The sequence below is a fragment of the Ipomoea nil genome, unplaced genomic scaffold, assembly GCF_001879475.1.
Source record: "Ipomoea nil cultivar Tokyo-kokei standard unplaced genomic scaffold, Asagao_1.1 scaffold0143, whole genome shotgun sequence".
NCBI classification, from domain to species: Eukaryota; Viridiplantae; Streptophyta; class Magnoliopsida; order Solanales; family Convolvulaceae; genus Ipomoea; species Ipomoea nil.
Genome location: NW_017616571.1, coordinates 556,309 through 628,397, shown reverse-complemented (window position 1 = coordinate 628,397; position 72,089 = coordinate 556,309). Strand labels below are relative to the sequence as shown.

Sequence of the window (72,089 nt, the reverse complement as noted above, 5' to 3'; positions counted from 1 at the left end):
TTAGAAAAAAAGCAAAGTAGGACGAGAAATGGCCTCTATTTACAACGTCTTCACCCCTCAATTCGATTTAGCTTTTGCTTGATTGTTGTTTTGCCCAACGAACCACGTAAACCCTTAACGTTGCTTGTTAAAAAAAAAACATAGAAACTTGAATGACATGTACAAATATCGAAGTCAACATACTAACTCTAAGTTTCATAAAATCTTACAAAATTATCAAAATCACTGTCGTTATCATCCTCGATCGCATCTCTACGCTCTTCCATAAAAACTAAAACATTAGGGTTCTGTTACCAAGCCTCCTCCTCCTCAATTTCTTTTTGTTGAAACACATTCACAGTAGGCTAGAGGTCCTGCTTTTTAATGGTAACCACAACACAAAAAATCACAATAAATTGATGAAAACAACCAATCCAACATGCAGAATGCAACACTTTGATCTCAGGGTATTTAAAGAAAAAATGTCAAAATCAAATAACATATACCCAAATATACATACATTTACACTAGTAACTGAACATACATTTGGACACACTGTAACAACATATCCTGATATACAAACTGAAATTATGCCGTGAACCTTAAATTAGCTGAACCTGAACTTCTACTTGATTTTAAAACTTATATTAGATTTTGATCGATTAATTTTTGTTATTTAATGATAGTAAATAACAAAAAAATAAAAGCAGTAAGTAAATCAAGTACACAAAGATTTGTTACGCAGTTCGGAGCGCTTCTCCTACGTCTGCGGGGCAACCCACGTCAGCCCAATCCACTATTGATGTTCACCAAGGAGTTTTACAATAGAACAGTACATTAGACTCTCACAGTCTTAACTTCCATACTACAAATAACCTTCCTAACATCCAACCTGGACCGTGACGTGCATGCCTTGATAACCTTCGAACAATACTTCAACTGAATCAGGCGCAGACCGTAGCTCAGCAGACTTCGACTGACTCAGGCGCAGACCGTAGCTCAGCAGAATAATATATTTAATTCAATTTGTTAGCAGTATAATATTCACTTCTCAAAATAATATTAAATCTCAAATTGGCAAGTTTCCACAATGAGTAATCTTCCCTTTTATAGTAATAATCCCTTCACCAAAATAAGCCACGTGAATAGCTTCATCAAATGCTCAAATCATTCACTGCCACTCATTTAAACCAAATCCTTATAAATTGCTTGAACCACAATCAGATTGTTGACTTCCTCTTCATATACACAATAATTGTGAGCCACTCAATTAAATGTCATAAGATAGGAAAAATGGTCCAAGAGCTTTGGCTAACTTAAATCTATTTATTATACAAATAAATTAGCCAACAACAAGGTTTTTAATGTGTACAAATTATGTACATTTACAATCTCCCCCTTTGGCAATTTATTTGGCAAAAACTATAGCATCTTATACTTTGGGCAAACAAGAAAAATAAAATAATTTTATTAAAAAGCCCTTAGTATATGTGCCATACAATAACCTAAGGTAAGAAAAAAAACATTACCAAAAGCTCTTGTAGACCATGTTCCATGAACTCATAGTATTAATTTTCAGAGAATGTGTGCTGTTTATGAACCCCGAGAAACCTCAATATTCAGATAGAATAACTGATCACCAATAGATAGATTAGCTAAATAAAAGCTGATCATCCAATAACCATAAGTTCACTGTTTTAGATAATAATAACCAGTAACTGATAATAATGGCCATAAACTGAAGAGATATATAAGTCAGAGATTACCAAAATGTAGCATAATAGAGTAGTAGACAAGCCATACTCAAAAAAAAATTCCATATGTCGCAGTCATCATGCTTTCCTACTACTCCCCCTTTCTTGTATCTTCCCTTATTTCATATTCCAAAAAAGTTAACCAAATAAAACTCCCCTTTCTCATAAAACTCCCCCTTTCTTCAAAAACTCCTTTCTATTACTCCCCCTTTTTTGCCAAATAAGTGACAAAAAGGATCGGTGAACATCAAATCAATGGATTAGACTAGTGAGTTGACGGGGTGCCCGACCTTCTTTCCCGTAAAATAGCAAGAAACTTATCCAACATTCATCCATATTGATCAATAGTAATTACCATACACCAAGAAGGTAGTGTTGTCATATTCATTCCATGTTCGCAATAGTAGAAAAACCATTCAGATATTCTTTATAAAAAGCTATCGCACCACCAATAACACGAGAGTCTGAATAACATGATAATCCAAAGGATATGATAACCCAAATAATATGGTAACTTGGATAATCTAATAATCCGAAGATTTTCAACCAAAAAGATAATCCGATATCCAATAATATCCACTAAAGCCAATAAGAGAAACCATATAAAGAGAATCCAATAACTAATACCAGATAACTTTTGCTTGACGATGAAATAGAGAGAACAACTCCATAATAGTTCATGTTTGCTTTTTACGAAATCTTTTGTCACATGAACCTGCACAAGTGAAAATAGAAAAGAGAAACACAGAACAGGGTACATGCAATCTTGAAAACGACTTAGCAAATAACAAAGAAGCACAAAAATTCAAGAAATTTTCAATTTTGGTCAAACAAGACAATAAGATGATTCAGGAACAGAATCACAACAGATAGCATGAAAAACACACAACCAAACAAAACACACATGGTCATGACCGGACCAAACAAATAACACAGAAAAATAAACACATTAATCAAATTGCACCAAATTTATCATTCAAGCAAACATATTTTAACACAGGAAACACCAACAAAAAAGGCACAATCAAAGAATTATCATATCAAAAGCATCCAACACAATGTAGATAGGACATTTAGTGAACACACAGAAACAGCCAATAACAAAACATAAAGAATAACCCAAGCAAATTAAACGAACACTTAAAAAAATGAACAAGTAAAGAGAAAGAACCTGAAAGATTAAAAGTACCTGATGATTTAATGAATCCAGAGATACACGTATATATATAAATTAGAAAGGATAATTCATGTTCAAAAAGATATACGCACAATAATATCAAAACAAACATCATTTTTAGGGAATTCAAGATAAAGAGAAGGTGGATAGATAAGAAACAAATAAAACCTGAACACTTGGCTTTTAAAACGTGAATTCAAGATAGCTTTTGTTACTGCTTAGCCTTAAGACTTAATCTGCACACGAGAAAAAAATATTAGTAACACTAAGTAATACTTATTTGTGAATTAGTGTACCTGAAATTTTATTAACACGGGCAAAAAGAAATTTAATTAGCTGGATTGCTGACGCCCTAATTTTTTTTATGCCACAACTAAGACTCATTTATGCTGGACCTGCAACAGAGGATATCATTTGTTAGAATATAGCAGCTGTCCGTTGATTGCTTACCTTCCATAACACATTGTTTTTCATTATCCATAACACTGCAGTTGTCTTTGGTGAAGCTAACATTCCAGTTTTGGTCGCAAAGTTGGCTAATGCTTATGAGGTTGGCATGGAGTCCGTTTACCAGTAGCACCTTTTTCAACTTCGGTAGACCTGCAACATTTAGAGTACCTACTCCGGTTACTTGTCCTTTGACTCCATCACCAAAAGTTACTTCACCGTTGCTTGTGTTTATGTCACTTAGAAATTTTGCGTTTCCAGTCATGTGACGTGAGCAACCGCTGTCGAAGTACCATTTTTCATCCCTACCTGCATTTTTAGTGTGAAAGGATACAAAACTGATATAATCGGATTTCTTTACCCATACTTGTTTGATAAATGGAGTAATGTACTTATGACTATGTTTTTCGGCCCTTTGTTCTTTGTAGAAGTAATAACACTCAGGTCTGATGTGTCCATGTAACCTGCAATAGTGACACACAGGGTTATAAACCTTATATTGAAACTTTTGACGTATTATACCTCGTGGTTGTTTTGCTGAGCCTGAAATAGGAACTGATTCACGATAGTCTTTAGCTTTGCTTGACTCAGGAGCAATTTCTGAATGTGATGCCTTGACAAATGTAGTTTTGTCTTTGCTGGTTTCTCCAGTGAATCCAATACCAAATCTTGCAGAGGATTGCCGCCCTGAATCAAGGATTTCGTCAAGAGTTGATGTGGTATCCATCATTTGGATTCTCTTTATATATGTGTTTAGTTCCAGCGTCAGTCTCTTGATTTCCTGTTGCAGTTTTTCTTCTCGGTCAGTGTAGTCTTTAATTAAGGCATCCCTGTCTGCAACTTGACCTTTGAACACATTTACAGCATTTTGCAAAACTCTAACTTCACTAGACACTACACGATATGTTTTAAGTAATGCTTCCCATTTTGGATACAGTTTATTAAACTCTACTTCATAAGATATATCTGGTATGTCAAGATTTTCTGCCGAGTTGTAATCACCACCTTCTGTGTCAGATGCATCTACAGGTTCAGAGCATATCGTACTCTTGGCTGCAAAGGCTACAAAATTGCCAAACATTTCTTCTGCGTCCGATTCAGCATTTTCTGATTCAGGTTCATCATCACTCCAAGTTGTGGCTGTCATGGACTTCTTTCGTCGAAGATACGTTGGACATTCAGCTTGAACATGACCGAAGCCCTCACATTCATAACACCTTATTCCTTTGTTGTTTGACTTTTCTTTGGGGCGAGCTGGTCGTGAAGTAGTATTTTTTGAATTTGACACGCCACTTTTTGTGCCAGTTTTTGGCACGTTGGTGCTTGTCACCTTTTTATGTTTGTTGTTTTGTGTATTCTTCTGAGATACCTGTTTCAAAAAATTAGAAAATTGTTTAGTTAAAAATGTAACTGGATCATCACCTGATTCGTCTGGGTTAGCGGTATCATCATGTTCTTCAGCGACAAATGCAACTGTCTTTTGTTTTTTGGTGTGATCAGTAAGAATTTCCATTTCGTAGGTTCGAAGATTGCCCATTAGTTGAGCCACTGATTTGTTCTCCCAGCCATCATGTTCTTGAATAACGGTTACCTTCATCCTGAATCTCGGAGGTAAAGATCTTAGGATTTTTTTGACAAGTTTTTGTTGGGAGAAAGGTTTTCCAAGAATTGTTGCTCGATTAGCTAACTCTTGTATGCGTTCGTGAAAACTCGCAATATCTTCGTCATCGTTCATACGTAGTTCTTCAAATTCAGTCTTTACCAGTTGAAGCTTTGACTGTTTGACTGAACTCGTACCTTCATAGGTGGTTTCGAGTATTTCCCACGCAGTTTTTGCACAATCAATACCTGTAACCAATGAAAATTGATTTTCATGCATTAAGGAATAGATTGTGTCAAGAGCCTTATCGTTATATCCAGCAGTGGTAATTTCAGCTTGAGTTCTCTCAGTTTCAGGTTTTATCACTAGTGGATCACCGTCTTTTTCTCCAGGTTTTGTAGGTGGTATCCAACCAGTCAGTACCGCCCGCCAAATCTGATCTCCTTGAGCTTTAAGGTGAGTTCTTGTTCGAGCCTTCCAGTATGCGTAGTTGTCACCTGTAAGCTGGGGAAGTGGCCTGAACCTTTCCATTCTGAAACACTTAGCAACAAGTGAGATTGAACAAAGTAATAACAAGAAGAACAGTATTAAAAACCGCAGAACACTAAAAAATAAGGCACACGTAAAAGCCAGATCGAAAGACTAGTAACAAATTGAATTATTTTGAGAAGTGAATATTATACTGCTAACAAATTGAATTAAATATATTATTCTGCTGAGCTACGGTCTGCGCCTGAGTCAGTCGAAGTCTGCTGAGCTACGGTCTGCGCCTGATTCAGTTGAAGTATTGTTCGAAGGTTATCAAGGCATGCACGTCACGGTCCAGGTTGGATGTTAGGAAGGTTGTTTGTAGTATGGTAGTTAAGACTGTGAGAGTCTAATGTACTGTTCTATTGTAAAACTCCTTGGTGAACATCAATAGTGGATTGGGCTGACGTGGGTTGCCCCGCAGACGTAGGAGAAGCGCTCCGAACTGCGTAACAAATCTTTGTGTACTTGATTTACTTACTGCTTTTATTTTTTTGTTATTTACTATCATTAAATAACAAAAATTAATCGATCAAAATCTAATATAAGTTTTAAAATCAAGTAGAAGTTCAGGTTCAGCTAATTTAAGGTTCACGGCATAATTTCACAAACCCCTAACAAATCGAAATAAAGATGAAAACGTGGACATAGTTTACACCAATCGGAATCATGATATTACCTTGAAATGAACTATGAGATCTGAGCCCCTAGCTTTACAGACTGCATTCATAAACAACCATATAAAACTTAAAAATCAAATGAAATCATGAACCGGTGAATAATATAGAGTGCAAATGAAAGTATAATTTGTATTTATAAGTGGAAAATACTAATTCAAAAGAAAAGTATAATAATTTGTAATTAAGGTAATAATATTATTAGGTAATAACATTATTATTATTATTATTATTATTATTATTATTATTATTATTATTATTATTATTAAATAAATAATATTACAGAAATGCCCCTAAATTTTGGGGGGAAAACTTGACTAGGAGGATTTTACGTTTATATATATATATATATATATATATATATATATATATATATATATATATAGATTAAATAAATGATATTACAAAAATGCCCCTAAGTTTTGGGGGGAAAACTTGGCTAGGAGGATTTTACTTTTATATATATATATAAATATAAATATACATAGATATAGATATAGATATAGATTATGAACTATTTTTTTTTTTTTGTTTTAGAAATTTTAATAAATTCTACTTCGTACATCTTTAAAAATATATATAATTCCAACACTCTTGAGGTTGGACTATAGAATTTCCCTTAACTATTAAAGAGTAGTGTTATATTCACATTCTTAAGTTAAATTTACCCCCTAAATTTACTTATTCTTATGTGTCAATTTTTTATTATCAAATTTCTTTGTATATTAAATTAATGCATGAATTGTTTTTAAATTGTGGCTAAGTCAATCCATTTACATAGAGGATTAAATAATAATCTCTCTTACCAAGTGGTTTGTGGTTCAATGGTATTTGATTGCTCCTTTGAGTAAGAATTGATAGGTTCAAACCTCACTTGAAGCAAGTAGTGTGTGTATATATAGAGTATCCCTCTTCCTTCTAATAATAATAATAATAGTCAGTCCTCTAAAATCACTTGTACCAATAAATTATATCTCCTGAATCGCATGATTCCACCTTCATACCAATAAATTATACCCCGTCCAAATTAGACAGCTACTTTAGTAATTATAAAGTTTCAAGTTTGATTTTATGAAAACTATTTATTTGCTTACTAGGAAGTTTCAAGTTTGATTTTATGAAAACTATCTATTTGCTTACTAGGATTACAAGATTACATTTAATCCATACCAAATTAGTGGAGCTTATCTTTAGATTGTCTAATTTTAAGTGGACTTGCTCATCTACCTCACCAATGCTAGGATTTGTAATTCCAATTGCTAATTGGATTCCGAAATGGCATTGGTATGAGAGGGGAGAGAGAGTATATGGGGTTCTTGTAGGAGAATGGAGTTTTTTGTCCCCTTGAGTGGGTCTCACAGAACAAAAAAAATAAAATAAATAAAAAAATAAAATAAATAAAAGGAGAAACCTACTATCTTCGCATGGACAACACATTTGCTCCCAGTTGGGCGCGTTTAACGACATTTTTTTTTTTTATTTTTTATGTTTCTGCATAATATGTCAATTATCAATGTCACCCCTGAATTATTAGTGGTGTAAATATTGTTCATCAATTTTCAAACCGATACATATATAATATATTGTCCCTCCTAAGTGTAAATGTTGCCCCTCAATTTTCAAAACGGTACATATATTGCCCCCTCCTGTGCGGTACGAGAGCCGAGAGGGGCAATATATGTACTGTTTTGAAAATTGAAGGACAACATTTACACCACTAATAATTCAGAGGTGACATTAATAATTGACATATTATGAGGGCATAAATTACAATTTTCGCTTTTTTATTTTTGTTTTGTTGACATCTTTTTTTTTTTTTTTTGGTTTGATTTTTACCTCTTAACTTATTTTCTCTTTCCTAATCACACCTACAAAATCTTCTCAAAAATCATACAAAAAATTCCACTATTAAAAATGCCCGGATACTATATACAACCTTTTAAAAGTTAATTTTATTAATAATTATATATATATATATATATATATATTTTTATTATAAGGAAGGGGGATACCCTACATATACACACTATTATCTCAACTGAGGTTCGAACCTTACAACCTTCCACTTAGAGAAGCACCCGATACTAGTGGACTACAAGCCACTTGGTTTATTAATAATTATATTGGTTAGTGGTAATTAAAGAAGATGGGACATGTTTTGTTTTTTTTTTTCTTTTAATTTTAATTTTGGTATTGAAATCATCACAAAAGACTCAGAAGTTGGGGCACGTTTTAAGCTTTGAGCTTCGTGTTGTCTGCTCATTGACTGCGGCGTCAAAAATGAGCAATCGCACAATGCAAAGAAAATAAAAGCAAAAGCCAAAAAGAATAAAAGAGATATATTAATTCTACTATATAGGCATGCATTACCGATTGTGTCGGCACTCTTCCCTCCTAATTATACTTTTCTTTCATTATTTCTTGTCATCTATAGTCTCAATTTAAAAATAGTAAATAGATTGAACCCCAATTTGAAAGACGTATTCTAATTTTTTTTTTTTTTATAATATTGTAGAAGAGGTAAATAACAAGACATGTCACAATTAAATGGAAATAAGAAGCTTGTTACACCTCACCAAAGATAATCTAATAACAAATTGTGTTATCGACAGGAATCAAATTCCCACTGTGCGACTACCACCACAGTCAAAACTAACTCACATTATTTTGACTTTTGCACTATTGAACTAACCCAATGTGTCATTGCCAACATAACTGATGAATAATGAACTCACATTACTTTAACTTTTGCACTATTGAGCTAGCACACCCTACGACTAGCAACACGTTGAAACTGATTTGCCTTATTTTGACTTTTTTGCGAAATTAAGCTATGCACTGATCAACTATTTATAGTGTTAGTAAATCATATACTAAAATCATTCTTTTCATTAAAATCATTAAAGTACAAATCTGCACAATCAGAAGTTTTTTTAGCGAGCAAGTACATATTTATCCTTAAAACCCACTCGATGACATCTATAAAAAGAGAAGTATGCTCCACTTTCGAATTAGAAAACCTCTTTTCACTTAAATTTCATGTAAGACACATATATTGGTAAAGTTATAACCCGCGCTTACATTACACATCACATCGTAATATTATATTATACATAAAGGAAAAAATAGGGTCAAAAGCACGTATGAAAAGATTGAGTGTGAAGAAACACAAGCAGAAGATACTGCGCGATTTGCTGTGGGTTATGGAAGTTGAAGTCGCCGTCAGAGTTCGATCAGTTGGTAGTTGCTGATAGGATTCCAATTTATTTCCTTAATTGCTGCTCTAATTTACGCTAACTGCTCAAGTTTTTTGACCGCTAATGTCATACATTGTACTGTATTAGTCTTATGTATACCTTGTCGTGTTAGACTCACTGAGATTCATTGCTACGTACCCCAAATCCTGGGTTTTGGATTATTACATTAATTCAATGACTTAGCATGCTACTAATTGAAGCTTTTACTTGCTTTTTTTATCAGTTTAAGAAATTGGTTCTTGTTTCGGGTGTTGATTTAGTAGAAGAGAGATCTCACTCAAAACTTGTTTCTATGGGTAAGATGGGGTTTAATTCCTGTTACTAACATTGTGGGTTTGAGTTTGGATTGGCCACCTTATATATATGTGCAAAAGTGTATTGACTTGATTTACATCCACATAAGCCCGGAGGCAAGGTTATAGGGTTAAGGATAAAGTCCAGCAAAATAAATTTAAAAAAAAATTGATTATTTAAAAAAAAAATCTGTTTTTCAAACCTTAAACCCTGTTTGGTTCGCGGAAAATATTTGTGGGGAATGGAACTAAAATTCCATAGAAAAGAAATTACCGAAAAGATTAATTACATTGTTTGGTTGGTGGAAAATAAATTACTAGGTATTTGATTTTATTGTTTGGTTGGTTTGGAATGGTAAGAAATTATGAGTATAAAGACAATTATATCCCTACATCATAATAATAATAATAATAATAATAATAATAATAATAATAATAATAATAATAATAATAATGAGTTAATACTCAAAATCGTCTTCGACTATAGTGGTTTTTCTCAATTTTGTCCTAAACGACTTTGGTGACTTAATGTAGTCCTAGAGTTTTTTGTTTTTACTCAATTTCGTCCCAGACTTTTGTGTTTTTGCTCAATTTAGTCCCTCATTTGTTATTCCGTTCATTTGTTGTTAAATAAATAGACAATTCAGTAATTTTAATATTGGCATCTCTTTATTCATAGACATGTGAAGTGAGAAATCCCTCTTTTTTTACGAATTACTCCCAGAATCACTTCTAAAGCTGCGAATATAAAATTTGATTCGTAGGTCTGAGAATAACTCTGGGTGTAATTCGTGTAAGAAAGAGAGATTTCTCACTTCGCAGATTGAAAGTAAAGAGATGTCAATATTGATATTATTGAATTGTCCTTTTATTTAACACCAATTTGACGAAATAACAAACATAGGACTAAATTGAGCGAAACACAAAAGTCTGGGACTATATTAGGTCACCAAAGTCGTTTAGGACGAAATTGAGAAAAATCACTATAATAATAATAATAATAATGATAATAATAATAATAATTACCATTAAGAAAAGTTGGTGAAGACATAATTGTTCTACTTTTTTTTGAAAGTTACTAGCTCTATTAGATTGTAGTATCTGTTCATATACTTTCTCAACCTACTGAAACACAAAGAACCAGTAACGCCTTCACTGAGGCTTGAACTCATAATCTTCCAAATGGAAGTCCAACCCGGGTACCATTAGACCACATAATTGTTCTACTTATTTTCCATGGAAAACAAAATACCGGGGGAGCCACGGAGAATGTTTTCCTCACTATTGAAGAAAATGTTTTCTATGAACTAAACAAAGGAAAAGTCAATTTTCCTCAAATTCAAAGAAAATATTTTTCTTAAAAAATATTTTTCAGTGGACCAAACATGTATAAGAAGGTCAAAAGATGAATTTTTTACATTTTATGATACAATATCGTAATTTAAGAATAGTAAAAACGTCACAAATATAAATTAAAACGAGTAGTACGTCAATCATAATGTTAATTATATACTAGTTTTATTGCATTGTTTTAATTTTTTAATAGGATGGGTCAACTTTCACATGCAAGTACTACTACAGAGTATTATTATAAAGTAAGGGTTAATTCCATGAATGACCATTAACCATTGACATTTTTTAATTTTTATCCTTAATTTTTAATTTGATTATAATTGACCTATTGATGGTTGATTTTGTCTAAATTTAGTCCTTTGTTAAGAAATTCGTTTATGAGGTATTAATTATGTGAGTAAAAACCATCAAATTCAGCTGTTCACGCCTTTTTTCTCCCTCATTTCACTATCCACATCAAATACAAATCTTACCCAGTAACCTAACAATAACTGAACATTGAGTTAATATAATCTGAGGTCCTCCAAATATAGTAGCTTTGTCACGTTTAACTTGGACCATGGATTGTTAACTTGAACCACAACTGAAAGTCGAAAGACCACAGATGATCAATTTGAAAGTTTCAGACTAAACGTGGTAAAACGACTTACTCAAAGGATCTCATATGACATTAACTCATTGAACATTATATAAGTACTTGTTTAACATTATTCAAATACATTGAACAATTTGAACTTTTCAATTATGTTTGGTAGAGCTTATAACTTATTTTAAGTTACAAATAAGATATAAATTCTGTTTGATAAACATGAAGAGTTTAAAATAATAGCTTGTTTTGAAACGTTATCTTAAATAGCGTTTCAAAATAAACTAGTAGCTACTAACTTTTGAAGTTTCAGCTTTAAGCTATCTTATAAGTTAGATATGTCAAACAGATAGAGCCTTCATTTATATTCACAGTTGAAAAGTGAAAAATGCAAAGATTTTATTGTTTTTTGCCTCAATAATTGATACCTCCCAAACAGATTTCTTAGTAGATAACCAAATATGAAACAAAATTAATAGGTAAGGGAACCATCGTGATGGAATTAAAGATAAGAATTAGAAAACACGAATAGTGAAAACCCCATTTCTAGAACTAACCCTATTATAAACTACTCCTATTTGTTAGTACTTTGTAATGCTTTTTGTTCCTTGGAAGATTGAGGATTTAGTTTTCACATTAATGGGTATGTTGGAAGTTTGGCACACTAACTAAAGCACCTTTAATTTGAACGTTTCTTGAAAAGAAATATTTCAAAATTGTCATTTTGTATGAAGTAACAACGCAATCAATGGGTTATGAGTTACCAACTAAAAGTTTTTGTCTCCCTCTAACCACTGCAAATCTACTAATACATACACGAATTCAATTCTTTGCAAATTGCAAGTGATTTTGTTGATAGCCGTTCATGTCACCAATATCTTGCTGCCTCAACGTTCCATTTGCCAAATCCAAAAACACCAATCTTGCACTTAAATATCCTATCATTATAACGACATTTACTCTTTTTTTTTTTTTTGGTGATCACAAGTTTTCTTAATAAGGATTCAGGATATACTAGCATCCACACACCTAGGCTGATTATGTTCGTGCCAATAAAATTTCAAAGGGTGACAAAACATTCTCTCATAGGTTTTAAAGTAATTTAGGGGACAACCTCATCCAAGTTAGTCAGATGACTTGGTAACCATAGGTTACAAGTTTGACTCTCAACGAGAGCGGCCTATTGACCTTTTTTATTTGAGTCGGTCAACTAACATATGGGCAACTTAAGCTGGTTTACCTCATTGTGATCCTTTGTCGACTATAATCACACTCTCGAGTAGTGATTGTGGGTTTCCCTCGTCATCTAAAGGGTTTAACTCCAAAGAGTAACTATATCCTTCAGGCTTGAGCTGGAGACCTCTAATTAAGTTAAAAGAGACCAACGGGTTTAACTCCATGGGTTTATACTTGTATAATGTATAACTTAAAAATCATGTTTAAATATTAAATTTAGATGCTAATTGGACCACTTAAAAACGATTTAGACAAGGGTCAAATAGACTACAAAACCATTTGAAAAATAGTAATAATTAATAAATCACAAAATCAAACTATACAAACTTTCAATTGAACACCTAAAATTGTAAAAGTAGTACAATTGGCATCTTTTGCCAGTTACCAAAAAGTCAAAACCGATAACATGGCATCATATATGTATGTTATACCATTACCTAAGTATGCGGTGTAGTACAAGATATTTCATTCTTTAGAGTTTGTAATTTTTTTTTTTTTTTTTGTAAAAATAATTATATGAATATGGGGACAATAAAAGAAATAGTAACGTCTCCGTCTTTTAAAGGTTACGGTCATATTCTTTTAGAGTTAAAAGTCATGGCCAATTTCTTCATTCAAGTCTAGATGAAGTGGCCAATGCCATGGCCATCTTCATCTAAAGCTAGACTGAGACGCGAGTAAAACACCTTTGAATTATAAAAATAAAAAAATAAAAAATAAAAGAAAAAAATTGCATCAACCCTAATAGTCATATTCGGATGCCATATTATGAATGTCAAATGTAGCATTTTTACGAATTTATGTATTTAATTGTAAATTTTTTTAATTTAATGACTTAATTGTTGTTTTAGGAATAATTCAAGAATCTTATTTGATCCTTCTCCCAATGACTGATTTTTAAAAGGCAAAATTTAATTATTGTACAGCAGTACAGAGCTACATTTCAAGGCATATTAATGGTGACAGCGAGTATGCTTCAGAGAAGTTTATTCTTTTTACATATTCTTATCTTCTCATGGAAAAATATGGTCAGACCAACCATGCTTTCTTACCAAAACTAATATTCCATGATGCAATGATATAATAAAAAATCTAGGAAAAATAATAAATCAATTATGAATATGGTTGCAGAGAACATCAACAGATAGAAGAGTCAGAAGACATCCATTATTATTATGAATTTAAAAGAAAATGGAATTGCCTAGACTTTTAACTGTATTTTTTTTTAGTTAATTATCGAAATAGTCTCTTAATTATAGTAAAATTATCAATTTGATCCTTGATTATTTTTTTAATCAATTAAGTCTCTCACCTTTAAAACTATTAACTAATTTGGTCCTCCATTTGTTTAGCCGTTAGACATCCGTTAACTCAAGACTAAATTAGTAATTTCACTACAATCAAGGGATCATTTTAGTAATTAACTTTTCAGAGAAAATGGTGCATGTAATGACTAAAATGGTCCCTTGACTATAGAAAAATTATCAATTTGATCCTGAGTTAACGGATGTCTAACGGCAAAACAAACGGAGAACCAAATTGGCTAAGATTTTAAAGTTGAGTGACTTAATTGGTCAAAAAAAAAAATCAAAGACCAAATCGGTAATTTTCCTATACTCAAGGAATAATTTCAGTAATTAATTCCTTTTTTTTTTTTTTTTTTTTTGGTGATAAGGAGAACTTATAGCCAAAAACATCACTCTTATGTAATAGATAGAGATCTCAAACCAAACAATAAAAATAAGTCATACTAAAAAGACATAACAGACTCGATTAAAAATATGTTAACAAAAATCAAACTCGTAACCTTTTAATTCGAAAATCATATTTCATTATGGAGTGATGTTTTGAGCACTTTGAGAAACGTGACAAATTTCTTTAATTAGTGGCTGTTTAAAACTAATAAAAATGTCAGTTTTCTTGCATTTGCGGCAAGACTTTTTGTTGGCGAAAAATGCGGGAGATTAATTTCGTCACCAGAATTATTATAATTAATTAATTATAGAGTTTAATAATCGCACGTCAAATGTCAAAATCTCAGAATGAGGGTGCAACTACTACAACATGTGAATATTTAACTTGTTAAATACGAGGTATTGAAGTGAAACGTAGATGCGGCTCTCTTTGAAGATGGGCTAGGCTATGGAGCAGTGTTGCGTGACGGAGGTTTGTAGCTGCCTGGAGGGCGGCGTTTAGTGTGTGGTTGGGATTCATATCTTGTGGAAGCAACGGTAGTAAAGGAGGCACTAGCTTGGTTGAAAGATTACAGTCGTAGTAATATTATTGTGGAGTCTGATAGTTTAAATTTCGGTACTTGTTATAACTCTATTACATCAGATTATTCGTGTGTGTGTTTAATTATATTCGTGTATGCGTTTAATTATTAAGCAATGATGTTTAATTGCTAGGGACATTGAGAAGGTGTTTGTTCGCCATGTCGAGGTCAATGAATCATGTGACTCATGTGCTAACTCAAATAATTAATTCTTCGTTTGTTCTAGGGTCATAGGTTTCTGTCACACCGCCTTGCATCTCAGACTTGGTTATTTACTAATGGAATTTGGTTTGTTGCTTTCAAAAAAAAAAAAAAATCTTTAAAGGACCCAAAAATGTGTTTAAAAGAAGCCCTCGTCATCTCATTCCCACAACTCCATGAGTTAAATTTCTACTAATTTAGATTAGCTATGGGTTATCAATTGCGATCAATTGACCAAACACCAAGACTAATCTTGTTCTATGCCAGGCAAGACTTCAAAGGATCCAAAGACCTCTAATTAAATGAGAAAAAACCCGCATCATCTCATCCACAAGTGTTAAACTTCGACTAATTTAGAATACTGCCTACCAAACTCCACATAAAGACAACTTTCTCATTGCTAATTTCTCTACAAACAAGGCTAAAAAAACATTTGAGTGAAAATCCTAATATAATTAATGTAGACAAGAAACCTAACGCATTTTGAATGGATTCAGGCAAAGATTTCAACTTTTAATTTTTTTTTTTTTTTTTAATTTTAAATTCACGTGATGACATATCTTGCATGTTGTTTTGAGATGGAGCATATGGTATCACGTGATTTTGGAAATCAGGCGAAAATCACTGCATTATGCAATCTCATCACAAGAAAATGCTGCCTGGAATATCAACAGGAACTGCAAAAAGTGATAGTATCCTATTGCAGAACTGCAGAAGCATAAATCATACCTTCAAGATGGAATATCACAAGATCTACAGTGAAGATTTCCTCCATAACGATATCAACCGCCAATCAATAGAAGTAAGAAAACTGAAATTGTTTCCCGTCTAGAATTCATAAAAAATGTTATTGCAGAATCTACAAACAAAAATAACGCCAACCTTAACCAATTAGAAGCAATGAAATGCCATCCACCTGTGTGATTTGTATTTCGGGTTTCTATCACTTCTTTTTATTAATAATTTGCCCAAAGAGCTTATTCCAGTAAACTGTTGCTTCTTCTGGTGTTCGAAAAGTCCAGATGTGAGGCTTAGCTTGGCCCTGCTTCTTCGAAGCTTCCTGTTTCAAGGAAATGCTATAATCAATTGTATAGCCACAATCACCAACATGGCAGTTAACTCTCAAGTCTCAAGTAGATTAGACCAATTGATGGAGTAAAGAGGCAGGAAACCAACTCATAACCAAAAATGGAAAATTAAATTGCAGACTACAGAAAACAACTCAAGGAATATCAGAATTGTTGAGTTTGGAAGATGGAATGGCCTGGCGGGTGGAGAATAATACCACCCGCCAGTTAGGCGGAAGCAATATGAAGAATCAAGGACTAGGAAATGTATATAAGACTGAAATTATATTAGTATTCTCTGTTTCTAATACAGAAACACAGTACACATATATACACAAATACATAACTGTAAATACCTATTCATAAACTGACACCTATTCATAAACAAACACAACCCTATAGATAAAACTAACTCTTTATTTTCAACAAGAATGATATCCTCCTGCAAGTGATAGAACTCGCCCCTCAGCTACTAGCTGATTATCACAATGATTTTTTTTCTCTGCCCTTCCCTCAGGAAAAACAGTAATTAATAATATATTATAAGGCACTAAATAAGGAAAGATATCATTCAAGGATTACAGATTAATTCAATCATCCCTATCCACTGAATTAATGGCTTAATGCTAATCAATCATGCAGCTTAATTATATCTTTCAATTCCCATTTACTTCTAGTGTATCAGTTACATATTCTAGCATTTTCAGGCATAACCAGTGGAGTAAAACTCAGCCTAGGTCGCCGCCTAGGCGCCCCTATGCTGAGTTGACTTTGATGTTAATTACCTTTCTAGTTGGACAAACAGCCGACTCGGAGAAAACCAAACGAGGACACAAGGAGTAAATAAAACAACCCTTCAAACCAGTTTCGCCAATCCCCGCACAGCTCACAGTGAAGCCATCTCCAGTAGCAACCCAAATCTCCCTTTGCCTTTTACTGCCCAGAATGCCATTGCCGGCCAACCGTCGCAACTAATCAATGGATTGAGACAAGTCACGTGTGAGTAAGAGTCAAAGCCCATCGTCGCAGCCCACAGCTCGCCATCACCCATTGCCCAGTAGCCACTCCATTGTAACTTAGAAGTTATCACTCAACATCACTGGAGTCATAGAGATTTTACCATTTCCAACATTACCTTTTGGTTTTAATGCTTAATTGTTAGAGACGCAAAAACTTTGAGGCTGAGTTACGGCTAGACTTTTAGGCTTTGGACTAGGGTTAGGTTTTGGGTCAGGCTATAATACTTTATTAAGGCACCTAGGTGCTCCTTAGACGGCACCCATCCACTGCCTGATGGGCGCCTAGTGCCTTTTACAACCTCGAGCATAACATACTTCAAATAGTGGAGATTGATTTTTTTTAAACTCTATTTTGTTCCAAGAAAACTTTTGTCATAACAACTCTCTTACCACAATATGCCTCTCACCAGTATTTACAGTCTTTCAGAATTAAAGATATAGAGCACACTTAAAAAGGGTCAACAAGTGAATCTCAAAATATAGACCCACAAATCCACAATAATGAGCTTTCACCAGAAGGGGTTAATTTATGGTATTCAAGAATTTCTTGAGCTCCTAAGACTAAACTTCTATCCCACCAAGCTCAAAGAGAAAAGTGCTCCCCTTTTTGTCTACCCTCCCCCAGAATGTTTAGTGCATGAGTGCAAGGCATGGGCATGTGTCAGTTTGGTCTTTTCTGCTGCTAAAAGACAGCAATTGTTTCACCTTATCAAAATATCTCTAACCTACACCTGGTTTAAGAAGCTACTAGTACAAGTCCCAGAGGGGAGAGATTTAATCAGAAACTAAAGCCAAGCAAGGATAAAGTTCTACCCATTCACACAGGCTGTTAAGCATAAATTAAATGCAGTCACCATCTAAACTTCAAGTATAAGTATATATAATCCAAGGATCCAGGCAATTGTCAATGTAATATTCTTGTGCAAAATACATTGATGGTTGCAGAGTGTTCCAATGAGAACTCCCAGGAAAAGAACGTATGGATAGGTTCATAAGATGTTTCATTCTTTATTTCTCTTTTAAGGTAAAATGCAGTACTATATCTGTTTTACAGGACAATTTAATGATGCAAAGAGTTGGACAAAATATTTTAAGAACAATGCCAAGTCTGACAGCATACCTCCACTTCTGATGGTTGTTTAGTTTTTAGTCTCAAACAATCAAAAAGAGCACTCCATTTATCATAGCAATTGTCAAGGGCACCCAGCCTATAATATTGCTGCATCTGATGAACTGGAGCTGCCAAATCATAATTCCCCATGTGTGTAGTCACATAAGCATTCAAGAGTCATTAAAATGAGAAAAACAAAGATTAGAAACATAATGTAGTAAGCCACATCAAAGACTAAAGTGGTTCCAGAGTTAGAAGCATATGTGATAAAGAACATAATCAGTGGATAGTGTACACACGTAAGAAGAAGGGAAAATAAGAACAAGAATGGTAACAATTAATCAATTTTTCATAGCCTTTTATGATCGAGTGTGATGCTTCCGGAACAGGTGTAGTAGTGGTTCTAATGCAAGAATCTCGTCCAATTGCATATTTTAGCAAGGCTTTAACTGGACGAAGTGTGGCTAAATCTGCATATGGAAAAGAGCTGATGGCACTTGTTTTAGCAATACAACATTGGTGGCCATACCTAATGGGCAGAAAGTTCATTGTTCGCACTGACCATCAAAGTCTTCGACAGCTACTACAGCAACGTATCACCACCCCCCCATCACAACAAAATTGGATGACCAAGTTAATAGGATACGATTTTGAAGTCACTTATAAGCCTAGCAAGCCCAATAAGGCCGCTCATGCATTGTCAAGGAAAGGTGAAGACGTTGAACTATCAGCTATAACCCTACCATTTTGGATGGATTGGGCTGAGTTAGACACTGCAGTATCCAGTGACATCAGCTTGCAAGCTATTTGTGAACGCCTTCGAAAAGACCCGGCTAGTTACCCCGCCTATCAGCTAGTAAATGGACATCTTTTTACAAAGGACGCATCGTTATTTCTGCCATGGATCCCAAAACTTTTGGAGAATTCCATTCCAGTGATTCCACACCCACGAGAGGTCACTCTAGTGCGTATCGCACTTACCAGCCCCAACAGGACTTCTCCATCCATTGCCCATTCCAAAAGTTGTTTGGGAAGATATTGCCATGGATTTCATCATTGGACTTCCTCGTTCCAGTAGATTTGATTGCATATGGGTGGTCATAGACCGCTTCACTAAATACGCACGCCCATTTTGTGGGACTCCGACACCCATTCACCGCAAAATCTCTTGCTGTGATATTTGCAAGGGAGGTCATCCATCTACATGAGGTTCCAAGGTTAATTGTGTCTAATCGTGACCCGATCAGACCGATCTTTTTGAGCAAATTTTGGAAAGAATTTTTTGCAAAGTTGGATACCAAGCTTTGAATGAGCAGCTCGTACCACCCTCAAACGGACAAGTAAACCGAAGTGCTCAACAGATGTCTCGAGAAGTATTTATGATGTTTTGGCGTTTTGCATCATAACAACCCAAACAATGGGGTTGGTACCTACATTGGGCTGAATATCTGTATAACACCTTACATGGAGCTGCCGGTGTCACCCCTTTTCATTGTGTGTATGGTCGACCCCCTCCCACATTAGCTCAATATTTACTAGGGGAATTCAAAGTGGCGGCAATGGCCGAGGAACACAGTGACCGAAATGAAATACTTCGACAACTCAGCTACAATTTGGACTGAGCACAACAACAAATGACCAAGGTGGCCAATGCCAAACAGCGAGATTTTGAGTTCGCTGAAGGTGATAATGTCTTACTTAAGTTTCGTTCACATCGCCAATCATCAGTCCAACGGCGCATCAGCCAAAAATTAGCCCCAAGATACTTTGGTCCCTTCACTATTGTGCGAAAGTTAAGCACAGTATCATACAAGCTTGCACTACCTGCTACAGCTAAGGTACACCCTATTTTTCATGTGTCTCAACTTCGAAGTGTGGCAGGCATGTATCCAGTTTTGCTAAGCTTCCCGGGGATATCAATAGATGAACAAGGGTATATTCCCCAAGATGTTCTGGCAATCCACGAGCAGAGTGGGAACACCCAGGTTTTAGTGCAATGGGAGGGCCAGCCAAAGGATGACACTACTTGGGTTGATATTGCTGATTTTCGTGGCCAATTTCCAAACTCCAACCTTGTGGACAAGGTTGTTTCGTTGGCATGCAGCATTAATAAAGAACGTAATCAGTGGATAGTGTACACACGTAAATGGTACGGAGTAACAATTAATCAATTAACCTAAATCATGCAGCAGTTTACAATCAAGGCATCTTTCAAGGAAAGTCTGGAATTATTGATTAGCATTATTGTTGCTTAATTACAACATTTAGACCTTGTAACAGAGAGTAAATTGAGACCTTCTCCTAGGAGGGAAGGCATCCAATAAGTTCTGAAAATAATAGCTCTAGCAGCTGAACAAGAAATCTTTCTTGCAGGAGGGAACCTCATGGTCCCTTGTTTTTCCCCTTTTGAAATCTGATTTCCATATTGTCTTTTCCCTTACCTTTTTTTACCTTTCTGTTCCCAACCCTGTACTCTAACAGCATGCAATGAGGTCTTCTTGATATTTATTAGCCTCTTCAAGGTTCTCACTCTCAGAGTTTTTCTTCTCAATTTGACAATAAATTATCACTCTAGTGGTCTTGCTATGCTGCAATGATATTTTGTTTACTAAAGCAACATGAAATGAGGTCAGTAAACAATTCATGGATGAAAATATTCCAACAAAATTTTCACAAGAGGAGAGTTGAAGATACGGTTGGCAGTGACAAGCTGATTTAAGCATCATAACCGATTGCTTATATAAGTTTTTGTTTTTTGTGAGCAAATATTTCAGTTTCTTCAAGTCAGAAGAAATCCCATTCTAAAATTTCATGCTCTATTCTTCTACTAAACCACTAGCCAAATATAGATCCAGAAGTCTAATTTAGCTGTTGCAGTTTACACAATCAGAAGTTTATGCGCTCGCTGCAGGAAACCAGACCGTAGCCACAATCTGAATCATCTTTTCGCAGCAATGATCTGAAGCAGCTTGACCCTTTATCCTTTATCTTCATTCCTATTCCAGCTCAAATCAAACATTTCCAGTTCTGACACTATCAATTTAAGATATCACTGACCACTTATTAATTCATCACTTAAATTATGATAAACCAGCATACACTAAAGATTTCCTATGGCATTTCTTCAAAACCAGGCCACCGAACTCATATGTGAAAGAATAATGTTCCTCTAGTATTCTCTAATGCTCAAGTGGCATTGTCCAACTCTTATTACTTCAGTATTTCTCGAATGATCAAATAGTCAAATGTCATTATCCAATTATTAAGGGAGCATTTGGTTCACGGAATGTTATATTACCTTAGGAAATGTTAGATTGCTGGGAATGTTAGATTACTGTGTTTGGTTTAAAACTAAGGTATGTAATATAAATCTGTTTGGTTGAAGAGTTATTTTTTTATGTTATGATGATTATTTTAATAAATTTTAAAATTAAAATAAATAAAATAAGGCAATGGTAAAATATAGAAGTAAATGATTTAAAATTAATTAACTAAGAGCTTGAACAATAATTAACTAAGGCAATGAATTAAAACGACAAAATTAGCAATAAGACAAGGGAATGTGAGAATATCTAAGAAAAGGGAGAGTATCTCACATTCCCTTGCAATAGCTAAAAACCTTATGAGGAGGTTATGTTACATTCCCGGGAAAAATTGCATAACTTGAACCAAACATGAGAATCGTATATTCCTAAGCAAAATATAACCTTGGTTATCTTATATAACTTGAACCAAACAACAAATGTAGCTGATAGAGTGCAATCTTGGTAACATTTCATGCTACCACATTCTTGCAATAGATTTATATGTACTTGGTTCTTTACAGTATATCCCACATAGCTTTTGAATGAAAAATATACAAAACATTGTACCCCAGCTTCACATCATTTTATCATGGCTTAAAGACCGTCTGAAAAGCACTACAAGAACTTAGGCATTTTGTCAAATTCTCTAGTTCCCTTACTAACCATTGCTCATTTAAGCTAGGGACTACATAATATAGCTGCTCCCTCACCTAGTCACCCCCTGCCCCAAACTAAGGTTGCATAACTGATAAGCGAACAATTAACAAGAAGCAAGTCTCAGATATCATAAATAGTTCAACAACACATAAGTCTATCAAACTTCAAAATGAAACTCAAAAAAACAAGGTTGTAAAAGGCTCTAGGCGCCCACAGCGCCCATCAAGTGGTGGATGGGTGCCTAGTGCCTAGGCAAGCACCTAGGTGCCTTAGTAAAAATATTACGGAGTATTATTTTTTCCTTCATTTAATAAAATAAAAAGCATTTAAGCAATATTGATAAAGCATTAAAGCCTAACCCTAGCTCAAACCCTAAAAGTCTAACCCTAACTAGCTAACTCAAAGCCTCAAAGTCTTAGACTCCAGCGATAAAGCATTCAAGCCAAAAGGAAAAGTATGAAACGGTAAAATCTCTTTGTGACTCCAGAGATGGCGAGTTGTAGACTATGACAATGGGCTTCGATGCTTCCTCACTCATGACTCAATGGGCATTTTGGTTTGAGATCAGCTAAATATATTACTAGATAAGATTAGGAAAGTAAACAAGTTGTATTGCTTTAGAGTTTCAGTACAAATATTCAACGTGTCCTACTTAATGAAGAGTCTCCTACCGTCCTACTTATATTAGTGCCTCCAACGTTCTTTTGCTCAAGTAACAGTTTCACAGTAATGGGGAGCCGAGTCTATATTAAATGTGGTATTCACCATAATTGTCTTGTCTTGAATAGGCTGGTGCTGGAATAAATGTTTCCGTTCCGTGACCGTTGGTCTTCTTCAGGTGGTTTTGGGTCGGATGCCTATCCCATTATCCTGTCACTAGCCCCCTACTCCCGAGTCTGCAAAGGTGTTTGACCTGGCTTGGGAGTAACAATTGTAGCAACGGTAGATTCCTGAGTAACTTAGGAATCTAATCCCTCATCATATGGGAATCTAGGATTCTCTTTACATATATATATTCTTTTATTTTTCCAAATACTTTCTTTCCTTCCTCTTATTTCCAAATATTTTCTTTCTTTTTTTATGCCTCCTCTTAATATAAATCTTACACGCAGTAATTTTGATCACTCCATCAATTCTTGTCAGACACTTGTGCCTGGTAAGTTTTTTTTTTTTTACGCAGAGTTTTGACCAAGGTGGGGTGGGGCCGAGGCGAGGCTTCAGACCGTGACCGAGACCGCCTCAGTCGTGGCCGAGGCCTCGCGGGAGGATTGGTGATATTGGCATTAGACTCGGGAATATGCTCCCCAAGATACATACTTTGTAGTTCACCTACTATCCATGCAATTGGGACTTCGGTTTCTCTTCACAGCTTTCTAATAGAATTTTTAAATTATTACGAGATAGCCCCGGGTCAACTTGTCCCTAATGGCCAACAAACGATTGATGGCTTTCTTTCTTTATGCTGGGGGGGGGGGGGGGGGGAGGTAGAGCCCACATTAAAAGATGACCTACCAACTAAAAACATGGCTTGGAAAAGACTTAATGTGGTCTCTACCTCACTCTCTCGGCATAAAGAAACAAAGCCAGCAATCGCTTGGTGGCCATTAAGGACAAGTTGAACCGAGGCTATCTCGTAACAATTTCAAAATTCTATTAGAAAGCTGTGAAGAGGAAACCGAAGTCCCAATTGCATGGATAGTAGGTGAACTCCAAAGTAAGTATCTCAGGGAGAATTGGTGATATTGGCGCTAGACTCGGGAACAATGGTCAAAACGTCAGGACTAACAAGACCTCGAACATCCTCCAAATCTTGGGGATCCAATTGAGGTCATATGGACGCAATAAGGGAATTATCAAGAGGGGAGTGCGAGGCCCCGCGCCTCTTCCTTTATGGACGAGTCCTTAACACTTGTAAATTAGAAGACGAGGGGTTGTGAGTATAAGGGATTGGGGAAAAATCATCAAAGAGGGGAGAATGGTCGTCATCAGGAAAATACTCATCGTCGGAAGGTCATCATCATCGATTGAATATACCACATCCATTAAAAACAGGAAAACTAACCTGGTCAACAAGCAAGCAGAAACACTCAGAGGCAAGCCGCCCTCTAGCAAAAAAAAGCTCGCGCAGCGGCCAGGCCGAGGCTGCACAGTCGCGCCTCACCCACGACCAAGGTTGTCTCGATCACGGTCTGAAGCCTCGCCTCGGCCCCACCCCACCTCGGTCAAAACACAGTCAAAACCCCGCGTAAAAAGTATAAATAAAAACTTATCAAGCACAAGAGTCTGACATGAACTGATAAAGGAGTGATCAAAATTACTGCATGTAGGGTTTATATTAAGAGGAGGCATTAAAAAAAAAAAAAAGGAAAGAAAAATATTTGGAAATAAGAGGAAGGGAAGAAAATATTTGGTAAAATAAAAGAATATACATATGTAAAGAGAATCCTAGATTCCCATATGATGAGGGATTAAATTCCTAAGTTACTCAGGAATCTACAGTTGCTACAGTTGTTACTCCCAAGCCAGCTCAAACACCTTCGCAGACTCGGGAGTAGGGAGCTGGTGACAGGATAATGGGACATCCACCCGACTCAAAACCACTCAAAGAAGACCAACGGGCTTCACCACGAGCTTTGTAGCGATCAATGAAATTGGTGAAGGTTGAAGGGCAATTGAGGCTTGAAGAGTTGTTTGATTTACTCCTTGTCTTTAGTTGTCTACTCTTTTCGATGTAGCTTCTTCTCATTTAAGGGTTGTTTTGCTAAAAATTATGTCATTTTGAGCAAAACAACCCTAAAAGTAATTATAATAAATGGTTGAGTAAGCCTAATTGGTTCACTAGATGGACAGCCCGACTAGAAAGGCAATTAACGGCAAAATCGACTCAGCATAGGGGCATTTAGTGCTTAGGCCAAGTTTTACAACAATGGAAAAAAAAATCAAATTTTATCATTTCTTTTTGTTGAAATTATACCAGGAGAAAACATAGACTAACAATATTATGGGCCTATTCAGCATCATGAAATTTCTTGAGTTTTATAGAAAACTACAAAAGAGAAAATGGAAAATGAAGTTGTATGTTCAAAATGAACTGTTTCTGGAATTAGAAAACATTGTTTCACAGCTGAACAACGAATTTTAAAACGAACCAAAAAAGGTGTTATCCAGGTTTCAGTAAATGGAAGACACTTTCTAAACATAAAAAATAAATTAAACTTCATCAATAACTACCATCAATTACCTATCCACCACCACCAATACTACCATCACCACAGCCTTGTAATTCCACCCACCACGGACATTCATGACATGCTTCCCTGTCATAATTATCCATCCACCATTCCACCTCCCATTACTGCCACTACCACTAGCTAATCAATATCTTCATCCACCATCACTTCTAATCTTCATTCAATCCATCCCCCACCATTGATGCCGATCACTGTAAGAGTGTAAGCCATTGCATACTATCAACTAAATAAAGGGTCAAAATATCAAATTTGAAATCCAATCCAAACTTAATCTAACCTAAACTCGATTTCATACAACCTAACCAAGCCATAGCTATCGGGCAACAACGGAGATGCTAAACTGTGAACAATATCGAGCAAGGGTGAAATTTGAACGATAACTTCAAAACCAAATGTATACAATAAAATAGTTTGTGTAGAAATTTCTAGGTTTCTAACTTTCAAGTGATACACCAGATTTTCACAAAATACACCGACGATTCACGATTGGCAAGCCAGTTTAATCATTTCGACTGTTACTCCGCAGATTAATATATATATTATGAAGATAATTTCTAGGGAGAAAGGAAAGTAGCGTACAGTAGCAAGAACAAAGCGCAGTGAAACAGGCGGCGCATGACCTCCGCCGTGTTTGCTCTCCGGAGCTCATTGTCTTCGCTCTGTAAAATTTTTAGGGAACACAAAAATTACTCCATAATTTGTTGTTTCTTTGTGCCGTGAACTGAGAGCTGGGGTAACTTTTGGTCTACAAAAGTAATTTTTTGACATTATTATAAAAACCTTATTGGTAAAATTATAATTAAAAAAGATTAAATGAAAAAAATAAATAAATAAAGAAGTACTTAATAAGATAAAATCTTTCAATCGGTTTGGTCGAAGGAATTATAATTTTACTTATTTTCATATAATTATAATCTTATGTCTACCCCTAATATTTTCAATTCTATGATTTTTGGGAATAAAAAGAGATACCTTTAGACAAACCTAAAATTAATGTTTCATTGTCTACTATAACAAGTATGGGGGGTTTTGATATTTATACTACATATTTCATTTCAATTCTTATGGATATCAAACATTGAAATTGAAATGTTAAATAATTATATTCTTACAAACCAAACAGTAGAAATTAAATTATCATTTTGTTCTCACAATTTTCATCTCTCGTTGAATTGTACTCCGTAATTCATTACCCCCTTGAAGAATTTAATTAATCCGGGGGTTCGAATTATTAAACCCGATTAATAAAGGAGATATTAGTTGTAAAGGATAACGTAGCAGATGATAAACGAGGATGGAATAATGGAAGAACAATATATAGATGTGCCACGGGGACAATATCGTATGTATTATAATCTCGTAGATGATTACAAAGGATTCCAACAAAGCTATTAAAAGGGATAATTTAGACAAGATAGATTGTGATGTCTTAATAGGACAAATGCATGTTTATTTATACAAAATAATCCTAACTAACTCGCTAATTTGCATTCAAAACACTAACTCGCTAATTTCACGGTGGGCCATAAGGCTAAGCCAAGGCCCATGTCGTGGGTCGTAGGACTAAGTCAATGCCCATCATTAATGGGTCCAGAGACGGGCTCCAGATTCTCCTTGGGCCACCCGAGTCATATTCTTGGACCCTATTATTTGGTCATTTCCAATATATTCATCATCTGTCCCCCACTATCTGAGTTGCGAGAAATTGACAATGAGAGAGAGTAAACGTTTGGCTCCATGCTTGGATGAATGCTTCAAGATCAATTTGAATGGAAATATTTTGCTTATTCCAACACCTTTTAAGCTTTTAGCCTTGCGATTTAATCTATGATCTGAATCCTCTACGTCCGAGAGCGAGTTGTCCGAGCGACGCAAGGTCACTTATTAAATTTTGCTCGCATGATTTTTTTTTTTTTGAGAAAATTTCAATTTTGGTCCACTGACTATTGGAGTTGTGTTAATCGTAACACTTGACTTTCAAAAATGTTAATTTAGTACCTTGACTATGCAATTTCTATCAATTTTGGTCACGCCGGCCAAATTGCCGGCCAAATCTCACCAGAAAAATTTAATAGGTCAAATAATGAGGGTATTTTAGTCATTTTACTCTCTTTTCTTTCTTCTCCGATGAGCTTTTCTCCATTTCCGGCGACGATTTCTTCTCCGATGACCTTCTCCCTCAACAATGCTTCAAGTTGATCTTTGCAGACTGACTGGAAAATTGCGTGTGAAACCTTGGCAGACGGTCGAGTCGAAAGTGATGATTCCGTCGACGACTACGAAAAGAGAGTGGCTCGAGATCTTCTACCGGAATCCTTCTTGATATCGAAAGATGCGGAGTTTGATTGGTTCGACCGCAACGCTTATTTTGGAGCGTAAGGAGTCCGGCAAAGGTCTCAACCCGAACCCGAATTTGAACTCAAGTTCGAATTCGAGTTCGCAGAGGTTTGCGAAGTCGAAGGACAATCGAGGTTCGCGCAATCGCAGAGTTTCGATAGTCGGGCTTCCCAAGACTCAGGAGAACAACTACTATACGCCGACTCGATGCGAAGGAGTTGCAGCAAACCGGCGAATATCCATAATGGTTGTTTTATCCCAGTGTACGACTTGGTTAGGAACATTGATTTTGTAATGGTTCTTTTATAGGATGATTGTACTGACATCCATGATTGCATGTTAGAGGCGGATTAGAGAGTGGAACTGTTGGCCTGCATCTTTGTGTTATTGGAAGAGGATTTGGTGCATTTTTCCGGTCATTTTGGTTTGGAATTCTCTGTCTGTGTTTTATGGGCGTTAACAAATTACTAAATCTCTTGTTGGATCTTGCTTTGCTAGTGATCAACTGCTCTCTGCCATTCAAGAGTTGTTCCCAATGGGTCCATTCCTTCGGAGAAGAGCATGTCGACGAGGAAGGTAGCGACGGCGGAAATGCAGCAACGAATCGTCCAGAGAAGGCGATCGGATTAATTGGCTGTGGTAGAAAGACGAAATTACCCCTGAAATTAAAGATTAATTGGCAAATTCAATTTTTTTTGGTGAGATTTAGCCGGCAATTTGGCTGGAGTGACCAAAATTGATAGAAATAGCATAGTCAATGTACTAAATTAACATTTTTGGAAGTCAAGTGTTGCAATTAACACAACTCCAATAGTCAGTGGACTAAAATTGAAATTTTCTCTTTTTTTTTTTGTTGTTGAGTTAGCTTACTTCAACAAAGCCGCTGGCTTGGCCGAAGGTCGACTCTTCCGTTGGGTAGTTAGTGGGGTCGAATCCTGTACCTGCCCTTAGGGGATGTTAATGTTTCCATGCCCGAACCGAGGGCTTGGCCACGGAAAGGTTATTTCGTCAGGTCCCGCGCCCGTCCCTTAGGGGATGTTAACATTTCTGTGCTCGAGTCAGGGGCTTGGCCACTAAAAGGTTCTTCCGTCATGTACCTAGCGAGTACGGATCCCGTGCCGGCCCTTAGGGAATGCATTGAGCAAGCAATATATATGTTTCTTTTAAATCAAAATTGGCCCGTCGATCGTAACTCGAGCTAATTTCGCAATCGTAAAAATACTTCAATATAATAATGGGTCGTTGGGCGGACCAACGTATATGTAATAACCCAAAAATAGGTTATTCTATCAGGTAGTGAGCGAGTACGGGCCTCGTATCACCGTTATGGTATGCCAATGTCGGGGCTGGCACGCACGACCACTATAACACCCCATTTTTCTTAATCTAAATTCCCAAATACTTTACTTAATAAGATAAGTTAAACAAGAAATAAGAAAGATTTCAAGAACTTAAGCCAACTAAAAACCAACCAACGGGTGTTACCGCCACAGTCACCACTCGAGGTGACTGCATAGGCTAAAAAGGGAAAAATAAACTAAACAAGTCAACTTCATTAAAATTTAAAGCTTGGGGTTCAACCCCGGTGTTCAAGACCAACAAAAGATCCATCTAAGTCATGAGTCAACAACAACTATCATCAAACATCAGTATCTAGATAATAACATTCAAACAGATACTATCTAAGATCTAACATCTCATCTAAGCACTATAACTACTCGTGCGCGCTCAACAACTGCGCCCACCTGAAAGGGGTTACAAAAACAGTTTGAAAATAAACTCGTTAGGACGAAGCTAAGTATAAAACCACTCAACCTTGTAAAGTACTATAGAATATAGGTTTTGAAAATCATTTAGCATACACACGTAGTTATAAGTATTTCAACACTTAAACAACAACTCCATAATTCATAGACAAATATATGTGCTTGCAACCTAGTCAACATAAAATCAACACAATAGTCATGCTTTAACAATTACAAGTAAACATAGCTTAATATACAAACTCGTGCTATCATGCCAAACAATAAGCAATAACAAGACATACAACTCGACATAATATAAATGTAACACATGCAAAACAAGTGAAAGGGAAAGCCAAGATGCAATAAGTATAAATATATACTCTCACTCTCAAAAATATATACTTTTTCTTTGGAGGTTCCTGTTGAATCACAAAATCCATTTTTCTCTTCGTTCACTTTGAGTCACACAGACTCACTTTCTCTTCTTTCTCTTTGAGTCACATAGACTCACATTCTCAACTTTAAACATGGGCGAGGCAGGAACTTCACCATGTGTGAATGGACCTGTCCGGGCTCAGGCATCTAGCCGGCCTAATACCAGTCTCGCCCACAGAACCACTCTCTCGAGTTCTAAACTCAAACTTTGTGGAATCAGGTATCGTACTTGTCAATGTGCACACCCCCTAACCGGGGATTCCAAGCCCGGCGGATAATATCCAACCTAGTAACCCAGGAATATCGACCAAGTTACTCACATCGGACCGCAATGTCCGTTTCTTTCTCAAACTTTCTTTCTTTCACTTTTCTTCCGAAAGGACATAGTCCTAACGGCCTCCAAAAAACCTATTTGTCTCACAATAGATACATAGAGATATGTCTCATGCAACATCCTTCTCACAACTTTGGAAATCAAATATCATGCAACTCTCAATGCAAATAGATAATGATTTTCCAAAATAGATATAGGTGTTGGTTTTTGGGTTTTCGGGCCCAAGGGGGTCCAACACAACCTTGGTCGGTGGATTCACCTTTCAATAAAAATGTGTGCTAAAATAATATGGGCTCGATGATTTTGACGTGGAAACCGAAAGGAAAACCACAGGCCTTTTTGGGCGGTGCCAAGCCTAACTCCACTATATATTTTGTAGGTGTCTTTGTACATACTTGTAGGGCTATTCTCTACACAAAGTGTTGTGTTTCTAATAATATAGCAATAATAATATAAAGAAGAGTGATGGAATGGTGTGGAAGAGTCCTCCCATTTGTATGGATGAGTGGTGGAGCCTTCTTGGTATGTTGTGGAATGAGGCCTTCTTGGGAGAGTAGTTGTGGGAGAGTGATAGTAGTCTTCAAGTGTGTAGGAAGAGTGCTTGGGAGAGTCCTCCCATGTGTGTATAAGTGAGTGAATGGATGGATGCCCCTTTCTTCTTGTCTTCTCCTCCTTTTATAGCTAGCCCATCCCCAAAAGTGTCCGTTGGACATTTAGTAGGGTAGTGATGGGTGATAATTAGGGTAGTAAGTAAGGGTTTAAGTGGGGGGTTATGGATAATAATAATAATTAGATATTTGACTAGTGATGATGAGTGGGGTAATAATAGGGTAGTAAATGGGCTAACGGCTAGTTTTAGGCCGACCCTACACGTGCCGATTCCACACTCGCCGCCGACTCCTGGACCGAGCCGACTCCTTGGTTTGACCCGTATCTCTTTTGGGCTTGCTCCATTTTCTTCTTGGGCTTCCCTTCTTTGTCTGGGCCTTATCTCTTTTCTTCTTGGGCCCCGAGCCCACGGGGTTCACACCCCATCAACTAGTCCCTCACTTTTCTATGTCTCGCGCTTAGTAGGACATGGAAAAGTATACTGTCTTGCCTCAAAATTATCCCCCTTGATTCTTGCCGACTCTTTATTCAAGATCCCACACGACTCCATCCTCATGACTTCTCTCCGTTTGCCATACGACCGACTGCTTCAGTGGATGTGACCCTCCGGCTTCGAGCCCCTTCTTTCTTTAGCCGTCCAAGTGAATCTCGGCTGTAACTTTTCCTTTCTTTAATAAACTTCTAAGGGTTCGGACCCTCGATTCATTCTTTATTCGCCGAGTCCCTCAGTCGAGGCGACTCTTCGGTGGTAGCTCCTTTTCCCTCTAGAAATGTCTAAGGGTCGGAACCCTTGTTTCTTTTCTCTTTTTCTCTAGAAACGTCTAAGGGTCGGAACCCTTGTTTCTTTTCTCTTTTCTCTAGAAACGTCTAAGGGTCGGAACCCTTGTTTCTTTTCTCTTTTCTCTAGAAATGTCTAAGGGTCGGAACCCTTGTTTCTTTTCTCTTTTCTCTAGAAACGTCTAAGGGTCGGAACCCTTGTTTCTTTTCTCTTTTCTCTAGAAACGTCTAAGGGTCGGAACCCTTGTTTCTTTTCTCTTTTTCTCGCCGAGTCCCTCAGTCGAGGCGACTCTTGCAGGCTTTTTCTCGGAAACGTCTAAGGGTCCGGGCCCTTGTTTCCTATCTTTTCTTGCCGAGTCCCTCGGTCGAGGTGACCCATTAGGCTTTTTCTATCTCAGAAACAGTTTAGGGTCAGTGCCCCGTCGTTTCTCTCAATACTCGCCGAGTCCCTCAGTCGAGGCGACTCCTGTAGGCTTTTTCTCGGAAACGTCTAAGGGTCTGGGCCCTTGTTTCCTATCTTTTCTTGCCGAGTCCCTCGGTCGAGGTGACCCATTAGGCTTTTTCTATCTCAGAAACAGTTTAGGGTCAGTGCCCCGTCGTTTCTCTCAATACTCGCCGAGTCCCTCAGTCGAGGCGACTCCTGTAGGCTTTTTCTCGGAAACGTCTAAGGGTCTGGGCCCTTGTTTCCTATCTTTTCTTGCCGAGTCCCTCGGTCGAGGTGACCCATTAGGCTTTTTCTATCTCAGAAACAGTTTAGGGTCAGTGCCCCGTCGTTTCTCTCAATACTCGCCAAGTCCCTCAGTCGAGGCGACTCCTGTAGGCTTTTTCTCGGAAACGTCTAAGGGTCTGGGCCCTTGTTTCCTATCTTTTCTTGCCGAGTCCCTCGGTCGAGGTGACCCATTAGGCTTTTTCTATCTCAGAAACAGTTTAGGGTCAGTGCCCCGTCGTTTCTCTCAATACTCGCCGAGTCCCTCAGTCGAGGCGACTCCTGTAGGCTTTTTCTCGGAAACGTCTAAGGGTCTGGGCCCTTGTTTCCTATCTTTTCTTACCGAGTCCCTCGGTCGAGGTGACCCATTAGGCTTTTTCTATCTCAGAAACAGTTTAGGGTCAGTGCCCCGTCGTTTCTCTCAATACTCACCGAGTCCCTCAGTCGAGGCGACTCTTTTCTTGCCGAGTCCCTCAGTCGAGGTGACTCTTTTGGCTTTTTCTAAGGGTCCTAGCCCTTGTTTCTTTTCTTTTCCTCTCGCCGAGTCCCTGCTCGAGGCGAGTCCTGGCTATGATTATTTTTTTTTTTTTTCAAGTAGACTTCTTGGACTCTTGGTTCTTTTACTAACTCGAGTGACTCCCGGGTGTAGCTTTACTTCTTCTTCCTTTGTATAGCCCCTTGTAGATGAGGAATTCTGTGAGCAAGTAAATTTTGGAAAAGTTTTCCTCGGGTTGCGTGGCACATGTGTTTTTGATGCGCCTTAGTATGTCCCACCGAGCTGCAAGAATTTTATAGCCATGTTTTCGTGAGAAAAGGTATTAATGTTAGGTCGAGAGGAGTCGAACCCTGGCTTCATTACTTTCTTCCATGGCTTTTACCAATCCTACGCAATTGAACTTTGTTGCATCTCCACAGCGTTGAACTTAATATATGCCAACATTGCGCACTAAGACAGCCATGAACAAGTTACGAGGCGCATCGTGCTCCAGTTTTGGGATCATCATCACCAGTCAGTATTTATGCCCATTTCGAGAGTACGCCTGGAATGACAAACGCAAATTACCAGATTCAAATCTCCTTCTTTAGCCTGCTTACTAGAGGAATTCATAGTGCTCTCTCTGCAATATAATCTTTTGGTGTTTTGCATGTCCTCGGATGTAAAATCTGCCTAGCAGCTCTTTTCTCGAAATTTGGCACGTTATAGTGTGCTCCCTTTCTTTTCCAAATCTAATATGAGCCTGACAGCTTGCTTTAGTGAACATTCTGAGACATTGCTTTTCCATCATTATTAAATTGATTCTTCCTGTCGACCCCTCTTTATAACGTTGGGACAACTAAACATTGCACTTCGCCTCTCCTCCAACGCGCCTAGACGGAAAGTATTAATGGTACCTGGAAGGTTCCTTACTGCTTCTCTGCCTTTCCCCCCCTCCCATGATAGCTACGTGTTTGTTGTGTATTTTTCCCACATTTTGTGGCCGATCGTGCTCTTTCCCGTATACAGGGCAGTCAGCCACGTGCTCAATCCATGCCATTCCTCCAAATATATCACCCCCGAAAAAGTAACTTCAAATTGCCCCGTCTCAGCATCTCGACACATAATTCACATAGGATTAGTATGAACCCGTGCGAGCTCATAACTTTCCTAACCCTTATTGTTCGTTTCTGTGCTGTCCATGCGATCTACTAATGGCTGATTTTGGGTTTCTCTGCTCGTGAGTATAGACTTTCCATGCATGGCTTGCCCATGATTTCGTTATGGCAAGTCGGGCAGTCGGCACGCTTAGCTTGTCCGGGTCACCGGGTCGTACCCTCATTCTCCACGCCCGAGTCCGAATCACTTTGGACTCACCACTTTGAACCTCAATTCAGTCTCGGATAATCAATGCAAACAATATATTGAGATCATTTGAGCTATTGATAGCTTTGGGGTTAGAGATACCATTTTGCACGAGCTGAAGCCTTCAGGGCCATGGGCGAGCATAACCATAAAGCTTCGAACGCGTCCATATCTTTCTTCAAGACAGCCACCTGCTGCTGTTGAACCACACCAGGCCAGCCGACTGTAATCATCATTGAAACTGACCTTCCTAACGCAGTCAGCTTCGCGCTCGGGGTGCTTTCTATGGAAGAAGAGTCGGATGTGAGAAGCTTGTCAACATGCTCTGTTGATCAATTTCTTGCGCTGAATACGCCATGTGCCCACTCTTCTTGTGGACTGCAGAATCCATTTCATTCCTTGAACGGGAGTCCTCCAATTGAAATATATATTGTCGAGTTCCTTCAGTCGCCATACTGCGCTGAATCCGAGCACACCGCCTGACCGTCGTCCGAGTCGATCATTCTCCCCGCCAAGTACCTTTACTAATTTCCGGCTTCCTGCATGGATGATGGCCGACTGCTTAGATAACATGGCAGAGGCAGTTGCAGCGGAGATGGCCGGTCGGTGAGGGCGATGGTAGTGACAATAACAACGTCTTCTTGCAACTTCCTCGTCTGATTGGTGTTTTGGCAGGAGAATAGTTTGCGCTCGATCTTCAGCGATGATGGCAAGCGGCAGTCTGTGTGTTCTACCGGTGCTCGCGATCCGAGTGCTCCATGTTAGGATGCATTGTTTCAATCATGGCATATACAAGACTTTAGCATAAATTCTCATATTCCGGCTCCGACTCCATGACATGGCGGCCGACTCTTTGCCTGCCAAGTACCTTTACAAGCTTTGTTGACATCATCCCTCTACCATATTTGCCACGTACATATGACTAACACTGTCTCTTTTGGCCGGGGGAACGCATGGAAGAATAGGGGCACCGTGTCCGAGTCCGACTCGTTACGAATCTGAATAAGAGCAACCGTCGACTTAGTGCCGGAACACTTTGAGCTCGGCGGCCGCGGTTTGAGCTGCCCCTTTTAGCTTCTTCCTCCTTCACCACGCGTTGCCTTCGACTGTGGGAGTAAGACTCGACCACAGGATCCACGCGTTGCCTTCGACCGTAGGAGCAGGACTCGACCATAGGATCAGCAATTGTAGTCCCAATCCGAGTCCCTACGTTGCCTTCGACCGTAGGAGTAAAAACTCGACCACGGATCAGCGACTGTAGCTCCAAGTCCCTCAGTTAGACAACAAGTTTGATGACTTCTTGCTTCCTCCTATCACATATTTTACTGAACATGTAAGGCATGCTTCAATTTTGTTCTAGCGAGTTCCTGGCCAAGTCAGACAATATTCAAGGACTCATCCATATTTTTGGAGTGTAGATTTCATGAGCAGCATCCCATTTGTGCGTTCGCAGGCCGCCAATTTACTCAGACTATTTTTCCATCACAACCGCAAGGGAAGAGCTTCCAAAACTCCTCGTCACACGACGAGAATGAAGAATCCGCGCAAGGGGGAGGCCGAGTCCGAGCCCATCGTTCACCTCTGTTCTAGTGTCGACTCTGACTCTACCGCTTACGCCATTGTTCCAACTCCGCGACATGCCGTATAGTGGTCGAGTCCTTTGACTGTTGAATCCTTTAGTCTTCCTGGATTCTGCTCTCTTGGGGTCGCACCAAATAGGATGCCAGGGATGGATTGTCTTCATTTTCCACGTCCGAGCTCGAGTCTGGTTGACGCCGTAGGCGGTGTTCGACAGTGCACCCAACCTGGGTGAGTCGACGCAGCCTACATAGAGACGAAGGAGTCTGCGAGTGTATCGATTATATGTGTTACCGAGATGGAACCATGGAGCGCATGGGAGCCGATTTAGGTGGTGGTCCCCGGCTGAGCACTACATCCCAGTCCGACTCCAGTCAAGTCGGGGAGAGAGCAATATCCGGCTCCTTGCCGGTGGTGTTTATCTCGCGAATGGCAGAAGTGCTACGTGATTCAATCTCTATCCTTATCTTGTTGGTATGTGTATCTGGAGACGTTTATTGAAAATTGCTTCATTTTGCTAAATTGATACTCGCATGCTGGAGTTACTTACTGCCTTAGCACCTTGATTTCTTCAAGCATCAATATGGCCCTCATTCGCTGCCACCTAAGCAAGTCCTGAACAAGCAGCTTCACCGGCATTCAAACGGGTAGAACACAAATTTTTGGAGTTGTGTTTTTTTTTGCCTTTCTTTAGGTGCACTGTTGCCATGTACTGTATGTATCCACCATGGGAAATCTCCAAGATGCCTTTTTCTAGATATAATAATTTTCATGCATAAATGTGTCTGGTAGGCTTCACAAAAAGTAATTCCTATGTCTGTCATGCGCATTCCCCTAGCTGCCGACTCCGATTCGCGACCACTATACGCTTCATTGGAATCCTTATCTGCTTTCAATTCTGGAAAGTTGAAAAATTTTTTAATCGCCAACACAGTGAGATATGCCGTGTCTGATCTGTCTTCATGTGTATCGACTGCCAGCTTCTTTTTTTTTTTTTTTTTTTTTTTTTTTTTTTTTTTTATCGACCCCTCATTCCGGCTCAGGTAATCACCGTGACCGACTCCTTGAGGAGAGCAACATTCTACTTGCTCGATGGCTGCATCTGTATAATGGCGTGAAGGGCGGTGGCTGGCAGGGTTCCTGAAGGACGTCCGAGTCCGAGTCTATTGTCCGAGTCACGGGATCACCTCGCTGTTTAACCAGCCGACTGAAGCTCCAGTCGACTAAAGGAGTCGGCAAGGAGAGCATAGGTTCAGAATGAGCGGTCGGCGGCTGACCAGATTGCTACGCCGAGGGTTTCTCGTTGACTGCAGAATTCTTCGCCCAACTATACGAACTCGGCTGTCGATCCTTTAAATGGCCCCCCAGACTGCTTTGAGATTACAAATCTCCATTTCCCCTCATTTTCCTTAAATTTTCCATTTTCGCTATGCTTTTATCTCAGTACAGCAGACATGACGTGTCTGATCTATCTTGTGTCGGCAGGCGGCTACAGCCCACCTTGCAATTGATTCAGTGGGCTTGATTTTCTTGTTGTGACGGTATTAGAATGTGTATACTGGAGAGTCTCCTCTTAACAACATATTGCTTGTCTGACTCAATATAGACAGAGCTTTTTGCATAATCAAGAGTAATAGCGGATAAAATAACTGTGACCACGGCGTCTACCGTTAAGGTCTTGGTGGGGGAATCATTTATTCGGCGTCCCGATTTCTTGATTCCCCCGGCCGAGTCCCTCAGTGTGATGGACCGACCACTCTTTGCTAACAACTACAATTTAAATATTATGTCTAATTTAGGGTTACCTCTTGTAGACCTCAACGCACAGCTTCTTTACTTGAGTCTCCTCTAATTCTCTTCTTGGTCCACGGCTCTCCGCGAACCTTCTCAATCTCCCGTCCGTAGTGACCGAACGCTCTCCGAAATTGCTCAGACAAAGAGGCAAACGCAACCTTTTGTCACGATCCCCACAGACGGCGCCAGTGTTGGTTTTTGGGTTTTCGGGCCCAAGGGGGTCCAACACAACCTTGGTCGGTGGATTCACCTTTCAATAAAAATGTGTGCTAAAATAATATGGGCTCGATGATTTTGACGTGGAAACCGAAAGGAAAACCACGGGCCTTTTTGGGCGGTGCCAAGCCTAACTCCACTATGTATTTTGTAGGTGTCTTTGTACATACTTGTAGGGCTATTCTCTACACAAAGTGTTGTGTTTCTAATAATATAGCAATAATAATATAAAGAAGAGTGATGGAATGGTGTGGAAGAGTCCTCCCATTTGTATGGATGAGTGGTGGAGCCTTCTTGGTATGTTGTGGAATGAGGCCTCCTTGGGAGAGTAGTTGTGGGAGAGTGATAGTAGTCTTCAAGTGTGTAGGAAGAGTGCTTGGGAGAGTCCTCCCATGTGTGTATGAGTGAGTGAATGGATGGATGCCCCTTTCTTCTTGTCTTCTCCTCCTTTTATAGCTAGCCCATCCCCAAAAGTGTCCGTTGGACATTTAGTAGGGTAGTGATGGGTGATAATTAGGGTAGTAAGTAAGGGTTTAAGTGGGGGGTTATGGATAATAATAATAATTAGATATTTGACTAGTGATGATGAGTGGGGTAATAATAGGGTAGTAAATGGGCTAACGGCTAGTTTTAGGCCGACCCTACACCCGTTCCGATTCCACACTCGCCGCCGACTCCTGGACCGAGCCGACTCCTTGGTTTGACCCGTATCTCTTTTGGGCTTGCTCCATTTTCTTCTTGGGCTTCCCTTCTTTGTCTGGGCCTTATCTCTTTTCTTCTTGGGCCCCGAGCCCATGGGGTTCACACCCCATCAATAGGTTTTTGAAATAGAACTTAGGCTTACATAAAGCCAATAATGCACTTAAACAATGAAATGCACTAAAACAACCCTTCACTGTGAAACAAATCTCAATTTCCCACTCACTGTAAATCCCATAAAGTCATGCACTATATATGCAAAATTTCTCAAAACATAGCAATACTTCTCAATAATTACCAACAAGTATTTTGGGCATACTTCTCAATAAAAACTAAGTATTGAACATGTTTTTCAACTCCAAAAACATACACAAAAGCTTTAAACTCATACACTGGAATGGTTCACAGGCAACAACAACAACAACATACTTAATTCATCACAATTTCAACCATAAATCATAATTCACAACTCCAAATTCAACGAAACGAACTTCTACGAGTGCGCTGTAGCGAGCCCGAGTGTCTGAGCCTCAAGGACCCACGCGTCCCGGTTTGAAAAACGCGTAGCTGAGCCACAAAGGGCCCAACCAGTACTGGGATTGGCCTGGCGGAGTTTGGTGACGGCGCTTGAGAAGCCCCATCACTAGGCTCCGCCCAGCCACGGATCATGGCAACGGTTCTTGCCTAGAACCGTGGCCATGGTCCGCCCCTCAACGGAGCCGCCCAACGGACATTGCCAAGGTCCGTTGGCTAGCTCCGTTGGGTGATCTGGTGCACCTTCTGTGTGCACCAGATACCTCCCACTTCACTTGCAAAGCAAAACCAGTGCAATCCAAGTCTTCCAAACCACAACAAATCAATCATAAATCATCTATAACACACCAATAGCTCAACCACAACATTTATCTAGCATTTCTACACATCAAACCATAAGAATGGCAATTAACAGAGATGAAAATATAGGTTTGGGAGTCCATGGTTTATACCTTTTCTTGTTCTTCCTCCTTGTATGGATCTCTACCTCCTCTCTACTCAACTTCCACCACTTTCACTTCCTAGACTCCACAAACAACAACACACAAGAGAAGAAACCTCAGAGATTGAAGACTAAAAGAAGAAAACCAAAGGATAGGATGGAAATGAATAGAGGAGATGAATGTTAGAATACTTACTGCAATGCTTCTTTCTTCTACAGAGAACAAAAGGTGAGAGGCAAGGAAAGAGATCATGAGACAAATGAATGAATAGTGTTGATTTTATAGGGTGCAAAACCCTAGCTAATTCTTCAATGATTGGTTGAGGGTAGGATGGTAATTTTGGCTTGCTTTCAATAAGACCAGACAAGGGTAGAAAGGTTCATTGTCTACCTTGCATCATGAACTAAAGTCTAGGAAGTGAATTTTGGATAACTTGGGGTCAAAAATAGATTTTCCAAAAATGTTTTCTAGTTAGAACACTTGGTTTAGGTTTCACAGGTTCCTTTCCGGTTTCACTCAGATTGGCTTTTCGGGTCAAACTTGGTACATAAATATACCCGAAAATTAAGATTTTCAAAATAGAATAAATTTCGGTGCTGGATTTATTTAAAACTCGATTTAAAATATTTAATTCATACACCGTTTTCAAAATAAAATTTTAGAAGAGTGAAAATGGCTATTTTGGAATTTCGTAAAATAGAATTTAGAAAATTTAAATTTGGGTTGTCACAACCACGACCATGGATCGATGATTATATTTTACTTCGATGTAAGAAAGTAACAAATAATTCGAAGTGTCCCACGTGGCCAAGTGGTCCACTGATTAACATATATAATTTCATTAACTAAGAAACATAGATAATATTATTATTATTATATATGTACCTAATATGGTGGAGTTTCATGCAAGCGTGGATTCTCCAAATTCTGACTCGCATTCACACTCTCCATTGCCTACAACTTTCTCTCAGGGTTGCCCCCCACTAATTAATCTCTTCGGAAGGGCATACAAGAAATCTTGTTCGTTTGGAGAAGATTAAGAAGCCATCTTCCTAGCCATTGCAGATTAACCCAAGGGTTATCTTATCAACGAAATCTATCGGGAGGAGACCTAGGATGTTGTCTAGCACCTCCCATGACAGACTGCTTATTCTATCAACTATGTCCACCGGTGAAGGTTTCTCCACCAATTCATTTTAAGTATTTATCATCTTGAGCAACAAATCGAATGGATGATCAATAGCCTCAATAGCGTTCGTGCAAATCGAATCCGATAGAGAGATCAAAGCGCTCCACTTCGCGTCTCCTTCATTTGACCCAGAACTTCCGCAACTGCTCGGGCAAAGGGGCAGCAGTTTCGATTTGTTCACCACACTCACCGTCAACAACATTCACCAGAAGAGAAACGTTTCATGAGGTCAAGGTATGGAGCGTCATCGCCCCATCGCGATCTTGAACTACGCCATTATCGCCCCTGGGGTTTTTTCCGGTGGTCGACATTAGGCCGAATCAAGACTGCAGCAGCAATGCCCGAGTCGAGGACAACATCAGCCTTTATGATGCGAGCAAGTACCACCATATCGCGGAGGACAAGCAACTGTGCGACTGATGGTCTCCGGGATGCATCGTAGAAAAGCCATCAAGGCCACCATGGACTACGCGAAGAAGATCGAGGGAGAGAGTAGCGCCGAGACCCCGTCACCGAAGAGCTTTCCATCAGAGACCATGAAATCGATTGTGTATTACCTGTTGAAGACTTGCAGAGTTGTGGCGGCGGCACGACATGAAGTGGACACAGCGCCATTACTTAAGGACAAGATCTTCTGTAGCTGGCGATTCATGCAATCATGCGCTCTTCTCTGAGCCTACGAGGGGCGGCTCGGTTCCTACGGCAAGCCAGTAGTCGGAGGATGATGCGAGAGCCTTCGACGTTATTCTGCGAGGCAGCGACAAAGCAGATCTAGGAGAGGAAGAGAGATTGGTCCTACTCGAAGCCTATCGTCAACCTAGATCTCATTTGGAACTTACCTTTCACCATAGTCTTGATCTCTGCATGCTGAAAAATCTAAAAGCTGGTAGTGGAAAATGGCCATGCAAACTCAGATGCTGCGGAAGAATATAGGCCATGGATATTACACATTGCGCGGGAGTGCGAGAAACAGACGGACAAGGACAAGATCAAGTTCTTGGACAAGGAGATTTGGTCCATGTTTTGCAATTGGAAGAAAATCATAAAAGCTACATGGTAGTTGATCGTGGTAGTCATGTTTGACCAAAAGTAGATAGCATGCTCGAGCCTGTACACCAGCTCCCAACAAGAGCACCAATGATGGATTTAATTAATCCTGGGGTTTGAATTATTAAACCTGATTAATAAATGAGATATTAATTATAAAGGATAACGTATCAGATGATAAACAAGGATGGAATAATGGAAGAACAATAGATGTGCCACGGAGGCAATCTCGTAGATGATTACAAAGGATGCCAACAAAGCTATTAAAATGGATAATTTAGACAAGATAGATTGTGATGTCTTAATAGGACAAATGCATGTCTATTTATACAAAATAATCCTAACTAACTCGCTAATTTCACGGTAGGCCATAAGATTAAGTTAGTGCCCATGTCGTGGGCCGTAGGCCGTAGGACTAAGTCAAGGCCCAGAGATGGGCTCTATACTCTCCTTGGGCCATCCGAGCCATATTCTTGGACCTTGAACGATGGATTCCTAGACCCCCGGTCCCTATTATTGGGTCATTTTCAATATATCCATCACCCCTAATTATCTCATTGCAACCAAACGCCCCGTTACACCATCTTTGATTGACATAATAGGTCGGGAATATAATGACGTTCTCATGAATAAACATATTGTGTTGTTTGATGAATGTTTTTATTTCAAGTTCATTACATGGCGGCAAATTATTTATTTTTTTTTAAAAAAACAACAACAACGTTGGTGCATGTTGTGTGAACCACATTGCCTAGTGGGAACTTACACTACATGCCCGCGCTAAAACCATTGGGTAAGCGGCAACCGGTGATCACTCTTTTTTTAATACCTTTTATCTCTCTCTTTTACTTGGCCTATCAACCAAAAAAAAAAAAACATGGGAGGGGGGGTTTTTAAATAAGGGTTTATTACTGAAATGGTCCCTAGACTATTGCGAAATTACAAATTTGGTCATCGACAATTTTTCATACCCAATTAAATCATCGACTTTGAAAATATTAACCATTTTGTTTCTCTGTTAGATCAGGCGTTAGAAGTCCGTTAAATGGGAGGGTATTGATGGAATTTCGCACGAGAAGACCCATTTCATATCTTATTTAATTGATTAACTCAACAGTCGCTTCCAATTGATTGTCGGCCGGCTTTTGAAGCCAAGATTTTGATTGCATAGGCTCATCATCATCCATGGGGGAAAGGGAGCACAACCGCGTCGCATTCTATCACCACTGTCCGCTAAAACCGAAAGTTATCGGTGAAGACCCCGACCTCGCCAGAACGCCGCTACATGCCAAGAGGAGCTGCTGAGCCTCGTTGGATATGCTACTGCACCACCTGAGACCATCGCCGATACTGGAGTTCACTGATGTAGCTGCCGGAGCAGAACTCAAGGTCGCTGGATCTTGTTGCTTCGCCGTCAATCTGCTACTGAGCTGGGAGAATAGGGGTTGCCGGTTATCGTTGCACGTCTTAGGAGCTCTGTTCGCGTCATACGGGAGAGAGACGAGGGCTGTAGTGCTGCTAGCCAAAGCTAGAGAAGGAGCCGCAATCTGCCCAGATCGCCGGAAAACAGAAGTCGCTGGAAGCATGAGGGAGGTCATCGCCAAGCTTGCCATTGTTGGAGGTCTCCACCATCACAAACCACCTCCCTCTCCGGGCAGCTTTTGAAGCCAAGATAATAGTGACCAAACAAATGAGATTCACGCTTCATACTCACGCACGGGTTTCTCGGCCTCTCTGAATTAATTGGAAATGGGTATTCTCATGCGAAATTCCATAAATGCCCTCCAATTTAACGGACTTCTAATACCTGATATAATGGAGGACCAAAATGGTTAACATTTTCAAAGTTGAGGACTTAATTGGGTACGAAAAATTATCGAGGACCAAATTGGTAATTTCGCAATAGTCAATGGACCATTTCGGTAATAAACTCTTTAAATAAAATACCTTTTATCTCTTTTTTTTTTAAATACCTTTTATCTCTCTCTTCCACTCGATCATCACATGCACAATTTTCTTCGAAAAGTTAATTACTAAAATGATCCATTGACCCTTTAAAAAAATTGATCCATCGACTATAGCGAAATTACCAATTTGTTCGTGAGTTAACAGATGTCTAACGGCAAAACAAACGGAATACCAAATTAGTTAATATTTTTAAAATTGAGGACTTAATTGGTTAAAAAAATAGTTAATGACCAAATCGGTAATTTCACTATAGTCAAAAGACCATTTCGGTAATTAATTCTTAAAAAAGTATATGATTTGAATGATCAAACTATTCTAAGTTCTAACCTCATTATAACAAATCCAATTTCACCAATTTACCAAAGAATCAGACTTCGGAGACAGAACACATCCTCAATTTATTTCATTGTCACATATTATCTCATGTATCACTAATCCAAGAGAAATGACAGTTTTATCCCTTTAACAATGAAAATTTTAATTAGTTACATACGAACTAATTAATTTTAATAAAAATTAAGAAATATATGTAACAATCAATTAAGTAATGTCGCATCATGAGACGGACAATTTAAGGTCAATTTAGAATGAAAATGTAGTAAGATTAAATCAAAAAATGTTCATGAGATTATAAAATTAAAAAATTCATAAATACAGATATACCCTTGTACTGACTCAATATTTTGTACTGATTTATAGTTCGAACCCCATGAGAGGGGTTGCCATTGGTGGGTAATACTGGAAATTATAACGCTCTTCCCGCCAATTCTTTATAGGATTACTGCTGCGTTTGTATATGAAAAGAAAATACAATTCTATAAAAGAGTGCTTATGAGGGTGTATTCAATCTTCTCTCAGATTCTGTAATGTCATATTAACTGAATCCCGAGTCAACTCGGCTTCCCCACCCACTGCTCTCCCGTGTTTCAATTCATTTACGTTTTATTCGTTGGTTTATTTTATAATTATGATGTGATTTCTTGAATTATTTGATTATTACTCTAGTATGCTCTCTTATTGTTGGTAAATAATATTATAGATCATTGATAATTTTAATATAATGAATGTTTATTTTAATGTACACACAATTATTTTTATGTAATATACAAAAAAAAAAATATACATACAATACATTAAAAATAAAATTTAAAAATATTTTAATATATTAAAAATGAACATTTAACATACTAAAAGTAAATCTTATATCAATGATCAACTTTCCAATATAAACCATGGTCCACGATATAATGATTGTTCATTGCCCATGTGGATTGAAAATTGGTTGGTTTTTTATATATTTTTTGCCTTTAGTTTATTAATTATAGTAATATTTGGGGGTATTTGACAATTAACATATATATAGAGTAAATTGTGTTATATATTTTAATTAGTGGATAGTATTAAACATATGTATAAAACTGTTTGGTAAATTAATTTATTATTATTAGTTGGTAACATGTAAAAGGTATATATCTACTTATTTATATATATATATATATATATATATATATATATATATATATATACTAATAAGAACCCAAAAGAGTTAAGCCTATAATGGGTAAAAAAAAATGGCGGTTAAATTTTTTAATCAAATGAATGACTCAGATTGATCAGATTTTAATTTTTCCTTGTGATTTCTTAATTTATCCTTAATGAATATGATTATCCGTTAAATTTTCCGTTAAATATTATCTTTTCCGTTAATTTCCGTTAGTTCACCGTTAACTTACTCATTGATTTCAATAAGAAAGGTCTTAGGTTCGAACCACATCCCAATCAAAGTTGGCATAATTAGTACTCTATTTTACTCTTATTATATTAAATATTAAAAATAATAATTTAGTAGCTACAACAAAAAATAATACATATGTATTTCTTTAATTTAGAATTATGTGTCTACAATGCCTTTATTCAAAAAAAAAAAATATTCATTATCAATAAATTAAATAAGAGAAATAATTTCATTAGTTATATTGTCTTTATTTTTTTTCCAATATAAAAATTATTTACATTCAAAATTCAAATTCATCAATTGATTATATTGACTACATTGTCCCTACAATGTCTTTATTAAAAAAAATTATTAATTATCAATAAATTAATTAAGAGCAATAATTTCATTAGTTATATTGTCTTTATTTTTTTCCAATGTAAAAATTTTTTACATTCAAATTCATCAATTGATTATATTCACTACATTGTCTATTATCTTTTTTGTGCACTATTTTTTTTTTTTAAAATTAAATATCAAAGTTATAATACAAAATAATGCTATATATTTATTTACCAAGTATTTTATTAATAGCATGAAAAAATTTAAAAAATTTAAATTAATAAAGCCAATTATATTAACTACTTGAGAGATTTGTTGACAAAGAGAGTATTCAAATCAAACAACAAATTGAAGTGAGAAACAATCTCGCAATGTCCTTGTTTGACAATTAGCAGTTAGCAGTTAGCGGTTAGCGTTACCGGATTTAACCAGCGAATTATATCAACGGTTGGTAAAAAGATATTTGAAAAAATTAGTTGTTTAAATTAACATTTAACATGACCTAAGGGTATAATAATAATAATAATAATAATAATAATAATAATAATAATAATAATAATAATAATAATAATAATAATAATAATAATAATAATAATAATAATAATAATAATAATAATAATAATAATAATAATAATAATAATAATAATTGTTTTAATAATAATTTTTTTTTAATATAGATGTGTTTTGGGGAAATCATTCTAAAAAACGTTAAGTGAAAATATTGTAGATTGCAATGTTAACATTGGAAAAATCCGTCGCTAAAATTGGAAAAACCCGCCGCGGCCTTTTGTATTTTCCAGTGTTGCAAAAATTGCGCCTAGGCGCTAGGCGGCCCCCGACCGTCGCGAGGAAGGCCGGAATCGACCTCCTCCGTGGCCGGCCGGTTAGGCAGTCTAGGCGGCCGCCTAGCCGGCTAAACCGCCATTTTTTTTTTGAATTTTGAATTTTCAATTTTGGGTAAAAAACTTTGCGAAGACGTAACTTTTGACTCAGTTGTCCGTTTTGGCGGTTTGGCCCACTAATTTCTCAAAAAAAATGTTTCTTTAGCTCTTAATTTTAGTTTTTTATGTATTTAGATGGTTTAAACAATCTTTTGAACAATTTTACAACCACTTACGTAAATAGTTTTTAAGAAATAACTATGGTAACCTTATGTTTTATTAGTGAATTTTGAAAAAAAAATTAATTAAAAAAAAAATCGGAGCGCCTAGGCGCCAAGGGCGCCTAACGTGTTTTGCAACATTGGTATTTTCAGTGGTCTGGAAGAAATTTTTGCTTCAAACTGTTTAATAACCAAAACACTTTCTTTAACATTTTGATATTTGGGTTACATCATATTTATACCAATCGTCCAATATCTTTGGGTCACATTATAATTAAATTTTTAAAATTTTACTACATCTAAATTCCTTAAATTAGGAATTTATTTATCCATAATAATTTATTCAACAATAATGGTTGATTCATTCATTGATCTTGTATATATGTGCATTCATTAAATATATTAGAATCCTTTGCAACAAAAATACTTGGTTACTATTTTAAAAAAGTTTAGTAACAATTATAATGAATCTCCTATATTACATTGTATTCATATACTATGAATCACATATTTAAATAAACAAATTAAACATTAAATTACTTATGTAGAACTTCTCATATATAATCTTGCATTTATATACTTTCACATATTTATTTAATTATAAACATTGGGTAGAAAAATGACCGTCAAATTATTAAATCAAATGAATAGTTCAGATTGTTCGGATTTTAATTTTTCCTTAATTATATGATTATCTAATTCGTTAACTTTTCCATTAAGTACCGTTAATTCACCATTAGTCTAATTCTAATATTAAAGTCTAATATATAATTATAACTACAACATTAATCTAATTCTAATATTAAAGTCTTAATAGAACTCTAACTACAAATCCTATTGTCGGAATCTTCTCAAACAATATTAGTATACTAGTATTTTCTGATGCACGATGCGCAAAAATTAGGTGCCCAATATTAGTATTTTATATTAAGATTTTTAATATTTAAATTGTTATAAATAATAATAATAATAATGTAAACCTTTTTATACATTTGATATTTATATTGTAGGAAATAACTACAAATTATAATGTATAAATTAGGTGCCCAATATTAGTATTTTATATTAAGATTTTTAATATTTAAATTGTTATAAATAATAATAATAATAATAATAATAATAATAATAATAATAATAATAATAATAATGTAAACCTTTTTATACATTTGATATTTATATTGTAGGAAATAACTCCAAATTATTGAATAAGATAAGAAAATATATGGTGGATGCATGTTCATGGTAACAATAGAGGAAAAGATAACGGAAGTTATAACAGTAGGGGTATGTTTGTCCAAAATATTATAAAGTACAACCTTTATAGCATAATGTATAAAAAAAAACTTAACGAAAAAAACGGACATAAATAAAGGGTATAACTTTAATTTCATTCACACTTATTATGTTTTTAGATATTTAATATTTTATGCTCAAACATTATTAGTATATATTTAATATTTTATGCTCATACAATATTAGTATATATTTAATATTTTATGCTTTAATTTTTATTTGCTCTCCCTTATGTCCCGTATTTGGTTTCAACCATACCCATACAATTATTTTATTGACAATTATAATCAATCTTGACTATATTATCTTGCATTTGTAAACTTAGAATTACCAATTTAAATACGCAAATTCAACATTCAATTTTCTATGCATGAACAATTCTAATATACTATTGCATTGATATACTCTAAAATACTTATTTAAGAAAAACATTGGACATTATCCCAATAAAAAAACTAGTAAAGATATAAGTTCGATTGTCAAATGGTTGTCCGTCTCTTCAACGACTCTTCTTGTGGCTTCTCTTATACTAATAATATTGTTAGAGACTGTCGGTGTATTCTTTCTAACTTTTAGGCTTTTGCCATTAGATTTGTTGGAAGGTCAGTAAATGTGTTGGCTCATTCTCAAGCCTGGGCGGCACATTCCAACACTGGCTTTTGTTCATGGGAGGATTCTCCCCCGATTTGTATACATTCTTTGATTAATTGATCTTGGTTTCCTCAGAAAAAAAAAAAGATATAAGTTCATTGTTGAGTAATGCTATTCACACCTAAAAAATGTTACCCTCCTAATTTCATTGGATACATGACGCTCTGAGTATAAGTTGGGAGTACACATAGTATTTTCCTATTACAATTGGTGAGGTCAACTAATTCATTCCATACGAAATATTTTGTTTTTTTGTAAACACGTTAACTCTTTTTTTTTTTTCTCAAACATTTTCAACCAAATAATCTAAGCCTACTTTTTTTTTTTATCTAAGCCTCCACCACTGGAGTTTGAACCTATGACCACCCATTTAGAATTGTAACTGGGGCCATCACACTACATGGTACTTAGCTAAAACACGTAAACTTTTATTATTATTAACTTACTCATTGTAAAATATTTTCTAACATTTTATTTTATAATAATAATAATAATAATAATAATAATAATAATAATAATAATAATAATAATAACAACAACAACAACAACAACAACAACAGAGATTTTGTTGTTATATCATTATTATTAGGACTCTATGTATTTGAGTCTGTTTATGATTCACAATTCTAGTCTTCCTCTGTCTCCTCTTGTATATATATACCTAGAATCTGTACTCTTGTAATTAATCACGGTTAATACATTCAATAACAGTTCTCATCTGGTATCAGCTAGCTAGGGTTTCTTTCCCATGGTCGACGGATCTGTCAATTCCTCTGAACGGACCGTTTCCAATGCTGCTATCTCATTGGTCACTGCAACCGTAACCACCCTGTCCACCGCCCACCACTTTATCAGTGTAAAACTGACTTATTGGAACTTCTTATTCTGGAGAGCTCAAGCTGTTCCTTTCCTCAACGGACATGATCTATGGGTTTCATCGACAGTTCAAACCCTTGTCCGCTGGCCATGATCTCTTCCGACAAAGAGGGGCGTTGCCGCGGCCGAACCCCGATCGTCTAGCATGGGTTCGCCAAGATCAGGTGTTCCTCTCTATGACCATGTCCTCATTATCGGATGAAGTTATGCCCTTGGCGATCTGGCATCACACAAGCCGAGCGGTATGGACTGGCATCACCTCTGCCCTCGCCTCGTCGTCTCGGTCTCTCTCATTGAATCTTCTCGGGCAGCTCTAGACACTTCAGCAGGGTGACGCCTCCGTTGCCGATTACACTTCAGTTCCCACATTTTGCAAGAAACGCTTAGCTCTCTATCTTTTCTCTAGAGGTGTAGCTTATTCCCCAAGTCAAACCAAGTCTTCCTTCAATCCTACCAAGAACTCTCCAAGATCCTAACTTTCTACCACCAAGATCTTAGGAAAGGTAAGGCATAGCCTTGGGTAGTGTTTTTACATAGATTCTTCTTGGCTTTATCTAAGTTGTGACTTTTGTGTGGTTTTTGGTTATGTTGGAAAGACCTTGTAGAAGAGGAGCTTCAAGGGGAAGTCTAGGGGGTTGAAGAAGGTGTTCTTTAGGCTACAAAGGTAACTCATGCTCTACAAAACCTATTTTATACTTGTTATGATGATTTCTTGCTACTCTATTGATGTTCTTGATGTTGTGAGTGATTTGATGCATAATCCTGTGTTTATGCATGTTAGAGCTTGTATCTAAGGTTCATAAATGCTATTCATTGAGCTACTCATGTGTTCAAGTCATTTTCTTGTTGAATGTGAGGTTTTGGGTGTTTTGGACTTGAACTTTGCTATGTTGATGTTTTTCCCCGAAGGGAATTTCTCCCTTGGGTACGTGTACCCGCAGGCGGAACAGCGGGTGGCTGTCCACCCACGGGAGGTGGAGTGGTGACCGGCGGGCGGTGCCGCGGGTGGAGGTCCACCCGTGGTTCCACCCGCTAGTACCTGTAAGTGGGTGTGGTGGGTGGTTGTCCACTCACCGTTCCGCCCACTGGTACGTGATGCTTTGGCCTCCGTTTTGTTGAATCATTGTGCAATTGTGTGTCTCCTTTGATGTTTCGTATGTCTAGAACGGTGTCCTAAGTATCCATGATAGGATTATGAGTCTTGAATCGTGCTTATGGTCCAACCTTGTTATTCGTTGGATTAATGTGAAGTCGTTGATGTGCGATTGAATCGTTATGTTTGCCCTTTTGATATACATGCTAGTTATGATGTTGTTGATGCTAGTATGTGGTTGTTCATTCGTTCATAATGAGGATTGGCAACTTGTGTTGCCAATCATGTTAACCTTTGGATTAAGGTCTATCGTTGTTATATCGTTGTTTGATTTTTGATTCATGTCTTTCATTGAAATATATCGATTGAATCCTTTGTTGTAATCTTGTACATATGTTGTACACGTTTGTTGATACTTGATTGAGCTATTGATGAGCCTCAATCCTCTATGATAATGACTATGTGTTACTATGAGATTAGTGGTATTGATGTTGAGCTTTGCTCATTTGATCGGTGGGATACTATCACACATTTGTTGATAAGTATTATTACTTATTATTGAATGGCACTGCGTGTGCTAAGAGTTCAGCGGTAAAAGATGGCGGAGTTTGGCGGGGAGCAATGGCTCCAGGAGGGAAAAGGTTGGACTCGGTGTACAGGGTGACACTAGGAAGTAGTGGTTAGAACTGAGATAAGGTCGGGGGTAGCCATAAGGTTGAAACCGGGCATAAGGTTAGAACTTGGAACGTATCATTGAATGTGATCCTTGACTTTCTATTGTTTATGAGCATGATTATTGTTATCCCTTGATTGATTATCGTATGATGTATCTTGTTGATGAGTAAAATTGCTTCTGTCATTCTTATTGATTTATTGAATAAATGTTGACGTTGGTCTTTATTTGAGAGTGAACTATGATGAGTCCTATGATGTCTCTATTCCTCGTTTTAAAGACTATATATTATGTATTCCAAAGTTTCAAATGGTTTTCATATATCTATACTATATTGTACTCAACGAGTATTGGTGGGTTACTTAGCATTATTTGCTAACGGGTGCTACCCCTTATGTTTTCAGGTGATGAGTAAATCGTTGAGAGTGCGCTAGATGATGACGTGATTAGCGTAGCTTTCCCGAGGACGTGTTTAGCGTAGCTTTCCCTATCTGTAGTTAGATTTGTGGCCTGTGAGCCCTAGTTTGTTGAACTGTTAACTTATGTTGGATTTTGGTTTTAGATTATAGCCTGTCCATCTATAGCTTAGATAGATGTGGCATAACTCCCTCGTGTTTGACTGTTAGTTTCCGCTTGTTTTTAATGAAATGGTTAGATTTGTCTTTACACATAAGCTTTAATTTATGCTAAAAATCGAGGGTGTTACATAGTGGACCAGGGACTTCGCCGACGGCCTTCGCTGTTCAGAAAGGCGGAGAGTAGCAGCGGGGCAAGGGGGGCCAGTCGCATGGTGGCGGTCATGGCTCCGGGCAATCCAGCGGTCAATCTGGCCAGTCCCGTGGCGGTGGCCGTCGCGGCAATGGTGGCTGTGTCCGTAGCAACGCTAATCACCAACCCAAGTGTCAACTTTGTGGGATCCTATCGCACCTGCGTCTGTCGTCACCTTCTGCGTTTCTTTCAGCTTGTGCGTCTTCGTCTGTCTGGCATGACCGTTTGGGCCATCCACACCATTGTGTCCTTAGTCGTGTTCTTCCTTTTTGTTCGGTTAGTGGGTCTAGTAGTGCTATTCATTGTAATTCTAGTTTATGTAATGCGTGTCAATTGGGTATATCTACTCTTTTTCCATTGCCACGTGTTGACAGTTCTAGTTTAAGCATTCTTGATTTAATCTATACTGATATTTGGGGTCTAGCTCCTTTCTTGTCTTCTGATGGTTATAGATATTTTGTTATCTTTGTCGATGATTTCTCTCGTTTTACTTGGTATTTTCCCATGAAACAAAAATCTTATCTCTATGATATTTTTGAGAAATTCAGTGCTCTTATTGAACGACTTTTCAATCGTAAGATCAAATCTATTCAGTCTGATTTAGGTGCCGAGTACAAAAAAATTGCATTCCTCTTTCATTAAATTAGGTATCTATCATAGACAATCATGTGCTTATACCCACAAAAAAAATGGTCGTGTAGAGCGAAAACATAGACATATTGTTGAAACTGGTCTAACCCTCATGGCTCGTGCTTTTATTCCATTTAGGTTTTGGGATTTTGCTTTTGAGACTGCGGTATATTTAATTAACAGAATGCCGTCTGCTGTATTAAATAACTACAGTCCTCATTCGTTATTGCATAAATTTCCTCTATCCTAATCTTTTCCTAGTGTTTTTGGTTGTCTATGTTATCCTCACCTATGGCCTTATAATCGTCATAAAATGTCCTACAGGTCCTCTCCGTGTGTTTTTTTTTTTGTTATCCTGAGTCTTTTAGGGGGTATAGACGCATGGACTTATAGACTAATAAGGTATTTGTGTGCAGACATGTCAGATTTGATGAGGCAGTTTTTCATTTTGCTACTAAAATATTGTGCAGGGAGTTTCAGTGCCTCATTCTGCGCCATGGGTTGCATATATTCTTCACCCTGTGGTGACCGAGTCTGCTGCCCGCGTTCAATCTGAACTAGCACAGCCGGCTGCACTAGTTCGGACCGAACCAGCACTGCCGACAGCGCTAGAACGGACCGACACTGCATTATCGACATTGCCTCTTGAAACCGAGGCAACACTGCAGGTTGCCTCGGTGGCAACCGCTCGTCCGCAAGGGCGTTCACGGGGCCAGTGCACGTGACCGAATGTTCGCACGCACGATATGGAGACACGGAGCTAGTCTCACGCGCCACCTATAGTTTTGACAGCTCAGGTTTGCACCAGTGATCCTACTCGTTACACACAGGCTGTCAAACACTTGGAATGACGTCAGACCATGGATGAGGAATTTAATGCTTTACTACAGAATCAGACTTTGTGTTTAGTTCCGTCTCAATCTAACCAGAATGTGATTGTCTGTAAATGGGTCTTTCGAACCAAGAGAAAGACAGATGGTTCAATTAAGAGATACAAAGCAAGGTTAGTAGCAAAGGGATTCAATCAGGTTCCTAGTCAGGACTTTTTTGACACATTTAGTCCGGTTGTAAAACCTGCTACAATCAGGTTACTTCCTTCTTTGGCTATATCTTCTGGTTGGACTGTAAGACATCTAGATGTTCATAATGTTTTTCTCAATGGTAATTTGACTGAAATTGTTTACATGCGGCAACCACCTACCTAGATACATTGATGTTCAATTTCCTAATCATGTCTATTTGTTAGGGGTGTTCAATCGGTTAACCAAACCGTTTTAACTGAAGTTTTTTTTGCTTTAACCGTTAACCGAACCGAACTTTTTTTCGGTTAATCGGTCGGTTAACATATTAACCGAAATTTTTAACCCTAAAATTGAAAATTCTAAAAATAACTCCTAAAATAATAAATCCAATTAAAATAAAATACATATTATAATAAATTCATATCAAAACATACAAAACAATACCATAAGTCCATAATCCATAGTCTCTAGTCCAAACCATAAATTAATGTCTTCATAAACATAACATCATAACAACATTACAACAACATGCAAAAATGAAATCAAAGTTCATCCCATGATTTCCAATTTTCCATCACTCCATCCTGATGTCCATGATGTTTACTGACTTTACTCCATCACTCCTACATATTAAAAAGTGTAAGTATAAATTGTAATTAACCACTTAACCAAATAATAAATAAAACTAACAAATACAACTAATTTCAAATATTAATTTTTACCTTAGAAATCCAAGAACAAACACCTTACTCACAGTTCACAAGGTAGGTTCCATTGCATTCCATGAAGAATCTAAAAGATTAAAGACCAAAAAAAAATATTAAAATTTTCATATGTGTGATGAAAGTAAACTTATAAACAAGAGGAATAAAATTTACATACCATTTTCAACAATTTCAAAAAGTCATTTAATTCTTGAAGCTATTCAAAAACATCCAGTGAAGGTGTTGAATTTTTTATCCAATCTTGATAGCACACAAGAGCTTGAGCCATTCTAGGAATTAAAAAACTTCTAAAGGAATCAAGAACATGTTCTTCGGTACTAAAGGTAGACTCAGAAGCAACAGTAGATATTGGAATAGCTAGCACATCTCGAGCCAACAATGACAAATAAGGAAATCTAGGGCTATTAACTTTCCACCACAACAAAATATTAAAATCATCCGTCACTGGCTCCGTAGCTTCACTGAGATACTTATCCAATTCCGACATTTGATCCCCCACCACTACCTGATTGAAGTTTGTGAAGTGCATACGCTTTTCATCCTACCTTGACATTCTCCTATATTTGGACTTGATGTTGGAGCGAAACTAGATGACACAATGCTGTTTGAAGGTTTATAAGCATTAAAGAATTCATACACCGCATCTTTAACCTTGGTTGCCATATCCACACCTTTTGTACCCTTAAACATATCTTTCAAAGCAAATTCAACATAGCAAAACTTGTGTATAGGATCAAGAATAATGGCAACAAAAATTAGCATATTCAACTTGTCAATGCTCCCCCAATATTTGTGAAATTTATCTTTCATCTTCATTGCCACCAAACTAAATTCATTCTCATCCGAAACTTTGCACTCTCTCAAAAAACAATCAATTTCACAAATCTCATCAAACAAGCAATTGGAAGTAACATAAGAAGTCCCGGAAACTCTATTTGTAAGCTCATAAAAGTGCTCCAAGAATTTTACCAAGTCCCTAACAACTTTCCAATCACTTTCAATAGGAACACCATCCCCCGCTTCAAGATCATCTTTAAAATTCTCATCTTGTAAATCAAACATATAGAAAACATTTTCAAATTTTTTAACACAATTTAGCATCAAATATGTTGAATTCCAACGAGTACTAACATCAAGACACAACAAACTTTTGCTTTCTATATTTTCACTTTCAACACGTTGTTTAAACCTTTGCAATCTAGATAGAGATTGCCTTACATATCTCACCGCCCCTCTAACACGAGCAACCGACTTATTCAAAAGTTTCAAACCTTCATTCACAATCAAATTCACTATATGTGCAACACACCTCATATGCATATATTTCCCATTCAAAATATTTCCATGTTTACTCTCAAACTTTTTTTGCAAATAACCAATAGCAACATCATTTGCACTTGCATTATCAACCGTAATAATGAACAACTTATTAACCCCCCAAGAAAGCAATAATTTTTCAATCAATTTTCCAATAGCATCACCTTTATAACTTGAAATTTGACAAAAATTTATGACTTTCTTATGCAAACTCCACTTATCATCAATAAAGTGAGCCGTGAGACACATGTAATTAATTCTTTGCAAAGATGTCCATGTATCCGTAGTTAAACAAACTCTATTACATGAGTTCCTTAACAATTGTCTCACTTTGATCCTCTCATCTAAATAAAGTTGATAAATGTCTTTTGTGATTGTAGTTCTTGAAGGAATGTGAAACCTATGACATGCAACTTCAACAAATTCCTTCAAACCTTCACTTTTCACAAACCTAAAGGGTAGTTCACACTTCACAATCATATTTGCTAGGGCTTTTCTAATTGCTTCTTGGTCGAATTTCCAAGATGAAATAGCCCCTTCCCCTTTTTCGAAACAAAACGGAACGAACTTCATTACTGAGTGAAAAAACGTGCAATACAAGCTGGTGGGATATCAATCCACACCCCTGAGGCAACTGTAGAACCGGTTGCCCGAGCTAACTCATGAGCCACGCAGTTCGCTGATCTCTTGACATGGGTAACTCTAACATTCCCTATGTCCCTAGCAATCGACAGACATTGCTTAACAATCAAACCAACATAAGACAAATCAAAGGAACTTGAATTAAAAGCATTGCAAAAACTTAAACAATCAGACTCAATTATTATACTCCTGTGATGTTGTTCTTTAAGCCACGTCAACGTTTCTTTGACGCCGATCGCTTCAGCCATATACGGGTCAACGACCCCCTCGATACATCCGCTATAAGCAGCCGGTATCCGTGTTTAACAGTGTAACATCCCCGGATGTCGCCGATCCACCTCCAACTGTCTTAGAATTGAATATTCACCGGTGTTGCCAGAATTCTGCTTACATCCTCCTCGTTAAACACATCCCGAATGATGTCCCTATCCCAGTGACCCGTTTCATCAAGAAGATTATGGACTCTCGCCTCACGCAACTCCTCCACGCACGGTGTACTCAAACCTGCCGTCGAAGGACCCGCGAGCCAATTCAAACCCCAAACTTTCGTATCGCGGCCATCCCCAAGTCGCCGAGCCACTCCCAACTGCAGAACACGCCGCCCCGCCATAATACTACGCCAAATGAAGCTTGGATTAGCCCCGATTTGTGCGCCCATAAAATCCGATTTCGGATAGTATTTTGCCTTAAGCAAGCGAATCGGGATAGATTAATAATCGCCACCCTTGCTTGGCCAGTAACGCAATATTAAATTCATGGAGCTTTCTGAAACCCAGTCCACCTTTCGATTTAGGAGCACACATCCTGTCCCAGCTCAACCAGTGTATGCCTCGATTACCTGTACCCCCACCGCTCCACCAGTACCGGTTAAACATCTTTTCCAGAGAGTCACAAACACGCATAGGCAATAGGAAAGTGGACATGGTAAAAATCGGTAACGATTGAGCGATACTCTTAAGAAGAACCTCTTTACCTGCTCGAGATAGAAGCTTGTTTTGCCATGTGCCCATCCTTGCCCGTATATTCTCTTCGACACAACAAAATACAGCTGTTTTGTTACGTCCACAACCGATGGAAGGCCCAAGTAACGCCCCAAATCTGTCGCCTCGGGAACCCCTATGATTTCGGACACCAAAGCCCGAACCGGCGGACTAGTATTATGGCTGTACACTGCACTGGACTTCTCAAAATTTATTAATTGTCCTGAGGCCGAGCTGTAATTTTCAAGACATTCTTTTATATTTCCCGTTCACATGTCCTGAAAAACAACAGACTATCGTCAGCAAAAAAGAGGTGAGAGATGGCCGGGGCTCCCCGGGCCACCCGCACACCATGGATGTCCCCACGTGCCTCTGCCTGTTGCAGAAGAGTAGAGAACCCTTTTGCGCAAATGATGAAAAGGTACGGATACAGCGGATCACCCTGACGGATCCCCCGTGTAGGGCTAACCTGCCCCGGGATCTCCCCGTTCACCATTATAGAATATTTCACGGACGTGACACAGACCATTAACAGCTCCACCCAGCTTCTATCAAAGCCCAAAGCCCTCCAAAAAAGGCCACTCCATCCTATCGTACGCCTTAGCCATATCTAGCTTCAACGCCGCCCACCCCTATAAACCCCCGATCGTTCTCCGTAGAAAATGACCTATTTCCCTGGCCACAATAATATTATCCGTGAGAAGGCGTTCGGGCACGAACGCACTCTGGGATTGGGAGATTACCTGAGCTAGGCATCCCTTTAATCTATTGGCAAGCATTTTGGCTAGAACCCTGTAACCTACGTTACAAAGAGCTATCAGGCGTAGGTCCGTTACTTTTTCTGGGACCGGTTTCTTGGGGAGTAAAACAATATTGGAATTATTTAACCCCGGTGGTAACTGCTTTTGTTCCACACATTTAATGACAAAAACAGATAAGTCGTGCCCCAAAAGCGGCCAAAAATGTTGAAAGAAGGCCGGTGACATACCATCCGGCCCCGGGGCCTTTTCTGGCTTCATATCAAACAACGCAGTTTTAACATCCGACATCGTGAACGGTTGTGACAAAGAGATTTTCATCTCCGTAGTCAGTCGTTCCCGAACCCGATCAAACAGACTAACACTGCAGACTTCAGAACCAAAAATGAATTCAAAATACCTTATGATTTCCGCTTTCATTGCCGGTCCCTCAGTCCAATCGCCATTCTGATCCTTTACACGGGTTAGGTAATTTTGCTTTCGCCGCGCCGAGGCTGTCTTATGGAAGTATTTGGTATTTGCGTCACCTTGTTTAAGCCATAATTGCTTAGAACGCTGCTTCCAAAAAATCTCCTCCGCTTTTTGGACATCTCCCAATTCCTTCTCAGCTGCCAAGAATCTGGCTACAACTTGCGGTGACCTATTCTCTTTCAAATCATTCAGAGTGAGCCGTAGAGCTTTGGTTCTTGCGCCAAAGGTACGGTAGTAATCGCCCCCCCCCCCCAATTCCTCAACCACTGGCCACACATCGCCACTCGGTCCTGAAAATTCATACCCGAAGACATGTGCCAAGCGTCTTCGACTACCTTCGTGCAACCTGCCTCCAAAAGCCAGGCGTTCTCAAATCTGAACGCCCGCAACGCTGACCGTACCGGATCGGTATGAATATCCACCAGTAACGCACAGTGATCGGAACAATTGGAATAGATGTTCTCGACCCTAGCCCCGTCATGTAGTTCTAGCCAATCGGTTGTCGCCACTGCCCTATCCAACCGTTCCTCCACCCAAGCCACAGTCCCCCGACCCTTAACCCATGTGAAACGCCCTCCCGTCATTCCCAGATCATTTAATTTGCAATAGCCCAAAGCATCATTAAAATCTTCCATGAGTGCCATTGGATGAGAATGTGAACCCCGCTTCTCCGCAAGACAAGTTATATCGTTAAAATCTCCTGCTACTACCCAAGGGAGCTGAATGTTCTCCTTAAGCTGCCTCAACAGATCCCATGTCACTCTACGACAACCTCTGTACGGATCTCCGTAAAAACCTGTCAACCTCCACACCGGACGACCTGGAAAAGTTATTTCTATGTCAATGTGGTTATTGGATAAAAACTCAATAAAGATGCCGCATTCTTGTCCCTCCAGAGAAAAGCTAATCCCCCTCCGAAGCCTACTCGATCCACACATATTTTTCCCTCGAAACCTAACTTCACACGCACCTCCTCTATTCGATTCTCCGTTGCTTTTGTCTCCATTAAGAAGACAAACTGGGGTCTATACTTGGACACAATGCCCAATAATTCACAAACTGTCCGGGACCCCCCCCCCCCAATCCCCGGCAGTTCCAACTTAACAGACTCATAAGGCTCGGCGAGCCTGGTCTGCCAGACTCGCCAAATCATGCGTTTTTGTATTCTTTGCCATCTGCACATCATCTCCCAGCATATCCTCCGAAATCACAAAATCACCCCTATGACATTTCAGATCACCCTGCAGACCTTCTGACTCCTCCCTGGTCACAAGAGTAGCCGGGGAGACATCCACCGAGGCGGTAGGGAGTGGAGCCGCAGTAGTGGATGACGATAATAACCATTTTGCGCCCACCGGTTTCACCTAACGCCTTGGACCAACACGTAACCACGCCCTATACGGGAAGTCTTCCGGAAGAATACCCTGTTCGTATGCCGTTTTGCAAAACTTGTCTGAATGTCCCAGGATGCCGCAACAATAACAGAACGTACTCAACCTCTCGTATTTGAACGTAAGCCATTGCGTCGTCCCATCTCGCCTAACCAGCTTCATGCGCTGCTTGATTGGAGCAGAAACACTTAGCCTCACTCGAATTCTATAAAAACTTCGCCATGCCCCTCCAAAATTGAACGGATCCAGAGTGATGAATTCCCCTATATAGTTGCCGATCTGCGAAATAAACTCAGGAGATGCATACATTGCCGGTAGTCCATGAATCTGAATCCAAAAAGGGATGGATTCCAATTCCACCTCCTCTGGACGAACGTTGGGCGGAACTTGTTCACAAATCAGCAGGTGGTTCTCAAAGGACCAAGGTCCATCCTCAATTACCCGATGAAGATCCCTCAGATGCGGGAATTGAAAAAGAAACAGATCATCCGCCAGAGAAATCGCATACATACCCATAACTGGCCGCCACACTGAGGCCAGGACATGCTACATATGCTCGAACCGAATTGGCCGATCGGTGAGAAGACGGCCAACAAGGTTATTCGTAATCGTCGCATCTGGAATCGATCGAGCATCCGGAGCCTCAAGGCCTCCGTCCGCTTCATCGGCCAGAACAATTTCGGCACAACGCTTTTCTAGATCCAAGACGTCCATGCAGAGCGATGTCAAGAGCCACAACAGAAGGAAATTGATCACAAGTAGAGAAAACGAAATCATCATCGCAGATTAAATAACAAAAGCCCTAGACAGCCTAGGGAAAACACTCCCTCCGATCACGATCGGGAGAGGTATCCACGATCGGAAAGTTGAATCGGAAAACCACGATCAGGCGTGGCGATGAATGCGGAGCATTTATCTTGTCACTACAAAAGAAATAGGCCCCTTCCCCTTCATTACCCTTATTTTGCAAAACAATTTGAGATTGTGACTTATCAACATTATCGGGATTTTGATTGCATGCATTCATGTGATATTTTAGTGATGCAGTTCCATTTTTCTTTGGATCACAAGCATATTCTTCCCCCCAATGAATACATTTGCATGATGTAACCCCGGAAGACGAAGTAATTTTTTCAAAGTGAGACCAAACTTCTGACCTTGGTTTTATTGTTTTTCTCTTTTTTTTTTTTTTGAAACTTGACTTGCATCTATGGTCCCACTTGTTGAAATAGCAACTTCATCGGATGACGAAGTGGTAAAATAAAGAGAAATATCTTCCATTGGCATCTACAAATAGCATTCAAAGAACAATTAAAAATCAAACATATTACATACATAGAAATATACAGTGGAACAAATTAAACACATTCAACACATTCATTCTAAGTTCAAAAGAAGATACAACATAATAGATACTAGATAGTTTAATCCTCTGATAGCAAAAATATATATCCAATTCAAATATGAAATTTGTCAACCCATTCCAGCTATACCTAATGATTAACTTTTCAAGTGGGAATAAGTGAATAACTTTTACAAAGAACAGATGACTTCCAGTGATAAAAGTACCTAAGGTTTAGAATGAGTTTTGGAGACTACAAGTCTATGATCACCATGCAGAAAGACTGTAGCAATAGGAAGAGGAGGCAACTGAAGCTAGCATACAGCATACAAGCCATGTTTGCTGAAGAATTTTATTGCAACCTTTTTCTTGTTGATGTACAACGTGGGTGAAAGGGCAGCAAGTTCTAACGACTAACATTCTTTTCTCAAAATGATAACATAATTGCTAATAATCTAGAGGCACCATTGAATATATTCATTCAAAGATCAAGTAAACAGAGTATATATTTAGAGTAATACACTGGAAATAATCAAACAGAGTAACAAAACATCTGAACATACAAACTCAAACATACACTGGAAAGTGAAAATTTAAAAAATAAATTTGTATTATTAGCCACAAAAAAATATTTCACACAACAAAACTTGTTAACAATCAAGTATTAAACTATTAATAGTCTAAAAATATTTATTTAAAAAAAAAAAACATACCTTGTACAGTTGTACTCTGGTGGACTACTGTCGTTAAGTGGTAGCCTGGACTCCTGGAGCGACTGGCCGCTGATGGATGAGCAAATGGAGCAGCCGAGCAAACGACGGACTCTAGCGATTGGCCAAGACAAAGAAGAGCGCACCCACTGAGTCGTTGACGCCTGATGGTGGACCACTGGACCTGGTGGTGGTTGGCCGCCGAACGCCGGTGGAGCGCTGAGCCGCTAACCAAACGACGGGAAAGGGAGTGAGTGAGTTGTGAGTGACGAACTGCGAAACTGTGGTCTGTGGGAGAGGAGTTAGGGCTTTTGTCTTCTCAGATAGGGTTACTGCGTACTGCCTTATTGAATATTGAGAGTCAGTCTAAGTTGGTTTACTTAGGGTATTAATATTAGTTTATCACACAATTACAATTACTTAGGGTATGCAACCACCCCTTCCCTCCCTTGTGTTTTGCGATTCAGGTAATAGTGGGCTTCGTAAGCCAACATGATATTATCTGTAATTAACCGTCCTGGTACACCCCGGAGATGAGTCCATCTAGCATAAACTTCATACGATTTGCACAAACCTTGGCTGCAATTTTGTATAGAACATTGCAGAGGGCTATGGGTCTCAAGTCCTTCATAGATTTTGGACGCACTTTCTTTGGAATAAGAACAATAAATGTTGAATTAGCTTTATCAGGAAGCTTAGCAGTGTTTACAAATTGGCGACAAAATTAGGTGACTTTTCCCCAAGCAACATCCCAGAAGTGCTAAAAACAGCATGGACCGAATCTATCCAGACCCGGGGATTTATCGAGGTGCATCTGCATCACAACTTTGTATACCTCTTCAACACTTACTGGTCTAATAAGCATGTCATTATCCTCCGGTCTTACACGAGAAGAAATGCAGTCAATAATTTCTTCCAAATTTCCATGTTCAGCCGTGAATAGTTTTTTATAATACTCGACCATTACATTGCCTATATCAGCCACCCCATCGATCCACACTCCTTCATCATTGTTAGTATTTTTTGACGTACTATTTATCACACAAAATATGCATGTCAATTTATAATTATTATTTGAATGCATTGTTTTCTTTTTTGTTGAAACCAAACCTTATTCGTTGTAGCACAAACTTTTATTGTCTATTCCAAATCTATATTACTTTAGTTAAAACGTGCGTGCATGTTATTATAAGTTGATCTATTATGTATGAGACAAAATTTCTCTATACTTTAAAAATTTAAATGCAAAAATTTAATTATCTAATCAATCTTATAAGGGAAAAAATTAATATTTTAAAATATCAACGAGAGTTTACAAGATAAATAATTCACATGTAATGATAATTGACGTCTCAATCATATAAACAACAAAAACTTATGAATTTGCATGCTATAATTTCATTGCATAATTTTTAATTACTATTCGACAATATTAGTAAACCTATTATAATCATGTCATTTTAAAAAAAAATAGTGAATTCTTACTAATTCATCAATATCGCATTAAGAAGGCTTAATTTATTTTAATATTAAAATTGTTATGACATAATTTGTATTCTCGATTATAATTCTCTACAACAATACTCATATTTACTACTACTACTATTACTACTTTTATTACAAGTTGAAAATTATCATTTTGATATATCAAAAATAAATTTTTTTATTTTATATTAATTAATTTTGATATTTAAAAATTATATTATATAATTGCTTATTTTAAATTTTGTATCGGACATTAATTTAATCACGCAATGTGCGCATTATAACTAATTATTTAAATATAAATTTCAAAATAACACCCAATAACAATAACAATAACACTCATCATCATCATTGTTCTTATTTTTATTTTTATTTTAATCAATAATATTATAATTATAGAAAAAAGAATCTTGCATATTTTTAAGGGTAAATTAAAATGTAATAAGTTGATATAAAAAATATATGAGTGGGTACCCCTCATAAAAACTTACCTCACAATTTCTCCTTCTAATGTGATACAATTTAATTGGATTATTTAGCATTTAATTAAAAGTGTGTAGGGCCAGTCAATTCATGACTCCCAATAAATATAGGCCACACCATGAAAAAAAATTAGAAAAAATTTAGGAGGGATAAATAGCATTTTCTAAAATTTCTTGTACTACTTTGAAGACATATATACCAAAAGATAAGTTAAAATAAAATAAAATAATTTTTTTTGAAAGGAATAAAATAATTTTTATAAGTACACTTTTTAAAAACACTCACGATTCTTTATTTTCTTAACTTTTTTCAGCCCAAATACTAGAGTTTGATCTTGTGACCATCTAACTGAAATTGTAACAGAAGTGCTACCGGGGACGGAGCCAGGAATTTTTCTCAGGGGGGGCAAAGAAGTAAAGGCAACATAAATTTAAAAATGTTCAAATACAAGGTTCAAATACAAAATATCTAATACGAATATAATTGTCAACATATAAAATACATTATAAATTACAATACAAAGTTTATGATGAAGTACGGGATAATACTCCTCTACGCTCTCTCATCTTTTGAAATCGTTGTAGAATTGCTTCATTTGAAACCTGATCAAAAACATCCTTTTCAACATATGACACTAAGCAATCATGTAAGAAATCATCACTCATCCGGTTGCGTAAAGATGTCTTAATTAACTTCATAGAAGAAAATGCTCTTTCCACACTAGCAGTTGCAACCGGTAGGATCAAAGACAACTTTAGAAGCAAATACACTAATGTATAGTCCAAATGTCTTCTCGTTTCCACCAGTTTTTGAGCTAATTCATCAATACCATCCAATTTAGAGAAAGCAGGATCAGAACTTACATCAATAAAATAAGTCTGCAGTTGGTTATCTAGTAATTCAAGTTCAATATCAGAAAAATTATTTGGATAGAACTGTGCCAATCGAATTAACTTATCTTTATCAAACATAGCAAAGGAATTCCTTGGATCAAAACATGCCACACATAAGAGCAACTATGTATTCTTCTCATTGAAACGGTTGTTTAGCTCTTGAAGTTGTAGATCTAAAACCGCACAAAACCTTTCAACACGGTACCTATGAAGATGAGTCCTTTCTTCCACATTACGGCGAGGTCTTCCAGGAACTACATAAACTTCATCCATATTAGGTATGGAAATTGCATTCTTGTTGCAAAATAGTGAAACTTCTTTTAAAAGAGCTTCCCACCCATCATCCCTCATCATTTGCAACCTTTGTTTTGAGACATCAACTAGTCTCATGGCATTCACAATGTTTTGATCTTTCCTCTGTAATGCCTGTGACAAGTCATTGGTAATTGCTAAAACATCCTTCATTAAGTGCAAAAAGAATACAAAACCAAAACATAGGATATTCTTCAATACTCTAAATGCTTCTAGCCTTTGTTTTGGATCTTGCCTTAATTCGTCAAGAACATCAATCACCGGAGAAAATAATTTCAGAATGCTCACAAGTGCACCATAATGAGATCCCCAACGTGTATCACCAGGACGTTGTAAAACTACTTCTTGATTCAAACAAATTCCCGTTTCAATTGTATCAGCAGAAATTGAATCAATTAACATCTGTAATTGTTTGTCTCGTAAGCTATCTCTTCGCTTACATGAAGCACATATAATATTGCACAATTGCAAGACAGTGACAAAAAAATCTCCAACATCCTCATTTTCCTTTGCAACACCCACAAGTGCTAGTTGTATTTGATGAGCAAAACAATGAACATAAAAAGCACTTGGATTCTCATTCATAATCAAAGTCCTAAGACCATTGAACTCACCTCGCATATTACTTGCTCCATCATAGTCTTGGCCTCGTATTCTTGAAATGCTTAATCCATGCCTTGTTAGAAGATGTTCAATTGCTACTTTAAGAGACATAGATGTGGTATCACGAACATGAGTAATTCCAAGAAGACGCTCAATAATATGCCCACTTGAATCCACATACCGAATAAACACAATCATCTGCTCTTTCACTGATATATCTTTTGACTCATCAACTATTATTCCAAATAATTCTCCACCAAGATCATTGATTATCATTTCAGTTGTCTCACTTGCAATTGCATTAACTATATCTTTTTGAATGCAAGGAGAAGTCATTTGGTGATTTTCCGGTGCATTTCGCATCACTACTCTGCCAACATCTTCATTATTATCTGCAAGAAACTTTAAGAGTTCAAGGAAGTTTCCCCGATTAAGAGAGTCGTAACTTTCATCATTTCCACGAAAAGCAAGTCCTTGCCTCAAAAGTAACCGGATGCATTTAACTGATGAAGTCAATCGAACACGGTAGTCTTGCTTCGATTGCTCTGAGTGTTTTGATACACAAACTTGTAGGTGTTGCTCTTGAGTCATTAAATCTCGACAAGCTTGTACGTTCCTTGCGTGAACACTATTATGATTACCAACATGTCCACGCAACTTTTCCGGTCCTTTTTTCCAATTGTTGAATCCTTCTGTGACAAATGATTCTCCCCCAGCTTGTTGTCCAATACTTTCATCTTTGAATAGATAACAACATAAGCAATATGCTGCATCTTCAGATACACTATACTCCAACCAATTGCTATGATCTTCAAACCATTTAGGATTAAATCTCCTATTAACACCCGTAATCACTCTAGAAGGAAAGACATGATTTTTTGGTTGACAAGGACCCATTTGTAGATACCGTCTCCGCACAATATCTCTATCATTGATATGATATTCATATATATTTTTCCTTTTACCCGGGTCAACTTCAAGTTCATCTATGTCTACTTCAATACGAGGCCTTGCACTTGACACTTCGCGACTACTTTAATTAGATAAATCCCCAAAAGTTGATTTTCTTTTAAAAAAATTTCCACAGCTGAATCAATAAAATAAAATATAACTAAGAGTCTAAGATTTAAGAAAATTATGACAAAAACAAATGCACCAAATTGGCCATCACTGCCTCTAGAAAATTAATATTATAAAAATTAGGCCCAGGCCACTGCCTCATTCGGCCATCACTCCATATCTGCCTCTAGAAACATCAAACATGAAACATATATTTATTTTTCAAGCCACTGCCATACATATTTTTCAAGCCACTACCATTCAATTATTTTTCAAGCCACTGCAACACCAATTATAAATTCACATTCATACCACTGCAACACCAATTATAAATTCACATTCATAAATTCATACTTGATAATTCATAAACACAAACTGATAAACAAATTTATGTATTCAAGTATTCAATCAAACATAAATTGATTAAAATAAAATTTGAGTAATTAGGGAAATTAAAGAAATTAGGGCAAAATTAAAGACCTGAGTTTTGGAGAGGCTTAGGCGTTGAGAGCTTGAGTGGTGTTGCCGTCGTGCCGACTTGCCGTGTTGTGCCTTGCCGCTATTGCCGGAGAGAGAGACCGGAGATGAGGAGTCGTAGAGAGAGACCGGAGACCGAGGGCAGTGAGCAAAGTCATAGAGATAGACCAGAGATCTTCTGTTAGTCAAATAAGAATATATATATATATATATATATATATATATATATATATATATATATAATACAGCCCCAAAACGACGTCGTTTTGGGGCTGTATAATTTTTGGCAGCTGCCCCCCCTCTCCCTCCGTCCCTGAGTGCTACCACACAACATAGTAGTTAGCAAAAAAAAAAAAAAATTGGGAGAAGAAAAAAAGAGTTATGTTCAAATACTTCTTCAGTTCCATATTAGTTGTATTTATTTAGATGATAATCTACGTTTATTCAAATGAAAACGATCAATTTATATTCAAATATTGTTACTCCTAACTTTTGTTCATTGTTAGTTGTATCTATTTTGACGATACAATTCTTTAATATTCAGCTCACATATTATATATATATATATATATATATATATATATATATATAGAGAGAGAGAGAGAGAGAGAGAGAGAGTTAGGTTCAGGTGCGGTGGTGCGGCGTCACCAACTGTTGACCGATTATACACCATCAACGTTATGAAATGCAACACAAAAACACAAACAAATTAAGTACGTATCACTAAAAACACACCATTAGGTGTGCGTAAACGCACCATAGAGTGTTCGGAAATACACACCATTAGGGTGTGGTGAGTTATATTGTGTACTTTTTTGGGTGTATTGTGTATTTTTTGGTGTTTTTTTTTTTCTGCATTTCATTGTGCTGTGTTTTCTTACACTGTTGGTGCATGTTGTTAACACTGTTGGTGTATTTATGGAACCTCCGCCGCACCACCGCACCGTAAGCCCCCGTCGCATATGAGTGCTAATCTATCTATCTATATAAATAAATAAATAAATAAATAAATATATATATATATATATATATATATATATATATATATATATATATATATATATATATGATAAGTGCATTTATGTCCATATTTTTACCCCTTGTATAGACATATTTTGAGTGATGGACACTTTGATTTTATGCAAAGAAGTGTTCGGAATACACACCATTAGGGTGTGGTGAGTTATATTGTGTACTTTTTTGGGTGTATTGTGTATTTTTTGGTGTTTTTTTTTCTGCATTTCATTGTGCTGTGTTTTCTTACACTGTTGGTTCATGTTGTTAACACTGTTGGTGTATTTATGGAACCTCCGCCGCACCACCGCACCGTAAGCCCCCGTCGCATATGAGTGCTAATCTATCTATCTATATAAATAAATAAATAATTATATATATATATATATATATATATATATATATATATATATATATATATATGATAAGTGCATTTATGTCCATATTTTTACCCCTTGTATAGACATATTTTGAGTGATGGACACTTTGATTTTATGCAAAGAAGTGCCTTAATTCCTTTGTTTATATCTTTTGATGCATAAATAAATTGTAGAGTTGCAGATAATTGTGTACTTTTGAGGCATTTTGGATGAATTTGGAGTCAATGAGAGCCAAATATGAAGCTATGGAGATGGATGCAACACTCCCAAAGGAGTCTAGGATGGTGCTTTCAATGGTCCTAGTCATTTGGGCAAACCAAAACAAAAGAGAAGCAAAAGATCAATGCAATGCAATTCCCGACCTGTACGTCGACGTCATAGTCTTTGGATCATATCTCGAGCTACAAATGTCCAATTAAAGTGATTCTTATGTTATTGGAAATCTAACTTGAAGAGATACAACTTTGATGAAGACTAAAAATGCTAATTCAAAGGTTTTGAGAGTGAAAACTTGCCTAGAAGACGAACTCAGTGCACAGACAGTGCACATTGCCTGTGGCCACGGGTCTGGCCACGGCCGTGGCCACACCCATGGCCACTGGGCAGTGTGCCCTGCATTTTTGGCCACGAGTGAAGCCACACCCGTGGACAGCATTCTGCAACTCATAATAGCCCGTTTTTTGTCATTTAAAAGAGGATTTTTCACCCCAAAAACACATCTTTCACTTCCTTTCATTTCCTTAGCTTAGATTAGTCTAATATTTCATCTCTAACTCATCTACAAAGCTTGTAATCATGGATTGGAGTGGGATTCAACCACAAATTTCTCATCTTCAATAGATAAGCTTTCTCACTCTTCTTTTTAAGCTTTTGTGCAATATTTATGATACTTTCTTGTCTTTGTTGTTATTTATGCTTATGAAGTGTGAGTAGTTCATTTTTGGGCTTGGATTAGGGTGATATTGCCAACCTAGATGCTAAATAGGTGATTATTGCATAAGGGGGAAGATATCTAACCTAGGGTTCATTTGTTTGAAATGGATTTATGTTGAATCTTGTTAATATTTGGTACGTAACTCTTATTAGCTTGTTTTTGGATAGTTATTCTCCACAATGAAAGTTGGGTGAAGAACTCAAGCCTCTCCTTTCTCAAACCCATTTTCTTTTTATGAAAATAGGGAAGAATTAGGGGCCTAAATGCTTTTGTGCTTTAAGAGCTAGGAATTGATACACCACGAAAGTAGGGCGATCCTTTCTCTAATCTTTGTTTTTTAGCTTATGAAAAATGGCTTTAAGCTAGGATTTTTATGTGCATTGCCTTTATGATCCTTTGGTTGATGTTCTCCCCTAATCCCTAAGTTGTTAAAGCATCTAGAAGGCAACATCCCCTAATTTGAGCCCATCTTTTATTATTGTGTTTACTTGTGTTTAATTTGCATTGTCTTAACTAGATTTTTAGCCTTTAATTGTTGACGTACTCAACCATGAATTTGAACTTGCTTGGATTCTTGTGGGTTCCAATACTTTGGTGCCGAGGACTTTAGTTATCACTCAAGTACGTGCCATAGTCCCAATCCCTAGCGGAACGACAAATTTACACCCGTTTACTCACCACATCTTTCCCGTACATCAATATATATATATATATATATATATATATATATATATATATCCATAAAATTACCTTAGTAATTACACGAAAAAATAGAAATGATAAGTTATATTTACTTCTCATAGTATTACACCTTAAGCATTAAAAAAATATAGATTATCATAAAAGTAATTGTAATAGTTATAATAAAAAAAAAAAAAAAATTTAACGACCCATGTTTAATCTTTATCTTTATATATAATAAAGCAGAATCCTAACCACAATATTTTTTCACCTCCAAACGTGTGAATGAATTGGTAAAATTAATTTTTACTTTTTACTCTTTTTTAAAATGGTTTACGTCATTTTTAATTACAATTATTATTCAATGGATCCTCATTATTCCAAAACATTAGCATGAATATAAACAATTCCAAATAAACATTCATAATATAACTCTAATTCATGGCTTATAAAAGGAGTCTAATATCAGTTCATATACATCCTGGTAATTCTACATCACTATAAACATTTTGTCAGATCAGTCGAAAATATCAGTTCAAGTATGCCTCCTCTCTACATTTTGGTCAGTCAGATAACGCCCATGAAAACCACGTGTGCGTTGAAGGTAAGATGTATTCGTACATATGAAGTTAGAGAATGTAGGGGCAATGAAGTTGTCAAATGTTGAGAATGCGTGTTCCATGATCGGGAGGTAAGCATCTAATCTGTGAAAATAAATTCACTAATTGCAGGATAATTTGCAAAATCACAACAATATTTTTTTTAATGTAATTGCAGGGTAATGTCTTATATGCTCATATACCCCGCGAGCATGTTGTTAAATTCTGGAATAGATTTGTTGAAGGCAAAGTTTATTGTCTAAAATATTTTCTGGGTGTTACTAACTTTTATACTTATAAGACTAGCAATAACAAATTTATGGCCAAGTTAATATATTCTACCATTGTCAAGGAGTACAAAAATCAATATTTTCCTAGGCACATGTTTCGTTTGAGAAGTTTTAAATATTTGAAATCAATTGAGATAGACGACAAGGAACTTATTGGTAAATAATCTATTTCATTAATTTTTTTTTTATACTGCATTCGTATTTATATTGGATTTAATTCTTTGTAACTTTCCGTTTTTAGATGTGATTGGAAGGATAATTGAAATATATTCTCCTATAGAAAAGGTTCTTGGTGGAAGGCCTTCCCGGTTGATAGACTTTCTTATAGAGGATGAAAGGTATATTATGTGTTAGT

General features: G+C 37.4%; 4 protein-coding genes and 1 long non-coding RNA gene across 5 annotated transcripts; 1 reads left to right on the top strand and 4 right to left on the bottom strand.

The window, feature by feature from the left end:
- Nucleotides 1-16,041: 16,041 nt before the first annotated feature.
- On the bottom strand, nucleotides 16,042-26,485 carry LOC109171568. The gene is made up of 3 exons (XM_019320623.1): nucleotides 26,353-26,485; nucleotides 18,570-18,688; nucleotides 16,042-16,423 (listed from the first exon to the last, which is right to left on the bottom strand). The coding sequence occupies exons 1-3, from the start codon at nucleotides 26,420-26,422 to the stop codon at nucleotides 16,307-16,309; spliced, it is 306 nt and encodes a 101-aa protein (XP_019176168.1). The 5' UTR covers nucleotides 26,423-26,485; the 3' UTR covers nucleotides 16,042-16,306.
- LOC109171563 lies at nucleotides 20,169-25,964 on the top strand. Its single transcript, XM_019320614.1, has 2 exons — nucleotides 20,169-20,709; nucleotides 25,338-25,964. Exons 1-2 carry the CDS (start codon nucleotides 20,195-20,197, stop codon nucleotides 25,423-25,425), a joined length of 603 nt encoding a protein of 200 aa, XP_019176159.1. The 5' UTR covers nucleotides 20,169-20,194; the 3' UTR covers nucleotides 25,426-25,964.
- Nucleotides 26,486-40,319: 13,834 nt separating the features above from the next.
- LOC109172469 lies at nucleotides 40,320-55,084 on the bottom strand. Its single transcript, XR_002052754.1, has 4 exons — nucleotides 55,071-55,084; nucleotides 54,911-54,980; nucleotides 54,810-54,811; nucleotides 40,320-40,335 (listed from the first exon to the last, which is right to left on the bottom strand). It is a non-coding gene; the product is annotated as an uncharacterized LOC109172469 (long non-coding RNA).
- Nucleotides 55,085-57,558: 2,474 nt separating this feature from the next.
- LOC109172055 lies at nucleotides 57,559-60,988 on the bottom strand. Its single transcript, XM_019321214.1, has 7 exons — nucleotides 60,505-60,988; nucleotides 59,428-59,901; nucleotides 58,596-59,371; nucleotides 58,322-58,400; nucleotides 58,204-58,228; nucleotides 57,846-58,086; nucleotides 57,559-57,747 (listed from the first exon to the last, which is right to left on the bottom strand). The coding sequence occupies exons 1-7, from the start codon at nucleotides 60,986-60,988 to the stop codon at nucleotides 57,559-57,561; spliced, it is 2,268 nt and encodes a 755-aa protein (XP_019176759.1).
- A 4,520-nt stretch (nucleotides 60,989-65,508) lies between these two features.
- On the bottom strand, nucleotides 65,509-67,197 carry LOC109172048 (zinc finger MYM-type protein 1-like). The gene has a single exon (XM_019321201.1). The coding sequence runs from the start codon at nucleotides 67,195-67,197 to the stop codon at nucleotides 65,509-65,511; it is 1,689 nt and encodes a 562-aa protein (XP_019176746.1).
- Nucleotides 67,198-72,089: the final 4,892 nt, after the last annotated feature.

Coding starts and splice junctions, on each gene's coding strand:
- LOC109171563 (XM_019320614.1), top strand. CDS start 20,195: ATGACCAAGGTGGCCAATGCCAAACAGCGAGATTTTGAGTTCGCTGAA. Junction 20,710..25,337: donor ATAGTGTACACACGTAAATG/GTACGGAGTAAC, acceptor TTATAATAAATG/GTTGAGTAAGCCTAATTGGT.
- LOC109171568 (XM_019320623.1), bottom strand. CDS start 26,422: ATGAGCTCCGGAGAGCAAACACGGCGGAGGTCATGCGCCGCCTGTTTC. Junction 18,689..26,352: donor TGCGCTTTGTTCTTGCTACT/GTACGCTACTTT, acceptor ATGATTTGGCAG/CTCCAGTTCATCAGATGCAG. Junction 16,424..18,569: donor AACAACCATCAGAAGTGGAG/GTATGCTGTCAG, acceptor TCCTTGAAACAG/GAAGCTTCGAAGAAGCAGGG.
- LOC109172055 (XM_019321214.1), bottom strand. CDS start 60,988: ATGGGTATGTATGCGATTTCTCTGGCGGATGATCTGTTTCTTTTTCAA. Junction 59,372..59,427: donor CGCCTGGCTTTTGGAGGCAG/GTTGCACGAAGG, acceptor ATGAATTTTCAG/GACCGAGTGGCGATGTGTGG. Junction 57,748..57,845: donor CAAGCTTCTATCTCGAGCAG/GTAAAGAGGTTC, acceptor TCTCTGGAAAAG/ATGTTTAACCGGTACTGGTG.
- LOC109172048 (XM_019321201.1), bottom strand. CDS start 67,197: ATGGGTCCTTGTCAACCAAAAAATCATGTCTTTCCTTCTAGAGTGATT.